Here is a 71,884-nt window from a genome sequence, read left to right as displayed (position 1 = left end):
TGTTTGTAATAATATACATCATTAACTTTTTTTCTGAAACATTTTTGCCTATGTTTTCGTCTTCTGACTGTACTGTGAAACAATGTATGGAAATAAATTGTACCAGAGCTGTCAACAATTTTACAATTTGTTTGATTGATAAATATAATAATAATAATACATAATAATTCTTATTTATTTCGTTGCATAAAACTAAATATTTCTGTATAATCAATCATATATTTCCAATAGGCTAATTCTAAAGCTGCTTTTGCCAAAATAGAAAAATGAGTTAACTAGTTAATTAGCTATTTAAAATTACGATGCACATAGTAAATTAAATTGTACAAATCAAATCCACCTTCAAAGATCTCCATTTAATTGGAGAATATTTATTCAAGGTGACATATTTGACATTTGTTCAATTAAAGTTCGATATGATCCCCAATTAGAAGGTTGATTGGACTTCGAATGATGATCGGGGAAAAAAAGTCAGAAGTCATGCGAGGACATGGGTACACACCTATCTGCAAATAATACAGGACATTCCTGCTTATCATATGTAATGTCTTGAAATTAATCACTTAAAATGGGCGGATCGGTCTGAATCCCTCGATAAAAAAGGAAGGCATAATATTGTCCTAGATAAGAAACTGCCAAATTGAATTAGCTTGAATTATCAAATTATCAAAACTCATTAAAACATTTAATTAAAGTGATTGCATCCCTTTAGAAACGTTTATTTGAATTGCCTTACACACTGCAATGAAGATATTTAGAATAGTTTTGCCATAATCTTGCGTCAGTTGGATCAACAAAACGGTTTAGCTGGGGATCATACGAATTTTGAAACGTTGGTAATCTAGATAAAACTGTATAGGCCTAATTACATATGATTTCAGATTTTAGGATCTAACCTACATAATTGATTCTGCAACAGCTAATAAATTAGCATTTACTGTTGTTTTTAACAGATAAATTATTGGATTTTGAAACTGAATTCTCAATAACATCAAATTCGAGAGCTGAAGCGCTCACTTGGCCAATACTGATCTTTGCCAGAGCCAATCATATGCGCCGTCTCCAGTGGGCGGAGAGCACTCATAAATATAAGTTGCAGGCAAAGTGTCTCCCTACACAAGACATTAATTGTTCAATCTTGTTGCAAACCCGAAGATCAAACACTGACAACATGGTTGACTGGACAGACGCCGAGAAGAGCACCATCAGTGCTGTCTGGGGCAAAGTAGATATCAATGAGGTCGGACCACTGGCTCTGGCAAGGTAGGTCATGGCTTCAGCCTCATTCAAATATATCATTTAATATAGCTTATAGTGGAGATGATCATGAGTAATTATAACACTATTATACTTGTCCTGTTATCTATCGTTACTATTAATATTGAATTGATATTGTTAAGTTTGAATGGAGCATGTTACAGTATTAATTAGGCATATAATTTAAATACATTTGAAAATAATTCACATATTTCGTTTTTTCTTGCAATGACAGAGTCCTGATCGTCTATCCCTGGACTCAGCGTTATTTCGGCTCTTTCGGAGATGTGTCCACTCCCGCAGCAATCATGGGCAACCCCAAAGTTGCTGCTCACGGCAAGGTCGTGTGTGGAGCTCTGGATAAAGCTGTGAAGAACATGGGCAACATCTTGGCTACATACAAGTCACTTAGCGAGACCCACGCCAACAAACTCTTCGTCGACCCTGAAAATTTCAGGGTAGGCCTTTTGTCTTGCTCAATATGTTTTAGGCTACACGTATAACATTCAGAATAATACGTCTAATTCCAAAGGTAAAACAAAATCGACGGTCTAATGCAACATCTTTCTTCTTTGTTTTTTTTCTGTCTACAGGTGTTGGCTGACGTCCTCACAATTGTCGTTGCCGCCAAGTTCGGAGCCTCTTTCACTCCTGAAATCCAGGCAACCTGGCAGAAGTTCATGAAAGTGGTTGTAGCCGCAATGGGCAGTCGGTACTTCTAAATGCACCCCAGACAAGTGATTGTGTTCTGACATCCCTGCCTGAGTGAAAATAAAGACATCGAAACATGCTGCTGTATTCGTATTTGTACAAACAACATTAGGGTTAGGATTGGGGGGGGTAGCAATTTCTGGGGAAAGTTCCACCACAAAATCCATAACATCAATATTTAGGCAATATAGAGATGGGCATTGACCGATGGGGAACGGATGGTTTAGGGTCATGGACTATTGTCTGAATGAAGGGCGGCTTCACTGTAAACCCTTATTAGTTATCATTAATCAAACGTTTTGTGGAAACCCGCTGCACTAGTATTCTAGAGTACAGTTACTTACGTTAGAGCTGGCTCTACTCAAACTTAAAGTGTCACATGACCCCAAATGGGCAACAATTTAAAGTTTATTCAATACAAAACGTTTTAGTAAGTAGCAAGAAAGCTGAAAAGCTAGTTGCTAGGTGGTATAGGATCGACAGTTTACATTATGCTCTTTTTCAGGTGATGTCATACGAGACATTGTCAATTCCTGTTTAAAAAGACAGCTTTGTTTTAAAACTTACTCCATATGCACTAGTGAATTTCTGAGATTATTTGTAGTCAGGTGCAAGCTATCTGGATGTAACTTCACCTAAGGAGGCAAGGTGGAGTTATACCCAGAATGCTTATAGCTGTCAAAATAATATGTCCATATGTGTGTATTTTCAAACGAATTGAACCACACAAAAATGCACAAAAACGCACGAAATCTGCTGAAATACATTTGGTACATATATGCGCGAATTGAATGTGAGGCTGGGCTGCCATATGGGCTTCACTAGTGCTTATGGAGTCAGGTTTAAGGGACATTTTGGCATATATTTTGTAACAATATGTGCAATGTAGGTTTTGATTAATATAAAACAGTTTGAATGAGGTTGTATTTGAGCTAAAGTTCATATTGTGCTTTGTGTAAAGACTAAGATATATAATTAATTTACGTTTCTGTTAAAATATCGCTTTGTTGTTAAGGGGCACACAGACCACCAGAGAATTCTTTCCAAACTGTACAAGATGTGAGGTCAAAGTGCTAATCCCAAACTATCACCTAAACTTAATGCAATTGTGAAGATCTGAAATGATTTGTAGGCAGGTGCAAGCTATCTGGATGTAACTTTACCTAAGGAGGCAAGGTGTCATTATACCCAGAATTCTTACAGATTACTAAATAATGAGCTCTACAAAAATGCTAAAGGAGTAGGGTTTAAGGGGCAATTTGAGATTGAAGTTTGAAGAAAACCATTCAAAATAAAGCTGAAGTTTGAAGTTGAACACTGTTTTTTCTTTTTGCATATTCCCTTGTATAGAAATAATACTTTTTAGTAAATTATTCCAAGTATATTGAGGTAACTATTTGCATCAGCTTTTTAAGTATAGTTGTATAGAGTATATTTGTATAGAGTATATTAAGTATAGAGTATATTTGAGTAGTAGGAACCCAATTTAAATACATTTTACTAACCTGAGTGTAACGGCAGTCTAAGTCGTCCTCCTCAGACGAGGAGAGGCGAGAAGGATCTGAGGACCAATGTGCAGCGTGGTAATTTTCCATTATTTAATTAACACAAAACAAGACACTATACAAAATGACAAAACAAACTAACCGTCACAGTCCTAGCTGGTGCAGACAAAACACAAAGACAGGAAACAACCACCCACAATCCCCAACACAAAACAAGCCACCTATATATGATTCTCAATCAGGGACAACGATTGACAGCTGTCTCTGATTGAGAACCATATTAGGCTGGACACAGAAACAGACTAACTAGACACACAACATAGAATTCCCACCCAGCTCACGTCCTGACCAACACTAAACAAGCAAAACACATAAGAACTCTGGTCAGGACGTTACAGTACCCCCCTCCTGAGGTGCGGACTCCGAACGCACCCCTAAAACTCAAGAGGAGGTTCTGGGTGGGCATCTGTCCGCGGTGGCGGCTCCGGCGCAGGACACCACTCCACCACTGTCTTTGCCCCCCTCCTTAGCGTCCTTTGAGTGGCGACCCTCGCCCACGACCTTGGCCTAAGAATCCTCCCCAAGGCCCCCACATGATTTAGGAGGTAGCTCAGGACAGAGAGGTAGCTCAGGACATAGAGGTAGCTCAGGACAGAGAGGTAGCTCAGGACAGAGAGGTAGCTCAGGACAGAGGGGCAACTCCGGACAGAGAGGCAGCTCCGGACTGGGTGGCAGCTCCGGACTGGGTGGCAGCTCCGGACTGGGTGGCAGCTCCGGACTGGGTGGCAGCTCCGGACTGGGTGGCAGCTCCGGACTGGGTGGCAGCTCATGACTGGGTGGCAGCTCATGACTGAGTGGCAGCTCATGACTGAGTGGCAGCTCATGACTGTAGGGCAGCTCATGACTGTAGGGCAGCTCATGACTGTAGGGCAGCTCATGACTGTAGGGCAGCTCATGACTGGAAGGCAGCTCATGACTGGAAGGCGGCTCATGACTGGAAGGCGGCTCATGACTGGAAGGCGGCTCATGACTGGAAGGCGGCTCATGACTGGAGGGCGGCTCATGACTGGAGGGCGGCTCATGACTGGCGGGCGGCTCATGACTGGCGGGCGGCTCATGACTGGCGGGCGGCTCTTGACTGGCTGGCGGCTCTTGACTGGCGGGCGGCTCTGGCGGCTCCTGACTGGCTGGCGGCTCTGGCGGCTCCTGACTGGCTGGCGGCTCTGGCGGCTCCTGACTGGTTGGCGGCTCTGGCGGCTCCTGACTGGCTGGCGGCTCTGGCGGCTCCTGACTGGCTGGCGGCTCTGGCGGCTCCTGACTGGCTGGCGGCTCTGGCGGCTCCTGACTGGCTGGCGGCTCTGGCGGCTCCTGACTGGCTGGCGGCTCTGGCGGCTCCTGACTCGCTGGCGGCTCTGGCGGCTCCTGACTGGCTGGCGGCTCTGGCGGCTCCTGACTGACTGGCTGGCGGCTCTGGCGGCTCCTGACTGACTGGCTGGCGGCTCTGGCGGCTCCTGACTGGCTGGCGGCTCTGGCGGCTCCTGACTGGCTGGCGGCTCTGGCGGCTCCTGACTGGCGGACGGCTCTAGCGGCTCCTGACTAGCGGCTCTGAAGGCTCGTGGCAGACGGATGGCTCAGATGGCGCTGGGCAGACGGATGGCTCAGATGGCGCTGGGCAGACGGATGGCTCAGATGGCGCTGGGCAGACGGATGGCTCAGATGGCGCTGGGCAGACGGATGGCTCAGATGGCGCTGGGCAGACGGATGGCTCAGACGGCGCTGGGCAGACGGATGGCTCAGACGGCGCTGGGCAGACGGATGGCTCAGACGGCGCTGGGCAGACGGATGGCTCAGACGGCGCTGGGCAGACGGATGGCTCAGACGGCGCTGGGCAGACGGATGGCTCAGACGGCGCTGGGCAGACGGATGGCTCAGATGGTGCTGGGCAGGCAGGCAGCTCAGACGGCGCTGGGCAGACGAGCAGTGCAGGCAGCTCAGACGGCGCTGGGCAGACGGACAGTGCAGGCGGCGTTGGGCAGACGTCCGACTCTGACCTGCTGAGGCGCACAGTAGGCCTGGTGCCGGAACTGGTGGTACCAGACTGGAGACACGCACCTTAAGGCTAGTGCGGGGAGCAGGAACAGGGCACACTGAATTCTCAAAGCGCACTATAGGCCTGGTGCGTGGTACCGGCACTGGTGGTACCGGGCTGAGGGCACGCACCTCAGGGCGAGTGCGGGGAGAAGGAACAGTGCGTACAGGGCTCTGGAGACGCACAGGAGGCTTGGTGCGTGGTGCCGGAACTGGAGGCACTGGGCTGGAGACATGCACCACAGGGAGAGTGCGTGGAGGAGGAACAGGGCTCTGGAGACGCACTGGAAGCCTGGTGCGTGGTGTAGGCACTGGTGGTACTGGGCTGGGGCGGGAAGGTGGCGCCGGATATACCGGACCGTGCAGGCGTACTGGCTCCCTTGAACACCGAGCCTGCCCAACCTTACCTGGTTGAATGCTCCCCGTAGCCCGTCCAGTGCGGGGAGGTGGAATAACCCGCACTGGGCTGTGTTGGCGAACCGGGGACACCATGCGTAAGGTTGGTGCCATGTACACCGGCCCGAGGAGACGTACTGGAGGCCAGATATGTAGAGCCGGCTTCATGGCACTTGGCTCAATGCTCAATCTAGCCCGGCCAGTGCGGGGAGGTGGAATAACCCGCACCGGGCTATGCACACGTACAGGAGACACCGTGCGCTCTTCCGCATAACACGGTGTCTGCCCGTACTCCCGCTCTCCACGGTAAGCATGGGAAGTGGGCGCAGGTCTCCTACCTGCCTTTGCCACACTTTACCCATATTAGGCTGGACACAGAAACAGACTAACTAGACACACAACATAGAATTCCCACCCAGCTCACGTCCTGACCAACACTAAACAAGCAAAACACATAAGAACTCTGGTCAGGACGTTACACTGAGTACCATAAGTAACTGAGCAAAAAACATTTGTAGATTAAACATAGAATATCAATTATGATACTGAGTAAATTCAGCAAATTAAACTTACAATATTAGTTCTGTAACTGATTACATTAAGTATATCAAACTTAACATTAGTTCTGGGACTTGAATCACTTGAGCAGGTCAAACAAACAAAAAACATTCTGAACCTGATGAAATTAAGTTGAATGAAAGGAATTTTTGAGATCCTGTTAGTTGTTTGCACTTAATATATTTGAATTTGTAATGCACTAAAAGTGAAGTGTATATTATACTTAAAAGGCTGATGCAAATAGTTACCTACATTTTTTTTAAGTAAACAGGGCACAATATTTGTTACTGTGTGTAACTTGATATTTTTTGTTAAGTAACTCAAAGAATTTGTGGAAACCAGCTGCACTTCAACATTTTAAGTCAAAGACTACTCTTAAAATCCAAGTTATTTCTTTCAGTCAACTTGTCTAAAGCAAGTTAGCTTTATAACAGTTTATTTTTTATAAAATGACATTTTCTTTAAAACACTGCGTCTTCAGAAACACATCTCTAATTACATGAATGCACCAAACATGATTCATCTATTTTAGCATCCATCAATAGATGAATGCCATTTCTGTACAGCATGGCTCATTTGAACAGAACTTTTAAAAGACTCCGATAACAAATCTCCAATTTTCAATCAATTCAATACTGTGTAACACTGCAACATTCCCCATCAACAACTTAACTATTAAAACATAAGCACAGTATAATGACCCTTCTCCAATTAACACTTTCAACTGATGTGGTAGCTTCCATTCAATTTAAAATGTTAAATAAAAATGAGGTAGTGATGTGCGACATCCATTTCACAGTCTAACAACTTCACTGCATTCAACTGTTTAAAATGAAGATTAATCTTGACAATTTACATTTCTTCCTCCACGACAATTTTAACTCCATTATGTTTACAAAACAAAGTAATACTTGCAGATTATAAAATGTACTTATGCACGCAATGTTTCGGTCCTAAACCTTCATTCCTGACTAAGGTGTCACGCCAAATCATTAAACTGACATATAAACGTTCTAAATGCAAGTAGACAGTGTGTGCGAACGTTGTTTCCCAACATTCTAATATATACCGGTCCACAACACTACACAGGTATGCAAACGACCTCTCCTTACAACTCCATGAAGATTCCCTATCCATTTTCATCCTCTGGGACCTCCGCCATTTTTCATACGATGACGTCAGCAATGTGAGATTTGTGGCCAATGCCTCTAAAGCTTCCTATATACAAGGATTTGTAAGGTAACTTCACAATGCCCATGTTCAGTTTTCCCAAACAGAAACACTTTCAATTAAACTCTACACCAACTGAAGTCAAGTTACTCTTGTATCTCTGTACATGTTAAGACTAAAGGCCAATAGTATTGCATGACTTTCTTATTTCTGTGACCGGTTTGACTAAAGGCACAGATCAAATCAAATGCAGGTAGACGTTTTTGTTGGCATTTGCCTACAAAACATTTAGTCGTCTTCAGTTGTTTACATTTTTTTTTATCCCTAAATCTCTTTTCCTTATAGGATAACGTAACTATTTACAATTGTTTAGCGCCATAAATGTTTTTGGTATTGGTATTTTACAGTTGATTTTTCAAAGCAAGGACCTTTGGCTTCATTCTGTCTCCATCCAAGTTTAACAACACTTTTTGTATAAACCCAAACGTGTTCTTCGTGCAATTCGGGTATCCATGTTGGAGTGAGTACATTAGCCCGTACAAACATACAAGTGCATTAGGCCAGCACCGGAAATCCTTCATAACCACGTTCTCCTCAAGGACCACGTAGACTCTTCCTGGATGGAATGGCACAGCAGCTACATCTGCATCGTCGTCAATGACAGATAATGGCTGCTGGTCTCGATGGCTGCAGGGTCTTGGGATGTTCCCTCCTGAGAAAGAACATGCAAATGTGATTATCATGTCACAATAAACTCTTATGAAGACACACAAGTAGTTTCTCCCCTCCTTTATTTTGGGTCAAAGAATATTTGAACCTCACACACAAACACAACCCACCGTGCAAGTTCTGAACACTCCAGAGTCATCCTCTTGGAGTATTGCTGGAAGACATCTGAGGACAACAGTTCGATCTGTGTTCACATCGTGTGGTTGCTCCAGAGAAACATTACAAACAAACTATATATCTGTGTAAGGGCATCACTGATCTTAAAATGTAACATTTCAATCCAATCATTTGCTTTACATTTTGCTTACTGATTTAACTTCTTATGGCTGCAAGGGGCAGTATTGAGTAGCCAGTTAAATCGTGCCCATTTCAAACGGCCTCGTACTCAATTCTTGCTCGTACAATATGCATATTATTATTACTATTGGATAGAAAACACTCTCTAGTTTCTAAAACCGTTTGAATTATTTCTCTGAGTGAAACAGAACTCATTCTGCAGCACATTTCCTGACCAGGAAGTGGAATGTCAGAAATCGATGCTCTGTTCAACTTCCTGCCTATACATGGGCATGGTACGTAAGAGTCTACGTACACTTCATACACCTTCCCCTGGTTGTCAAGAGGCGGTGAGAGAAGAAATTTCGTGATTATCTTGGTCTGAGGTGGAATTAAAGCTCTTTGTATGACGTGACCGTCCATTTCCTGTTTCTGGAGTGCGCAAAAGGGGACATGGATTTGCCTTCTGTTTAGCTGTCGTTATGGACGACTAACATCTCCGGTTTAGATTTGATTTGATACATGTGACCATATCATCGTAAAGTATGTTTTTTCAATATAGTTTAATCAGATTATTGAAATTTTTTCGGGAGTTTTGCCGTGTTCCGTTCTCTGACTTTGTTGACGTTGGAGAGATCCGTGCCACTTGGCAAGTGCCCATGCTAAATCAAGAGGGAAATTTGCCGTTCCAGATCCAAACAACGACTGTTCTGGACAAAGGACACCTTGTCCAACATTCTGACGGAAGATCACCAAAAGTAAGAAACATTTTATGATGCTATTTCTAATATCTGTCGTGCATGTGAACTGGTCGTCGGCGCCCAAGTGTTTCTGGCTATTGTGGCTACGCTAATATAACGCTATATTGTGTTTTCGCTGTAAAACACTTGATAAATCTGAAATATTGTCTGGAATCACAAGATGCCTGTCTTTCAATTGCTGTACACTATGTATTTTTCAGAAATGTTTTATGATGAGTATTTAGTTATTTGGCGTTGGTGTCTGTTATTTTTCTGTCTGCTTTCGGTGCAATTTCTGACTGTAGCTGCAATGTAAACAATGATTTATACCTGAAATATGCACATTTTTCTAACAAAACATATGCTATACAATAAATATGTTATCAGACTGTCATCTGATTAAGTTGTTTCTTGGTTAGTGGCTATTTATATCTTTATTTGGTCGAATTTGTGATAGCTAGTGATGGAGTAAAAAACTGATGGAGTAAGAAAAGTGGTGTCTTTTGCTAACGTGGTTAGCTAATAGATTTACATATTCGAGAGTCCAGTGTGCCCTGTTCCTGCTCCCCGCACTAGCCTTGAGGTGCGTGTCTCCAGTCCGGTACCACCAGTTCCGGCACCATGCACCAGGCCTACTGTGCGCCTCAGCGGTTCAGAACTGCCTGCACTAATCGTCTGCTCAACGCCGCCTGCACTGCTCGTCTGTCCAGCGCCGTCTGAGCTGCCTGCCTGCCCAGCGCCGTCTGAACTGCCTGCGCTGCTCGTCTGCTCAACGCCGCCTGCACTGCTCGTCTTCCCAGCGCCGTCTGTGCCATCCGTCTGCCCAGCTCCGTCTGAGCCATCCGTCTGCCCAGCGCCGTCTGAGCCATCCGTCTGCCCAGCGCCATCTGAGCCATCCGTCTGCCCAGCGCCATCTGAGCCATCCGTCTGCCCAGCGCCATCTGAGCCATCTGTCTGCCCAGCGCAGTCTGAGCCATCTGTCTGCCTAGCGCCATCTGAGTCATCCGTCTGCCACGAGCCATTAGAGCCGCCCGTCTGTCCCGAGCCATTAGAGCCGTCCGTCAGTCAGGAGCCGCTAGAGCCGTCCGTCAGTCAGGAGCCGCTAGAGCCGTCCGTCAGTCAGGAGCTGCCAGAGCCGCCAGCCAGTCAGGAGCTGCCAGAGCCACCAGCCAGTCAGGAGCTGCCAGAGACGCCAGCCAGTCAGGAGCTGCCAGAGACGCCAGCCAGTCAGGGGCTGCCAGAGACGCCAGCCAGTCAGGAGCTGCCAGAGACGCCAGCCAGTCAGGAGCTGCCAGAGCCGCCAGCCAGTCAGGAGCTGCCAGAGCCGCCAGCCAGTCAGGAGCTGCCAGAGCCGCCAGCCAGTCAGGAGCTGCCAGAGCCGCCAGCCAGTCAGGAGCTGCCAGAGCCGCCAGCCAGTCAGGAGCTGCCAGAGCCGCCAGCCAGTCAGGAGCTGCCAGAGCCGCCAGCCAGTCAGGAGCTGCCAGAGCCGCCAGCCAGTCAGGAGCTGCCAGAGCAGTCAGGAGCTGCCACAAGCAGCCATAATATTTACAGACACCAACGTCAAATACCTAATTACTCATCATAAAACATTTCTGAAAAATACATAGTGTACAGTAAATGAAAGACAGGCATCTTGTGATGCCAGACAATATTTCCGATTTATTAAGTGTTTTACGGCGAAAACAAAATGTAGCGTTATATTAGCTTAGCTTAGCACAATAGAAACACTTGGGCGCCGGCGACTACGACAGATATATTAAATAACATCATAAATTGGGTCTTACTTTTGCTGATCTTTCATCAGAATGTTGAACAAGGTGTCCTTTGTCCAGATGAGTCGTTGTTTGGATTCAGAATGGCAACTTTCTCTCTCCATTTAGCAAGCGCGCTAGCCGGGTTGCACGGATCTCTCCATGTAAACAAACGGAAGAGAACGGAACACGGCAAAACTCCCGAAAAAATTTCAATAATCTGATGAAACTATATTGAAAAAACATACGTTACGATGATATGGTGACATGTATCAAATAAAATCAAAGCCGGAAATAATATTTGCCTATAACGTCAGCAAAACAAAAGGCAACCCCACTGTCCAAATTGCGTTCTTCAGAGTACCGGAAATTGGGTACACGTCATTCCAAGAGGATATATTCCATCCCAGATCGAGATAATCACCTCCTTTCTTCTCTCACAGCCTTCTTGACACCCAGAGGAAGGTGTATGAAGTGTACGTAGACTCTTACGTTCATTGCCCATGTATAGGCATGAAGTTGAACAGAGCATCGATTTCAGACTTTGAACTTCCGGGTCAGGAAAAGTGCTGCAGAATGAGTTCTGTTTCACTCAGAGAAATAATTCAAATGGTTTTAGAAACTAGAGAGTGTTTTCTATCCAATAGTAATAATAATATGCATATTGTACGAGCAAGAATTGAGTACGACGCCGTTTGAAATGGACACATTTTATCAGGCTACTCAATACTGCCCCTTGCAGCCATAACAGGTTAACTTCTTCTGGCTGCAAGCCCGAGGTCGGTACACTTATGACAACAGCCAGCTCAAGTGCAGGGCGCGAAATTCAAAATATATTTTTTTGAAATATTTAACTTTCACACATTAACAAGTCCAATACAGCATTTGAAAGATAAACATCTTGTGAATCCAGCCAACATGTCCGATTTTTTAAATGTTTTACAGCGAAAACACCACGTATATTTATGTTAGCTCACCACCAAATACAAAAAAGGACAGACATTTTTCACAGCACAGGTAGCATGCACAAAACCAACCTAACTAACCAAGAACCAACCAAACTAACCAAGAAACAACTTCATCAGATGACAGTCTTATAACATGTTATTCAATAAATCTATGTTTTGTTCGAAAAATGTGCATATTTGAGCTATAAATCAGTTTTACATTGCAGCTACCATCACAGCTACCGTCAGAAATGGCACCGAAGCAGCCAGAGTAATTACAGACACCAACGTCAAATACCTAAATACTCATCATAAAACATTTCTGAAAAATACATGGTGTACAGCAAATGAAAGACAGGCATCTTGTGATTCCAGCCAATATTTCCGATTTCTTAAGTGTTTTACAGCGAAAACACAATATAGCATTATATTAGCTTACCACAATAGCCAGAAACACAAGCCATTCCCCAGCAGCAAAAGTTAGCGATCGTAACAAACCAGCAAAAGATATATAATTTTTGACTAACCTTGATAAGCTTCATCAGATGACAGTCCTATAACATCAGGTTATTTTGTATACCTGGCTGTACATATTCCGAATGGCAGCTATCTTCTGTCCATTTCTTCCAGTCTTTCCCTGCTTCTCTGGATAGGGCGAGCAAGTGTTCTGTGTGTTGATCAACATGGAATAAAACGAATCCCGGAGTTGCTAGTTTGTGATGCGATGGTACTCTGCACATACCTAAAACAAAGTACAAAGGCAATTGAAAACTGCTTTACTCCCCCTTACGTTAGCTAGGCTACCTAATTGTTGAGGCGTGCTGCCAACCAGTTAAAACATCAAATAAATACGCAGATGCATTTCAACATGAAATTATCGATGTTAACGTAACACATGCATTGATCCGTCAGAGTTGGCTACCCGTTAGTCATGCTTGCTAAAGCTAGCCACAGAGTTTTCACAATATTCCGTAATTAACATTATAACAATCATGTAATATATTACGCATAGTTTTCTTTAAAAAAAAATAAAGATTTAACATTTGGATAATTTTGTATTTAGCTAGGCTAGGTCATGAAAACCAGCAGCACTTCTCCTTAAATTAATTGGCTAACATGAACTGCTGAAAAGTTAACCAACTTTATCTAATGTTAACTGTCACGAATCCCGCTTCCTGAGTCTGGGTTTGCCGGTGTGTCTGTCCTGGAGTGTGTTTCAGGTGTCCTGGAACGCACCCTGTCTGGTTGCCGGGCGAATTAGCTTGTTGGGAGATTGATGTTCACCCGCACCTGTGTCCCATCAGTATTCTGCACACCTGTCCTGATCATCATCTCTCCTCTTCAAAAGCTCTGACCTGACTTCCATTCCCTGCCGGATCGTTAGCCATGAACAGTATGTTGTGCCATAGTACCAGACTCAAGTTGGATAGTATTTGTTTTGTTGTTTTTGTTTACGTATTGCTTGCCTTGAACTTACCTCCGTTTGTTTTGCCTTCAGTTACTCACCCGGATCATTCACCCCATTCCCGCCTGGTTGACGGAGGATTCCGCTACTCCATTGGATTCACCTATTTCCTCTCATCAATTCACCACCGCTGCCCGCTACGCCATCTGGATATATCTACCCTTTCACATTTAATTGTAAATAAATGCTCACCTTCTTCCTACGCTCCTTGTCCTGGTCTGCTTCTGGGTTCGATCTTGAAAGAACGTGACAGAACGATCCGGCCAGTGATGAACCCAGCGGACCTGGACTCCGTTTGCCATGCAATCACCCAGCAGGAGAAGATGTTGGGACAACACAAGACGGCGCTACACGAGATAGCGGGTTCGATCCGAAACTTATCGGATAGATTAACGAGTATCCAGGATCAGCTCAGGTTGCCGGTGGATCATCTACCACCTGTTTCACCCATATCACCTGCCGATTCGGGAGCGGGTTCCTTCCGTGAGCCCAAGGTTCCGACACCGGATAAGTACGAGGGAGATCTGGGAGGATGCCGTTCATTTCTTTTGCAATGTGGGTTAGTTTTTGATCTGCAGCCCTACTCTTACGCCACAGATAAGGCTAGGATAGCTTTTGTTATTGAGCTGCTGCGTGGTAGAGCTCTTGAATGGGCTTCAGCTGTTTGGGAACGACGGGACACCTGCATGACGTCATACCAGGGGTTCACGGCAGAGATGAGAAAGCTTTTTGACCATCCAGTCCGAGGTAAGGACGCAGCTAAACGTTTGTTCTCTCTTCGCCAAGGAACTCTCAGTGTGGCAGACTTTGTGATAGAATTCAGGACATTGGCTGTGGAGAGTGGTTGGAATGAGGAATCACTACAAGCGTTTTTTTACCAGGGGTTGTCGGAGCAACTCAAGGACGAGCTGATCTCCTATCCAGAGCCTAGTGACCTAGATAGTTTGGTCACCTTAGCTATCCGGGTAGATAATAGAGTCCGAGAGAGAAGGAGGGAGAAGAAGTGTGGTAGTTCGGGACATTACATCTCCGTTTTTCCTCAGCGCCCGTTAAACTGCTCGGCTCGTTAAGTTTGGGAGGTTTGTTAGCGAGCCAGTTTCAACCTCTTAAGAGTCCTGTCAGACCTCGTTTCCCTGCTACCCTCATAAATAAGGATCAGAGTTTAGCGATTAACGCTTTCATCGATTCAGGTGCCGATGACAGCTTCATTGATGCCGACTTAGTGGAACAGCTGGGGCTTTCCAAGGAGCAATTACCGGAAGCCATTGAAGCAACCACTCTGAACGGCAGTGTTCTGGCACGGATCACTATGAGGACTGAACCGGTTAAGATGTTGTTGTCGGGGAATCATTCAGAGGTTATTTCTTTTTTCATTTTGCCTTCCCCCCATGTACCTCTGGTTCTTGGATACCCCTGGCTAAAGGAACACAATCCCTCGTTCGATTGGGTGACTGGAAAGGTAACTAGTTGGAGCATTGAGTGCCATGCTAACTGCCTCAGGACTGCCTGTTCTCATGCTGTCCCCAGTCGGGTCTTTGAGTCTGCTTCTCCTGATTTGTCCCTGGTTCCTGAAACATATCACGAGTTGGGTGAGGTGTTCAGTAAGCAGAAAGCTCAGTCACTTCCTCCCCACCGACCTTATGATTGTACAATTAAGCTGTTCCCTGGAGCTGCCTTTCCCAAGGGGCGGTTATACAGTATTTCTCGACCTGAGCGGGAAGCCCTGGAAACCTACATAAAGGAGTCTCTTGCTGCAGGTCTCATTCGTCCCTCGTCATCACCCCTGGGAGCTGGATTTTTTTTTTGTGAGTAAGAAGGATGGCTCTCTTCGACCGTGTATTGATTATCGGGGGTTGAATGATATTACGGTCAAGAACAAGTACCCCTTGCCCTTGATGAGCTCCGCTTTCGATTCTTTACAGGGTGCTACTGTGTTTACGAAGCTTGATCTACGCAATGCGTATCATCTGGTTCGGATCAAGGAGGGGGACGAGTGGTTGACTGGATTCAATACACCTATGGGACATTTCGAGTACCTGGTGATGCCGTTTGGACTTTCCAACGCTCCAGCAGTGTTCCAATGTTTGGTGAATGACGTGCTGAGGGATATGATCGGTCTGTTTGTGTTCGTTTACCTGGATGACATCCTGATTTTCTCCAAGGAGCTTTCCAGCCACATCCAGCATGTTAAGCAGGTCCTGCAGCGGTTATTGGAGAACCGTCTGTTTGTGAAGGCAGAGAAGTGTGATTTTCACGCCCACACTACATCCTTTCTCGGGTACATCATCTCCAGGGGAGAGATCAAGATGGACCAAGAGAAGGTTCGGGCGGTTCGGGATTGGGTCCAGCCCGGTACGAGATTGCAGCTCCAGAGATTCCTGGGGTTTGCGAACTTCTATCGGAGGTTTATCCGTGATTACAGCCGGGTGGCCGCCCCATTAACTGCTCTGACGTCTTGCACCAGAAGGTTCTGTTGGACTCCTGAGGCAGACCGAGCATTTCTGGATTTGAAGAGTCGATTCACCAACGCCCCGATTCTCTCTCAACCTGACACTTCCCGTCAGTTTGTTGTTGAAGTGGACGCGTCTGATGTGGGGGTGGGCGCCATCCTGTCCCAGCGTAGCTCCACTGACGGTAAACTCCATCCCTGCGCTTTCTACTCTTGTCGTCTTTCTCCAGCTGAAAGAAACTACGATGTGGGTAACCGGGAGCTTCTCGCTGTGAAGCTTGCCTTGGATGAGTGGCGTCACTGGTTGGAGGGAGCGGAGCAACCGTTTGTGGTCTGGACTGACCACAAGAATCTGGCTTACATGCAATCGGCTAAACGTCTCAACTCCCGTCAGGCCAGGTGGGCTTTGTTTTTTGGACGCTTCAATTTTTCCCTGACGTTCCGACCTGGGTCGAAGAACGGCAAGGCGGACGCCTTGTCCCGGATGTTCTCCAAGACGGAGGAGAGTGGGGCCAAGACTGAGACGATTCTTCCCCAGAATCTTGTCGTGGGAGCCGTTACATGGAGGATTGAGGAGGATGTGATGGCGGCCCTTCGGACGCAGCCCGGCCCTGGTAACGGTCCACCCGGTCGGTTGTTCGTGCCTGAGTCGGTCCGTTCTGCTGTTCTTCAGTGGTCCCACGCCAGCAAGATAGCTTGTCACCCTGGCGTTGCTCGGACTATGGCGCTACTGCGCAGACGATTTTGGTGGCCTGCCATGGGAGAAGATACCCGGAGGTTTGTTGCCGCATGTCCTGTTTGTGCTCAGAACAAAAGTACCAATCGGCCCAGCTCTGGGCTTCTTCACCCTCTACCTATTCCTCGGCGACCTTGGTCGCATCTGGCCCTGGATTTTGTCACGGGATTGCCCCCTTCTGTTGGGAACACGGTCATTCTGACCATTGTGGACAGATTCAGCAAGTTTGCTCATTTTGTTCCTCTCTCCAAGCTTCCATCGGCTACGGAGACGTCTGAGATCCTGGTTAGGGAGGTTTTCAGGGTCCACGGATTGCCCAGTGACATTGTTTCTGACCGTGGTCCTCAGTTTACCTCTGCTGTTTGGAGATCTTTCTGTTTGGCCATTGGAGCTACAGTCAGTCTCACTTCTGGATTTCATCCTCAATCTAATGGTCAGGCGGAGAGAGCCAACCAGAAGATGGAGTCCACGCTGCGTTGTCTTGTCTCTTCTGATCCTACCTCTTGGTCATCTCAATTACCCTGGGTCGAGTATGCCCATAATACCCTTCCGTCATCTGCCACTGGGATGTCCCCCTTCCAATGCCTGTACGGTTACCAACCTCCTTTGTTTCCTTCTCAGGAAAGGGATCTCTCGGTTCCCTCTGTCCAGACCCACATTCGTCGTTGCCACCGGACCTGGCATCGGGCCAGGAAGGCTCTCCTTAGAGTGTCTGACCGGTATCAGATCCAGGCGAATCGTCGCCGTATTCCTGCCCCAGCTTATACGGTCGGAGATAAGGTTTGGTTGGCTACACGGGATCTTCCTTTACGGACTGAGTCGAGAAAGTTGTCACCGAAGTTCATTGGTCCGTTTGTAGTGGAGAGAATCATTAATCCTGTTGTGGTTCGACTCAAGTTGCCTGCAACTCTTAGAGTACATCCCACCTTTCATGTCTCCTGCCTCAAGCCGGTTCACCTCAGTCCTCTGTTGCCCCCTCCTCCTCGTCCTCCTCCTCCTCGGATGATCGGAGGTGGTCCTGTCTACACGGTGCGCCGCATCATGGACTCCAGACGGCGGGGTCGAGGGTACCAGTATTTAGTGGATTGGGAAGGATATGGTCCAGAGGAGAGGAGTTGGATTCCTCGGCGTCAGATCCTGGATGACGACCTGCTTCGTGACTTCTACCGCCTCCACCCTGGCGCTCCAGGTAGTCCGCCCGGTGGCGTTCGTCGGAGGGGGGGTACTGTCACGAATCCCGCTTCCTGAGTCTGGGTTTGCCTGTGTGTCTGTCCTGGAGTGTGTTTCAGGTGTCCTGGAACGCACCCTGTCTGGTTGCCGGGCGAATTAGCTTGTTGGGAGATTGATGTTCACCCGCACCTGTGTCCCATCAGTATTCTGCACACCTGTCCTGATCATCATCTCTCCTCTTCAAAAGCTCTGACCTGACTTCCATTCCCTGCCGGATCGTTAGCCATGAACAGTATGTTGTGCCATAGTACCAGACTCAAGTTGGATAGTATTTGTTTTGTTGTTTTTGTTTACGTATTGCTTGCCTTGAACTTACCTCCGTTTGTTTTGCCTTCAGTTACTCACCCGGATCATTCACCCCATTCCCGCCTGGTTGACGGAGGATTCCGCTACTCCATTGGATTCACCTATTTCCTCTCATCAATTCACCACCGCTGCCCGCTACGCCATCTGGATATATCTACCCTTTCACATTTAATTGTAAATAAATACCCACCTTCTTCCTACGCTCCTTGTCCTGGTCTGCTTCTGGGTTCGATCTTGAAAGAACGTGACATTAACGTTACTTACGCTACGTAGTCAGGCTCCGGAAATCTTCTCCCTAACTTAAATAATGAGACTACATTAGATTTCAGTGCTCACAATTGGCTCCCTAATTCATAAAAAAAAAAAACTTTTTTATTAACAAATATCAACAAACAAAAGAGGAATAGTCACGTGTCGTGTCTTTGGCTATGCCGGATTAAGTGATATGACATGCTATTCTATAAAATCCTTTCTCTGTAATTAATATTACATGATTGAGCTAATCATGTAAATGTAATTAACTAGAAAGTTGGGGCACCACGAAATAATATTTATAGAGCAGTTATCTTCCGAATAAACTCTTAAAGACCTAGTAATATTTTACATCAATAGCAGTCAATATTAATCGTCACCTTACTTCAGTCTCATCTGAAAGTTGTAAATTCTTGGTTATCTTCACGAACCCTGGCTAACAAGTTGAATCAGCAATACAAAATTGGGTTTAATTATTTATTTACTAAATACCTAACTAATCATATACACGGAATGAATCACACCTTGTTAACAAATTATGTCAAAGAAAAACGTCGCTAGCGGACTGAACAGATATGACAGCTGGTTACACAAAGAAAAGTGGGTTGGGTTTGAGTGAAAGAGTGGGAAGACTGAAGAACAAAGGGAGAAGCGATGTCTCTATCGGGCCGTAGGCAGCTACTCTATCGTAAATACAGAATCTTATGCATTCTAAATTACCGCCCATTTGGAAAAGGAAAATGCAATAAATATTTACTCTGAGCTGCGCTTCGGTAGGTTGGTCGTAGATGCTGGTCGTGTTGGCCAACAGAGATCTTCCTGTCCTCGGAAGAATGTCTCTGATGGTAAATTGGATACGTTGTAGTAACGTCGTTGTGTGGTAGACGGGATACTCTGTCTTTTCTTTCCTAGCCCACGTTTGCAGCTGCTGTTGCTAACTCAACGGCTAGGAGGTATCACTTCTGCAGTGAATAAGAGTTCAAAGTTTATACCATTCGCAACCAAAGCTCACGTGAGGTTGGCTTCGTTCTGTAGTTATTATCTGAACCCTTCTGACATCGGATCGTCATCCTAATGTACCCGGAACAGAAAGTTATATTGCCATCAAGGCTTTATATAGGAAGGGAGAGGAGGGCGTATTTCATAGTTTATCCTTTTCTCAATAGGGGGGCGCTGTTTTCACTTTGTAAAAAATCGTTCCCAAATTAAACTGCCTCGTACTCAATTCTTGCTCGTACAATATGCATATTATTATTACTATTGGATAGAAAACACTCTCTAGTTTCTAAAACCGTTTGAATTATATCTGTGAGTAAAACAGAACTCATTTTGCAGCAAACTTCCTGTCAGGAACTGAAAAATCTGAAATCGGGGGCTCTGTTCCAGGGCCATCCTATTAATTTGCATGAAATCTATGGGTCTACATGCACTGCATACGCCTTCCACTAGATGTCAATAGACAGCGAGAGGTGGAATGGGGTGTATAGCTTTATCTGAGGCCGAATAAGACCTCTTGGAATGACGAGACCAGTCTTGTCACCGTTCAGCTTGGCGCGAGAAGGACCTCTGGATTGCGTTCTGAAAAGCTTTCGTTATAGACGTTAGATATCTCCGGCTCTGATTTTATTTGATATATGTGTTAAAAACATCATAAACTAGTTATTTTAAACCGACTTATATCAGTTTATATCAGTTTATTGCGATTTTCGGTATTTTCTTTGTCTTGCGTTATGGTGCGTTGGACACTCCTGCGCCACATGGCTAGCTTTTGTTGCTAATTCGAGAGATGAAGAGGACATTCTACAACCGAACAATGATTATTCTGGACAAAGGACACCTTGTACAAGATTCTGATGGAAGCTCATCAAATAGTAGGAACCATTTATGATGTTATTTCGTATTTCTGTCGAAAATGTTTAGATGTATTTTCCGCCCTTATTTTGGGCGCTGTCTCGCTATAACGTAAGCTGTATGTCGTACTAAAGTTATTTAAAAAAATCTAACACAGCGGTTGCATTAAGAACTAGTGTATCTTTCATTTGCTGTCCAACCTGTATTTTTTAGTAAAGTTTATGATTAGTTATTTGATTAGATTGTGTGCCTCTCCAAGATTTCTCCGGACAATATTTCTGCATTTTGACAACGTATTCACATTGTAAAACCACGATTTGTGCCGCTAAATATGCACATTTTCGAACAAACCATATATGTATTGTGTAATATGATGTTATAGGACTGTCATCTGATGAAGAATGTGAAGGTTAGTGAAAAAATTTGGTTTATTTGCTATCGCTAACGTTGCGTTGAATGAATGCAGTTGTGTGGTAGGCTATTGTAGTAAGCTAATATAATGCTATATTGTGTTTTCGCTGTAAAACACTTAAAAAATCTGAAATATTGGCTGGATTCACAAGATGTTTGTCTTTCATTTGCTGTACACCATGTATTTTTCATAAATGTTTTATGATGAGTATTTAGGTATTTCACATTGGTCTCTGTAGTTATTCTAGCTGCTTTGGTGAGATTTGTGATGGTGGCTGCAATGTAAAACTATGATTTATACCTGAAATATGCACATTTTTCGAACAAAACATATGCTATACAATAAATATGTTATAAGACTGTCATCTGATGAAGTTGTTTCTTGGTTAGTGACTATTTATATCTTTATTTGGTCGAATTTGTGATAGCTACCTATGCGGTAAAAAAATGGTGAAAATATGCGGTTGAGTCTTTTGCTATCGTGGTAAGCTAATAGAAATACATATTGTGTTTTCGCTGTAAAACATTTAAAAAATCGGAAATGATGGCTGGATTCACAAGATGTGTATCTTTCATCTGGTGTTTTGGACTTGTGATTTCATGATATTTAGATGCTAGTATTTACTTGTGGCGCTATGCTAGGCTATGCTAGTCAGCTTTTTTACTGATGAGGGTGCTCCCGGATCCGGGATTGTGACCAAGTAGAAGTTAAAACCAATGTCTCTTCACGTGGGCGGGCCACTGAGTCGGGCCTAATTCACTCATGAAAACCCAATTCTCACATTTTAGAAGCTAAAATTACATTTCATCCCCTCACAATTAATTTCATATTCAAACATTTAAATTGCACAACAATTCCATGTGAATCTGATAACTATAATGTGTAGACTTTCCACTGTACCGTTTATGTCATCCTATCATTGATGAGAATGTGTCACGCCCTGACCTTAGTTATCTTTGTTTTCTTTATTATTTTGGTTAGGTCAGGGTGTGACATGGGGGATGTATGTGTTTTGTCTTGTCTAGGGTTTTTTGTATGTTTATGGGGTGTTTACTAGTCTAGGTGTTTGTATGTCTATGGTTGCCTAGATTGGTTCTCAATTAGAGGCAGCTGTTTATCGTTGTCTCTGATTGGGAACCATATTTAGGCAGCCATATTCCGTTGGGTATTTCGTGGGTTATTGTCTATATGTAAGTTGCCTGTGTCTGCACTTGTTTAATATATAGCTTCACGTTCGTTTGTTGTTTTGCATAGTTTGTTTAAGTGTTCTTCATTTCGTTAAATAAATAGAAGAATGTATTCTTATCACGCTGCGCCTTGGTCCTCCTCTCTTCATGTTGTTCCCAAAATCTCTGTTAACCAAGGGATTTTCAATAGTCACATCAGTAGGGTAAAGAGAGGAAAAAAGGGGGGAGAGGTATTTATGACTGTCAAAAACCTACCCCCAGGCCAGCGCATGACACATGCAAACAAGCTGTCACGGCTTGTCAGGGCGTGACTGGGGTGTTCTAGTCTATGATTTCTATGTGGCGTTCTAGTTTTCATATTTCTATGTTGGTGTGCTTGATATGGTTCCCAATTAGAGGCAGCTGGTAATCGTTGTCTCTAATTGGGGATCATATTTAGGTAGCCTTTTTTACACCTGTTTTTTTGGGGGGGATATTGAATTTTGTATTTTGAGTTAGTGTATGTAGCACCTCTGTAGTTACGGTTCGTTGTTTGTTTCTTGTTTTGTTTCAGTTTCACTTTAATAAATTATGTGGAACTGTAATCACGCTGCGCCTTGGTCCTTCTCTACAAACGAATGTGACACAAGCATACATACAAACTATTTACATTGCCAGGAATCCTAAACAAACACATAATATTCATTAATAATACAACAAGCTTAATGGTCTTTTTGTTTTCATTTTAGTTAAAGTAGTGCCATATTGTTTCAATCCATTTATAAAGTCAAAAAGTTAGGTTTTGAATTAGCCATTTGCATTTGTGAATATGAAATGTACCTAGTATTATTAGCAGTTGAATTAAATATACTACATATTTTGGTCAAATATCTATGGTGATATACAATGGGGGAAAGCATGTAAAATTACTAACACATATTGTATCAGTAACACGGTAAAGGAAGTTTAATTTAAAACGTTACATAGAATTTATCCTGTGAAACATGTTTTGGAAAGATTCAAGCTGAATATTGACTATAAATGTGATTTCTGTGGAATGGAGACCAATATCGCATTTGTCTTTTGCCTGTATTCATAGTAGATATTTTTTTTGACATACAGAATTTTGTTACAAAAAAAAATAGGACCGGTTGTACTATTTAATGGCTTTGATATAATGATTTCAGAAATTGGCTCCCTAATGCAATGTAGCTTTAAATTATATAAACGTAATCGTACAAACCTTGGCGGGAAGTCAGCCGCCTGTGTGTGAGGTTTACTACTGCACATGCACTTGGAGAAAGTCACCCCTATGATCACAGAGAAGATGTTGCCTTTGGCCGATGAGAAGGCTTCAGTATAAAATAATACATCCTTCCAGATGCCTGTCCCAAATTTCAAGTTAACCAGCTTTTATATGACATGCAGTTAACTCTTTAGAGGTTATATCACTTGAACATAAACATTACTCTTAATTCAGGGCTTCATACACCACATTTTCTTGGAGACAGACAGACATCCACAGTGACACTTTACACACGACTAATCTAATAATTACCAATGACCAATAAACACCATGTTTATCATTTTTAGGCCCAGGTGCAAGCTACATTTAATCAACACTAGACCACTTCCTCGATCAGATGCAAAACAGTTTTAAATCTAAATTGGACACCATCTCAGGACACCTTTCTCTGCCTAGTTTCGTTCTGTATTTGCCTACTTTAAACTTAAGGCCATTCTTCCATCCCTCCCACCCTTTTGGTGACCCATTGTCAGCAAGGAATTTATGTCAGTGGACTAAGGCTTTTGCAGCATCTTCAAAGTCCCACTCACTTGGATACTCATTCCTCTCATACATAGCTCTTGCCACACCATCCAAAATCTGTTGTCTTTGGTTTCTGGTTAACACCAGTTGTCTTCCAAATTGGTCATACCCTTGATTTCCCTCTCTAAGTAACAATTCAAGATCATGTGAAAAGGTTGGCATCTCAAAGTTGTCACTCGGTTGTCCTGGACGCTGTGAAGTTAAGTGTGGATTACTCAATGACACCCCAGAGCTAGTCATGTCATTCTCCAATATCAAAAGCTTAATTGTGCCCATGTTTGGCAGATCATCAATGCAGGTCAGCTTGAAAAACTGTGAATCAGACTGTGAGTTTTGAAATTGAATGTCAATGGTGTAAGGAATGTCAAATTGCTGCCTCAGTAAAATGATAAATTGGTCAATAGTGGCTGGACATTCTGGTAGTTGTAATATTCATATGTGTAACATACTGAATTATAATTGGGTGCATTTTACCGCAGTATCTGTAACGATTGTCATCTGGAGAAGGAGAGGAGGACCAAGGTGCAGCGTGGTAAGTGTCCATAATAGATTTTTAATAAATCAAAATGAACACAGAACAAAAAGAACAAAACACGAACAAACAACCGAAACAGTCCCATATGGTGCAAACACTGAAACAGGAAACAACCACCCACAAACAAAAGTGGGAAAACTGGCTACCTAAATATGGCTCCCAATCAGAGACAACGATAGACAGCTGCCTCTGATTGGGAACCACACCAGGCCAAACACACAGAAACAGAAAACCTAGACCTACAACATAGAATACCCAGACATAGAATACCCACCCACATCACACCCTGACCAAACTAAAAATAGAAACATACAAAGCAATCTACGGTCAGGGTGTGACAATATCATACTGTGCTATGATTGGTAAAGACCACCCAGATGGTTAGGTCATGAGCAGTTGATCATGGTTGGAGATACGTGAACATGCTATAGCTAGCTAATAAAGAGCTACGTTAAGAAATATCCTGTAGTACTGCATTATATTATTTTGTACAAAGCGTGCAAACAAGACAGTAGTATCATCCTTTCAATTCCACCAAGATCACTCTAAGTTTGAAGGGAGATAATGCCATATCCATTTCTGCAAAACCAGAGAGAACATAATAACAATAACGTTAAGATGACTGATGTCAAGCCTGTAATTTAATAAGTAGTAATGGAATTAATATGCATATGCTCGAATTAACCATATCCATAATATGGGAATGTGAAGATGTTTTGAGTGATGTCGGTGGCCACATGCAACAAAAAGTATGGTTCCAACACATTGGAGGTGAGCACAAACTTAACCTTCAATCCCATCCAACAGAACGGCATACATAAAGTATAGGTCACACAAAACACTTTTCTTTAACTAGCTAGCTGCCTTCACTGTGGGACAGCAGGTTAGCTGTATCTAGCTAGCCTGAACCTCGCATATCACATTTGCGTATGCAAACATGCAGTACAGCAAGTTAGCTTTCTACGTATCATTAGAACAAAAACGTCTCCGGTCCCGTAAATTGTCGTTTGCTAGCAGTGGCAACGTAATCGTAACTGAGCAAGTACAATGGAAGTAATCGCGACGCTGCAGGCGAACCCTGAAAATTCTTAGCAGGAAGCAAGTAACGTAGCTAATGATCCTCTTTGCCGCTGCATGGCATGACATATCTAGGCTGGGAATTTCACCATGAAATTATATGTAAACAAAATTCGGTGAATATCGAAGTAAAAAAATATTACACTAAATTAGGCTATTTTTTACTGCAAAGTCAGCTGGACGAAAACCTGTGGGTCATATTAGATAAATAGGTTGTAAATTGAAGACACACAATATTTAAAATTGAAGTCAACAAAAAAAGTTGCTCTAATTTCCACATCATACTTTTTTTTATTGAAAGTAATGTAATACTAGAAATGTTTTTGTACACACCCATTGCAATTTTTATGTTCACCTGACATGGACTTATAAATCAACAAAGTAGCTTGTAGTATTTGAGTGCTACATAAGTACTTATATTTAGCAAGGTGATAATACTTTTATTGCGAAGTCAGCTAAACAGATGCATATAATTCAAGGTTGACAATTAAAAGGTAAGTTGTAAACACTATGTTTACCTGATTTAAACACAAAATTATAATGTTACAAATGCCAACTAAATATCACAAAATAAAAGTATATTTTTTATGTAAATTGCACTAAATACGTTTGTGTGAAAAATGACTTAAATAACTGTTGTTTGAAAGATAATTGCTTTATGTGTGAGAAAGTGGAATCATTTGAGTTCAAGGTACTTAAAGTAAAACAAATGTTATGCTAACTTATAAAAATCAGGTTTTGTTATGTTACAACTGCGTTTAAGTTGCATCTACAAGCAAATAAATGTTCAATGTGCAAGCTGTGTTTTGTTATATGCACTTATACAACTAAGCTACTGTCACTTAAAAATAATATGTTATAAATACTTAAGTGTGTACTTGTTTAGGTCAACTTAAAAATGTAAAGTTCACATGACTTCTCATCAAATTTTGGTTCAGTACCACTTAAAGTGTTTGAGTGTGTGAAACATTTGGAAATATTTAAGTTCAATCTACTCAATATATTTGTGCTAGTAAAGCATAAGGATTTACAGTGTGGGTGGCGGGCAGGTTTAATGAGAAAACAATACTTTAAAAAACAAATGAATGTATAATTATTGAGCAATTTATAACTATAGGCTACATTAAGGGTTTTCTTTCATTATTTAGCCTATCTGGCATTAGTGCGTAAAAGGCTCTGCATGGTCAATCTGTACATCTGTACATTTACTGCCATGCAGCCTCCGCAGTCGTCATGGCTTGCATACTTCTTGGTTTAGCAAAGCAGAGCTGTTGTGAAGGAAGTTGCCAAGGAAGTGCGTTTGTGCTTTATACTGGACCTCCCGCCCCTACCTACAGTAAACCAATCATGTCAATGAGGAGCTATACGGAGTCCTCTGCATTGTGAGTTGAGAGAGAAGAAGAAAATAGTTGAGCGGAGGAGCGGTTCCGCGAGTGCACAGGCCAGTCAAGAGCGCAAATTAAACTTGAGAGCTTGCAAGTGTGACTTTGAGCGAGCAGAACCTCATCGTAGATCAAAAATAAAAATGTCTTAAACAGTACATATAGAACTGTAAGCAAACATGATTCAAACGTGTAAAAAAAAGTATTTGAGCGCATTAAATCGTCCACCAGCAATAGTCACTCACTTTCAATTTCTCAAATTGCTCTCTTAATCTTGCCGCACAGATCCCGATTACGGGATCATTTTCGTAAACAACCGCTGAATTGCAGAGCGCCAAATTCAAAAATAATACTACAAATATTTATAATCATGGAATCACAAGTGAAATACACCAAAACACAGCTTAGCTTGTTGTTAATCCACGTATCGTGTCAGATTTTGAAAATATGCTTTACAGCGAAAGCAATCCAAGCGTTTGTGAGTGTATCAATCAATGCTAGAACAGCTAGCCTTAAATTAGCTTGGTCATGAAAGTCAGAAAAGCAATAAAATTAATCGCTTACCTTAGATAATCTTCAGATGTTTGTACTCACGAGACTCCCAGTTACACTATAAATGTTATTTTTGTTCGATAAAGATTAGTTTTATAACAAAAAAACGCCATTTGGGTTGAGCGTTATGTTCAGAAAACCACAGGCTCGTTCCGGTTCTGAAAGGCAGAAGAAAATTCCAAAAAGTATCATATTCAAAAATAATACTAAAAATATTTATAATCATGCAATCACAAGTGAAATATACCAAAACACAGCTTAGCTTGTTGTTAATCCACCTATCGTGTCAGATTTTGAAAATATGCTTTACAGCGAAAGCAATCCAAGCGTTTGTGAGTTGATCAATCACTAACCAAAAAACGCCATTTGGTTTGCGCGTTATGTTCAGAAAACCACAGCCTCGTTCCGTTCCTGAAAGGCAGACGAAAATTCCAAATTCCAAACATTCCAGTATCCGTAATGTTCGTAGAAACATGTCAAACGTTTTTTATAATCAATCCTCAGGTTGTTTTTAACATACATAATCGATAATATTTCAACCGGACGGTAACCTATTCAATAAAAGAGAGAAAGAAAATGTTGAGCTACCCCTCTCGCGCGCAGGAACTAATCAAAGGACACCTGACTCGTTTTGAAAAATCTTGCTCATTTTTCAAAATAAAAGCCTGAAACTATGTCTAAAGCCTGGTCACAGCCTGAGGAAGCCATTTGAAAAGGAATCTGGTTGATACCCCTTTAAATGGAAGAGGGGTAGGCAATGAAACAGGGATTAAAAAAAGAAAAATGCACTTCCGGGTTGGATTTCCTCAGGTTTTTGCCTGCAAAATCAGTTCTGTTATACTCACAGACAATATTTTGACAGTTTTGGAAACTTTGGAGTGTTTTCTATCCTAATCTGTAAATTATATGCATATTCTACGATCTGGGCCTGAGAAATAGTCCGTTTACTTTGGGAACGTTATTTAAAAATAATAATAATAGTCTGCCCCCTAGCTGAAAGAAGTTTTTAAGTTTTGGCACCTTTGGGTTTGGATTCTAGGCTGATGGGGGTGTGGGTTTACAGGCGGGTGCATGTCTATAAACTTTAAATTGGTCACTTTTACTGGAGTGATGGACGAACAAATTCCTGCCATTGGCCAGTCCAGTCCAGTGTTGTGATTGGCAATTATGAACCGTATGTTTGTGATGCACTGTGGACGTGTTTTCAGTTTTCCTGATAATTGGGCTACTTTGAAAACGATGTCGCAGGTGAAAATTTATTGGTTGTGGGTGGCAGGTTTTTGGGCTACTTCTAAATTGCATCGCAGCTGCCATGGCATTTCATTAAAAATATATATACTGTATATATATTTCACTGTGGCCTGCTGCTGACTATCAGGCAGTGAGCAGGCTGTTACTGAGTGTGTGAGTGAGTGAGTGAGTGAATGAATTAATGGTGGAGACGGGGAGGGCCAGAGAGGTGTGCGTGCGTTGTGAGCACTGTTTGGGAGAGTGCTGCACAGAGACAGAGCAGCAACTTTTTACCAGTTGTAGGTAGGCTATTTATACTGAACGCAACATGCAATAATTTCAAAGATTTTACTGAGTTACAGTTCATATAAGGAAATCAGTCAATTGAAATAAATTCATTAGACCGTAATCTATGGATTTCACATGACTTGGCACAGGTGCACCAATGAAAGGGCATAGGCCCACCCACTTGGCAGCAAGGCACACAGACTGGGAGCCAGGCCTAGCCAATCAGAATGCGTTTTTCCCCACAAAAGGGCTTTATTTCAGACAGAAATACTCCTCAGCACCCCCCCACCCCCTCTCAGACAAAAGGTGAAGAAGACAGATCTGGAGGTCCTGGGATGGCGTGGTTACACATGGTCTGCTGTTGTGAGGCAGATTGGACATACTGCCAAATTCTCTAAAACGACGTTGGAGGCAGCTTATGGTAGAGAAATGAACATTCAGTTCTCTGGCAACAGCTCTGGTGGACATTCCTGTAGTCATCGTGCAAATTGCATGCTCCCTCAAAACATGAGACATCTGTGGCATTGTGTTGTGTGACAAAACTGCACATTTTAAAGTGGCCTTTTATTGTCCCCCAGCACAAGTGCAACAGCAATGATTATGCTGTTTAATTAGCTCCTTGATATGCCACACCTGCCAGGTGGATGGATTATCTTGGCAAAGGAGAAATGCTCACTAACAGGGAAATAAACAAATTTGTGCACAACATTTGAGAGAAATTCAATTTTTGTGCGAATGGAACATTTCTGAGATTTTATATTTCAGCTCATGAAACATTCAGCTCATGACCAACACTTTACATGTTGCATTTATATTTTTGTTCAGTGTAGATTGGTCATTATTGAGACATGCTAGAACTGATATAACGGCAACAAAGCAATGGAAAACGACTTTAGGCGCATTAGAGCTTTTTAGATAAATCCGCTCAGAGGTGGTTAAAAGTAAACTGGATTCTAATGTCGACTTTTATTATGAATAACAGTATCAAGCAAAGGGTTTTACTCATGCTGGGCGGCAGGTAGCCTAGTGGTTAGAGCGTAGTGACAGTAACTGAAAGGTTGCTAGATTGAATCCCCGAGCTGACAAAGTAAAAATCTGTAATTCTGCCCCTGAACAAAGCACTGTTCTTAGGCCATCATTGTAAATAAGAATTTGTTCTTAACTGACTTGAATAGTTAAATAAAGGTCAAATAAAAAATGAACAAAACAATGCTCAGTTCTAGGGTCTGGAGTGCTGCGTGAGTGGAAATTTGAAATGGAATAAATATCTCTCTGGGAAGAAGGGCGGGGGTGTATGTTTCATGATTAACTACTCATGGCATGATTGTGATAACATACAGGAACTCAAGTCCTTTAGTTCACCCGACCTAGAATAACTCACAATCAAATGCCGACCGTATTACCTCCCAAGAGAATTCTCTTCGGTTATAGTCACAGCCATGTATATTCCCCCTCAAGCCAATACCACGATGGCCCTCAAAGAACTTCACTGGACTTTATGCAAACTGGAAACCACATATCCTGAGGCCGCCTTTATTGTAGCTGGGGATTTTAACAAAGCAAATTTGGGGAAAACGTTACCGAAGTTCTATCAACACATTGACTGTAGTACTCGCGCTGCTAAAACACTCGACCACTGCTACTCCAACGTTCGGGATGCAAGGCCCTCCCCCGCCCTCGCTTTGGCAAATCTGATCACGACTCCATTTTGCGCCAACCTTTTAATAGGCAGAAACTCAATCAGGAAGTACCCGTGCTCAGGACTATTCAACGCTGGTCTGACAAATCGGAATCCACGCTTCAAGATTGTTTTGATCACACGGACTGGGATATGTTCCGATTAGCCTCCAAGAACAACATAGACGAATACGCTGATACGGTGACTGAGTTTATCAGGAAGTGTATAGGAGATGTTGTACCCACTGTGACTATTAAAACCTGCCCGAACCAGAAACAATGGATTCATGGCAGCATTCGTGCTAAACTGAAAGCGCGAACCATCCCATTTAACCATGGCAAGGTGGCTGGGAATATGGCCGAATACAAAAAGTGTAGTTATTCCCTCCATAGGGCAATTAAACAGTCAAAACATCAGTATAGAGACAAAGTGGAGTCGTAATTCAACGGCTCAGACACGAGACATACTGTATATGGCAGGGTCTACAGACAATCATGGACTACAAAGGGAAAACCAGCCATGCCGCGGACACCGACGTCCTGCTTCTGGACAAGCTAAACACTTTCTTTGTCCGCTTTGAGGATAACACAGTGCCACCGACGCAGCCCGCTACCAAGGACTGTGGGCTCTCCTTCTCCGTGGCCGACGTGAGTAAGACATTTAAGCATGTTAACCCTCGCAAGGCTGCCGGCCCAGACGGCATCCCTAGACACGTCCTCAGAGCATGCGCAGACCAGCTGGATTGAATGTTTACGGACATATTCAATCTCTCCCTATCCCAGTCTGCTGTCCCCAATTGCTTCAAGATGTCCACCATTGTTTCTGTACCCAAGAAAGCAAAGGTAACTGAACTAAATGACTATCGCCTCTTAGCACTCACATGAAGTGCTTTGAAAGATTAGATAAGGATCATATGACCTCTACCTTACCTGACACCCTAGACCCACTTCAATTTGCTTACCGGCCCAATAGATCCACAGACGATGAAATAGCCATCACACTGCACACTGCCACTGCCCTATCCCATCTGGACAAGAGGATTGCCTATGTCAGAATGATGTTCATTGACAATAGCTCAACACCATAGTACCCTCCAAGCTCATCATTAAGCTCAGGGCCCTGGGTCTGAACTCCGCCCTGTGCAACTCGGTGCTGGACTTCCTGACGGGCCGCCTCCAGGGGGTGAAGGTAGGAAACAACACCTCCACTTTGCTGATCCTCAACACAGGGGCACCACAAGGGTGCGTGCTCAGACCCCTCCTGTACTCCCTGTTCACTCATGACTGCGTGGCCACGCATGCCTCCAACTCAATCATCAAGTTTGCAGACGACAACAGATTACCAACAATAATTAAGGGAGGAGGTGAGGGCCCTGGCAGCGTGGTGCCAGGAAAATAACCTCAACGAAACGAAGGAGCTGACTGTGGACTTCAGGAAACAGCTGAGGAAGCACGCCCCGATCCACATTGATGGGACCACAGTGGAGAAGGTGGAAAGCTTCAAGTTCCTCGGCGTACACATCACTGACAATCTGAAATGGTCCTCCCACACAGACAGTTTGGTGAAGAAGGCGCAACAGCACCTCTTCAACCTCAACAGGCTGAAGAAATGTGGCTTGGCTCCTAATACCCTCAGAAAATTTTGCAGATGCACAATTGAGAGCAAACTGTCGAGCTGTATCACCGCCTGGTATGGCAACTGCACCGCCCGCAACCGCAGGGCTCTCCAGAGGGTGATGCGGTCTGCCCAACGCATCACTGGAGGCACACTGTCCTCCAGGACACCTACTGCACCCGATGTCATAGGAAGGCCAAAAAGATCATCAAGGACATCAACCACCTGAGCCACGGCCTGTTCACCCCGCTATCACCCAGAAGGCGAGGTCAGTACAGGTGCATCAAAGCTGGGACCGAGAGACTGAAAAACAGCTCCTATCTCAAGACTATCAGACTGTTAAATAGCCATCACTAGCTGGCTACCACCCGGTTACTGAACCCTGCACCTTAGAGGCTTCTACCCTATATACATAGACATGGAATCACTGGCCACTTTAATATTGGGACACTAGTCACTTTAATAATGTTTACATATTGCTTTACTCATCTCATATGTATATACTGTATTTTATTCTACTGTATTTTAGTCAATTGATCAACATTGCTCATCCTAATATTTATATATTTCTTAATTCCATTCCATTATATTTTAGATTTGTGTATTGTCGTGAATTGTTAGATACCAATGGACTGTTGGAGCTAGGAAAACAAGCATTTCGCTGCACCCGCAATTACATCTGCTAAATATGTGTATGTGACCAATGAAATTTGATTTGATTTGATGTTTTATTTGGTTCTCGAGGAGATAACGTACACCTGCTCTATGCTTTCCAGTTGTATTAGCCTCACGTGATCATGCTGGCTCGCGAGGCTACAGTACAGTCGCATTGCTATTGATTATGAAAAATAACAGTGATGCTGTTAACTGGTAAAATGCGAGTTTTACAACAGGGTATTTGTTTTAGAATCGACCGCTAATCAGACATAGTCACTATAATCTCCCACCCCACTAGCGGAACTATTTGTACGGTCTACATCACATATCAGTGTAACACAAAACATTGGCAGGCAGCGTTGAGCTGGAGTAGAGAAACAACAACACATCTAGCAGATAACGGAATTATATAAGTATTCAAATATATTGTCACCAGTATATTACCTAGTGTTGTTAAGTAGTTAATTAGTGTAACTAATGGTGCTGCGATAGCTAACATTAACCCTCAACATTTCTTAGCTAGCATAAGCTAGTTAGCTCGGAGCTAGCTATATTTGATAATTGTTGGAAAGTCTGGCAACTGGTAGCTAGGTTTCTTATAACCATGTGACTAGCTACAGTAATGTTAAATATTAATTGACAAACAATTTGTTAACTCGACGTTGAAAAATGTACATTCATTCATCTTCATTTGATTTACAAGGCGAGCGAAAATCTATGTATAAACAGTCTGAAAATAGGTTCTTCAAATGTGGTGAAAAGACAAGCCCTATCAGTGTAATTTTGGTTACTTCGGGTAGCCGAGGGAACAAATTGCTCTTTAGGTACCCATTTCAACGGGTTGCAGATTGCACATCATCATTCACGAGTAAGTAGTCCTTACTGTGTGTGTGACGTTAGCTTGCTATGTGATGTGATATGTAAGATTGGGTAAACAATCTTCTAATCTGATGTCTTTGCCCAATAGCAAAACAGCGAAGTCCATATGCATTAAACACTACTGGAGATGTTCTTGAAGACCCAGATGGAGATTCAAGGTATTGGTCATCATATTATGTCACCTACATATTGTTTCCATGTTTAGGCCTATATCACGACGGGGAAATAAACAACATCCCTTTGAGTGGGGACTGTTAGCTTTCGAAAACCCTTCTCATTATGTAGGATTTTCAGCCATTACATCCGCCCGCATTTGGCTCGGTGTAAACTACAATTCCGATGCTGTGTTTTAAGGTTTAAAAATGTCAATAATCATCGCTTTCGAAGCGGTTTTCGAAACGTATGCCGATATGCCCCCTATCTTTCATGTCAGCGAGAAATAATCGTTCAATTCAAAAAGATACTGTAATGAAACAGCAGGGAGCAGGTCTCGAACCCTCGACCTTCTAGCCCGAGGTCCGGCGCGCTATCGACTGTGCCGAAAAATCATGCTTGTTAATGTTTAGAGCAAGTGTTGGGGCTCTCAACAAAACTGCCCTAGTCAGAAGATACTATCATCAATATGTGCTAAAGTAGTTAGCATTTATGAATGGGGTAGGGGACTGTGTGACACTGCACCAGTGTGACAGGCTTCAGCATATTCATCATACGTTTTGTTAACCAGTCAAGTTTAGGATATGTTCATATCAGAACAAAATTTGTCAACATTTGATTAAAACAATTGCGGCATGTGTGTTGGCTAGGGTCCTATTGGCTCGCGCTCACCCAAGACGGCTAGAGTTGTATTTGTGCCCTCTTGCAAATTTGTCTGTGATATTACAGCATGGGTTCATGGCAATACACCCCTTATCTGTTATTTGGAATATGCGATTATGAAAGTCACTCTATATGTATGTCAAATGAATTGATAATTACATGAGCTTTTTAACCTTGTTACATAAGTGCCTTTTGTTTAACATGTGGGCTTTTAAAATGTTTGCATTTATATTTTCAAGTGACATTCAGATAATAAGAAATGGCTGGCATGCAAAATAGTGGCCACAAGATACAGTATTTTTTTAAATGAATATTTCAGTGACTAATTTAATTTAAAAGCAAAAATTTAACAAAAATACACATGCCTACAATTGATAGTTACTCAATAAAAGCTACAGGCCTATTTACATCAAGTTAGGCTTACTCTTTACCTATTTCAACTCATCTATGATATTAACATGGCAATTACTCTAGTAACTTGTTATTACTTAGTTATTGCTTTGTTGTTGCATTTTAATGGAGTTGAGTCCACTAACAAAAAAAACTATGCAATTACAAAGCAAATGCTAAATTACTTTGTAATAACATGTTCATAACATTGTTACTGGGTTAATTACAGCATTTGTACTCCAGGACAAGAGCAATGCATCGTGAAGCGTCACAACATTTTCTGTAATCAAGTCTTTGGTACAAAAATGAGATCAATTTTCTTTTAAATATTTATTAAAGTCACTCTCAAGTGGTAACCTTGTTTAGCTTTGTTTGTGATGTCCTTCTGTTATGCATTCTGTCCAATTGTCTGCTGCATTTTTTTCTTTTGTTTGCGTTTTCTTCTTTTTTTATGGCCCTATTCCCATTTCAGAGAACAAACTCCACTAACTGATGAACAGTTGGTAGCAGGGTAAGACCAAATCATTCTAAAACCACCTTTCCTTTGTTTAGAACACCCTTGTCTTTATCCACTCCTTCCTTCCTGTTTTGTCTTGCATATATATATATAAATATATATCCTGTGTGTGTACATATATATACCTACGCCAACCTTAATCTCTGAAATTCCTGTTGAATTATTACAGATGAAATGATTCACTGGTCTATCTTGGTAAATCCTGCATTTCAATTAAGCCTTGTTAAATGATTGCTCCAAAACCAGCAACGTAGATTCTTCAGTTCATTTAGCATCGGAATCCACTTCATCTGATGATATTTGATTGTTGGGAAATCAATTCTGGATACATAGACTTCTTCTACATGGCTAAACCAAGCAGAGCCATAATAATATCCTCACTTATTTCTCAGAACATAAACATAGCCATGATTAAGATTGGATTAATCGGGTTTTCTGGTGGAATAATACCACCTAATAATGATTATATAATTTGTATTTGATGATGGGGCCGGCCTGCAGCATGAGCTATGTAAACCAGCATGAGTCTGTCACCTCCCTTTTACAAAGCCCTCACATTCTCTGCCAGAGGGGGCTTATTCACTGTCGTCTCTCCTCTCCAAGTACTATTTACACCAGCTCCTTTCAAACTGTGATCCATCAATCAGGTTGTAGGCTGATCCATGTGATTAACCTAACCCTCCTATCCATAGAAACACTATGGCTACCATTATAGGTTGATGGACTAAATAATAAAACAAAGACAATGAAACCGAATTAGATATAATTGGCACTTTCTCAGATATCTTGTTGCTCTCCTCCCTTCCTGCTCTACTCTCAGCTGGTTTACTTAGGTCTTTTTCTCCTCTCTTTCTCCAATAAGGTTCTCTGACATCATCCTCGCCACTATCTTGGCCACCAAGTCTGATATGTGTGGGAAGAAGTTTGAGCTGAAGATAGACAATGTGCGTTTCGTTGGGCACCCCACCCTCCTCCAGCATCCTCACACCATTCAGGTAAGATACTTTTTTGTGAATTTGTGATGGCCTGAGCATAAATACACATTCACCAAGGGAGAATCTCTGTCAGTCAGTCCAGCAGTACCGTGAGATCTGAACAATGACTGTATATGAATGGATGGACAAAGCCATCAGTCACGTGACACAATTCATCCCTTTGTGAAGACTCAATAGCACATTTGAAGCCAAGGAAGTCGGTTAATATGGCGTCTCATGGATACATAACATGCGCAGTTTGAGCTACTCCAGAAAGTGACGTTGCAGGCTAGCTCAGTGCTGCCCCCTCTCAATGATTATATCAAGTTGACGGCCTACCGGGGTACTGCAGGCTTTCATTAGTCTTTCAGTAGATGCTCTTCTGCAGAGCGATTTACAGGAGCAGCTAGGGTTAAGTGCCTTGCTCAAAGGCACATTGACAGATTTTTTTACCTAGTTCGGGGATTGGAACCAGCAACCTTTCGGTTTTAAAATAATCAGTTCAAGGACATACATCTGGTGTAATAGAAGCAATTATTGGTACCATGCTTGTCTTAGTCTTTTCATTTATTTACACGAAGATTGACCACGAAGATTGACATTTTCCCAATCACTACATTTTCCCAATCACTATTTTCTGCAAACAATTCGTGCAGTACTGCGGTCGGCTTTGAACTTCGTGGCTTCAATGAGAGGGGGCAGTTCTTCTCCCCTCGATCTGAAACAGCAATTCTCCTTCTAATTCCACTCTGAGACTGTGAATTCAGGTCCCTCGCTCCATCTAGTGGAAGAAGTGCCTTACATCTCAGTGTTTCACAATAATTATTTGACAATTCACTGAAGTAAGATAGAATGGTTGAATATAAGGGGTGAGGAGTGGAGAAATAATTTGGAGTGAAATTCTAAACAAATATTGAAATGTTTGTAACGTAACTTAAACGTATCTAACCTAAGTAGGTTGATGATAGGTACTATTCCATTCGCTGGACTACATGTAGCCTATTGGAGGGTTGAAATTAGTGTCCTGATGAACCTGATAACAAATTACTCAACTGATGCAGTGAATCATTTGCTTTCCATAAAGACATGTATTTAAGCCATGTGAATTGTATGCTGTTGATTGTATCCAAATGGCAATTTCTCATCAGTGTGATCCCCTAAAAACCGAGCCTGAGCTGTGTTAGAATCCTTACAAAATGGCCCTTTTCAAAAATTATACCAACAATTCATGAGCTATGGCTCTCATAGAATGTTATTTCAAAGCTTAATTGAATACCTACTGTAATAAACCAAGCTTTAAAAAGTGCAATTATATATTTATGTATTTTTGTAAATAAGATGTTGAAAATACCAGTATAAAAGGCATGAATAAAAGGAGACATTTATAGCTGTTTATTCTTGTCTAGAGAGCTTTGTCACAGGACTAACATGAATGTTTTCACTGTGTTGTTTTATACATTTCAATACATACAATAGCAAGTATTATGATTTAAACAGTGATGTGCAAAGCCATTGATCATAGTCAGAGTGATTTAGAACATCTATTATATTTATTATCTTTTTTCTTTCTGTCCAGGTGTCCAAGATAGACCCCTCACCTAAGAGGGAGATGCCCACCATGATCCTGTTCAGTGTTGTGTTTGCTCTGAGGGTAAGAAAGTCATTTTTATTTTATTTTCCATAAATAGCTTTCTATTTCCTCTTAAATATAATTATTGTCATGTTAATAATATTCCTCTTAATTTGATGAATGTGCTAATACTCAGGTTTGGATTAGCTAAATGTTTTCCACATTGTGTGCTTATTTTACACCACATTCATTGGTGATAAATACATTTTCTCTAAATAAATCAGCTGGTAATTTGGGTGGGTGAGGCCAGGTCAGGGAGAGTGCTTTCTCAGAAAGGGATGGGTCTCTTGGGGTGATAACATTCCAGCATGGGGTCTATCTGTGGTGGAAAGAAGGGTGAGAGCTGGGCGGGGGCATTGGGCTCTGTTTAATCACTCTACCCGGCATGGCACTACCCTCCCCTGGGCATGACTCAGCCTGGCAGACTGCTGATTCACTGGAGGCTGCCTAGCCCTGCACAGCTGAGACTGGGCGGAATGTGCACAGTCATGTTCTAACCTCATATCTGCCCAGCAACCCACCCAGCCTGTCACTCACTGGCATTTTCTACGGCTCTGCACCTAACATGACAATGCAGAAAATTATGTCCTGCCCTTTTGACTTGTTTGGTTTTTATTTTGAAATATGAGTAATTTGTTTAAATACACTATTGATTCATATTTTTTTGTAATTGAGTGCCAGTAATGTCACTCAATGTCGGTTCACCCAAAATTATTTAACTGCAAAAATACAATTTGACATGCATGTATTGATAAAATATCTGATATTATTTTTGTATAGTATGCAAATGTTTTAAATTAGCAGTTTGGAACTAGGGCCATTTTACCAGTCAATAATTTAAAAAATATATATATATTATTGAACCTCTAAATGGATTATGTTGCTAATATTGCTGTTTTGAAGTTACTTAGAGATTACAATATTTTAAAGTCAACATGTTTTGCAGTCAGCAATGCTGCTAACACTCAGATCTAGTGATGTAAACAAACCGATATCTTGGGTTACTGACTTGCCGGACCATAGATTTCCTATTTGTTACAATTACAATGTAATAATTTAGTAGATGCTCACAATTTCAACCAATGTGTTATAACTATTACAGATTTATAATCATCTACAAACTAATAATAAAGTAAATTTTTAGGTGTAAAAAATTAAAGGGATATTTGTCAATTAAGGCCCGTTATCTACCTCACCAGAGTCTGATGAACTCGTGGATACCATTTTTATGTCTCTGCGTGCAGTTTGAAGGAAGTTGCTAACTAGTGTTAGCGCAATGACTGGAAGTCTATAAACTTCTAGTCCTAATGCTAGTAAGCATTGGCTCACGAAACGACCTTTTCCTTCCTTCATACTGGACGCAGAGACATAAAAATGGTATTGATAATGTCTCATAATGCCATCGGGAAATAGATAAAGGGCCTTAATTGCCACAATCTCGAAGTATCCCTTTAACCAAGTGTTGAATTGTGATCAGTGTTCCAGTTGCTTTGCACCAGTGTCTCATAATGCCGTCTCTCTGTCCCTGCGCCCCTTACAGGCCAACGCCGACCCGTCAGTCATCAGCTGCATGCACAACCTGTCCCGGCGCATCGCCATCGCCCTGCAGCACGAGGAGCGCCGCTGCCAGTACCTCACCAGAGAGGCCAAGCTGATGCTGGCCATGCAGGACGAGGTCACCAACATGACCGAGAGTGAGTCACATACTACATACCCAAAACACACCACTCAGTGCTTGAGTCTAGTACCAAAAATCACCCACCATTAAGTACCATATACCATGAAGTACCCACTTTACTCTGATAGCATTTTACAGAACAATGCAGATATTTTCCTCTCCATATTGTTCCAAAGAAGATGGGGATGAGAGGTGTCTTTGTCAAAGTCTTCACGCGACATGGATTTACAATGTCATGTAGAGGTCAATGTATGTGACTTGATTTTCGGTGTTTTCGTTCTTAGCTGATGGCAGCCCTCAGTCACCGTTCAGACAAATCCTTCCTAAATGCAAGCTTGCCAGGGACTTGAAGGAGGCATATGACAGGTTTGTAAAAACACCCTACAAAATCATGTATTTGTGGATAGTTTCTTTGTTCTTACAGTGTAGGTGTAATAATAGAGTCTGTGTTGTGTTTCTAGCCTGTGTACAACAGGGGTGGTGAGGCTCCATATCAACAACTGGCTGGAGGTGAGCTTCTGTTTACCTCACAAGATCCACCGGGTAGGGGGCAACCACGTACCCCCAGAGGCTCTGGAGCGTAGCCTCAAGGCCATAAGGTGTGTATGTGTGTGAGTTTGTCCTTTTGTGAGCTACTGAACACTGTTTGTGACGTGTGGGTTACAAGGTGTAACTGACGGCAGAACTTTGTAGCCTTTCATTGTATGTGGACATTTGGTTGATCAGATCTGTATTATGGAAAGTTTTACAGTAATAATATACAAAGGCTGTGAGAGAGAACTCTTTGTGGTAACAGTTAGCTCTTGTGGCCTGCTTCTTTATGTGGAACTATTAACTGCATCTGGTGAGCAGCTTTACCAATAATTTCCTGTAGGCCACAGTGCCACCTAATGGCATTCTTTATTTACTTCTTCTGCCTTTCACATGCTTATGTTTAGTCAGACCAATGTTACAGCGTCTTCATCTCAAAATACTAATACAACTCCAATTTTTCCCTTAGTAAAACATGCATTGAAACTTAAATATAAGCCATAATGATAGCTATATATATATTATTTAGTATTTTCCAAGAGAGAAAATGAGTACATTTCTAGCAATAAAGGGGCACTAAGTGTATTTCCATACACTTCATGGACTATATAGAATGTAACTAGTGATAATTAGTCATTAACATGGGCTCTGTGTTAAATGTATGTGTTGTTGTCTCCCAGGCCGTATCATGCTCTGCTGTTGCTGGACAGTGAGAAGGCTCTGCTGGCCCAGCTGCCTTTGGATTGCTCTCCTGCTCTGGTGCGCCTCATTAAGACCTGCTCTGCAGTCAAGAACTTGCAACAGCTGGCACAGGATGCAGACCTGAACCTGCTACAGGTTGGTAGGAGCACCTTGTATCAGTGACACCAGCCTCGGGTTCAAATACATGGGTATTTGATTTTATTATTTGAATACTTATTTTCTGTGTATTTGAGTATTTTCAAATATTGTGGCTGAATAAAATACTTATTGGAAGTATGTAAATGTATTTTAAATAATTTCATATAAATAGCCTACTATTTGAAAGCATTTTCAAATACTCATTTCAAATACTATTTTCAAATGCCTGGGTTAAATGCATAGGAGTGTATTTGAGTCAGTGTATTTTAGTATTTTTTAAATACTTTCCAAAGTGTATTTCCAAATACGTTCCAATATTCAACTACTTGTCTTTAAAAATTAAATATAAATACTTCCAAATGTATTTGAAAGCAATTGAAATACCCTAAATAGTATTTGAAGCCAGGTTTAGTTGACATCGGCCCACTTTTCAACAGGGGACTATATTTAATTGTAAGTTGCTGAACACTAACATGCTGTAATATAAAGAATTGTCAATATAAAGAATAGCAAGTCGTTACAAACTGTCCTCAATGTCACACCATAGCGTTGGTGTCATGTTGCTGTTCTCATACTGCCATCTAGTGGAGTAAATTAGGAATCTTCTTTGTCTTCAGTAATGTTTCATTTCAATACAAAGGTTCTGTCCATGCCCAATAATGCATTTTTACAGTTACATTTTTGTTTCTGTTCGTTGTGTGTGCAGATCTTCCAGATTGCTGCTCACCTGGTGTACTGGGGAAAAGCCATCATAGTATACCCTCTGTGTGAGAACAATGTCTACATGCTGTCCCCACATGCCAACATCAGCCTGTAGGTATCTGTGTGTGTTTGAGTGTTTGAACAGCCTCGTGCTCCCTTTCTCTCCTTCTCTCATTCCTGCCATGCCTCATTAACAGGGTGTGTACTGAGAGGTGGCTAAACTAATGAACCAGACACTGTAATCTGTACATCCATTTTATACCAACATAATAAGCTGTCATCATGAGCAGCAGGGTGCTAATGTTGAATTATGACCTAATGATTGGATGGTGAATCTATAACAAAATGTGATGTCATATTATTTTGTTGACTGAATTAGATTTTCTTTGGGCCACTGTGTCCGTCTGTGTTTTGTACTGTAGACTGAAAGGATTCTCTCCTGCTTGAACATTTGTACCGGGTACAATATGAATATGAAGAAGTAAGAAATCACCATCTCCTTCTTCTTGCATAGGTACTCTCCATTGGCTGAGGCGTTTCGCCAGCAGTTCCCAGGTTATGACCTGCCTTCCATGCTGGCCAAGTTCTCCCTTCCCCTCTCACTGTCTGAGTTTAGGAACCCACTGGATGCTTCTGTGCAGGAGGTAGGTCTATTAGGAAATACACACGCTCGTTTTGACTAAAAGATAGCTTCCAGAAAGCTACTCAGCATATAATCAGAAATGCTGATGTCTGAAGCAGAAAGAACATCTGGGCTCTCTCCCAGACCCATCCTGGTTTGGCCGAGCTCTCTAAGCGAAGATGATAAATTATAAAAGACATCACATCAACTCCATCCTTCTCAACATCTATTTTTCATGAGAACAAGACCAGAACACGCAGCTATTTCTTGGCTCTATTTTAGGCCAGGTTGAAACCTGTCTGAAACGGATGCGCCCAGTTACAGGGTGACACTTCTTCCAGTTCCACTTGTTCAGTTTCTTTCTTTGAGTGGTGTCTCTGACCCAGTTTGTCCCTTCTCCTTTCCTCTCCCCTCCACCCCCTTCCCTCTCCACCTCCCTCCTCCTCTGGCCAGGCCCAGCTGATCCAGATGGTGGTGTGGATGCTCCAGCGGCGCCTGCTGATCCAGCTCCATACCTACGTGTGTCTGCTGGTGCCCCCCAGTGAGGAGGAGCCAGGTCTGCTGCGGGACGAGGAGCTCCCCCTGGTGACCCGGGTGGGGGGCCGCAGCCTCAGTACGCCCAGCGCACTCAGCTTCGGATCCCCAAGTATGTGAACTTGCCCTTCAACCAGCTGTCTTGCACTCTGGGGGTGAAGTGTTGATGAAGTACGCTCTATCTTTATGATAGAGGATGTTTTTATGTACTACCGTACCTGGTTAACCTGTTCAATTGGTTACCTGCTACAATTGTGCCTCTAGTCAGCTAATCATCAACCCCTGTCTGTCATTCCTCCTCCTCAATCAATGTCTGTCTCTCTCATTCTCTCCACCCCTCACTCTCTCTGTAGCCAGCAGTGATGACATGACCCTGACCAGTCCCAGTATGGATAACTCCAGTGCAGAACTGCTTCCTGGTGGAGACTCTCCACTAAACAGGAGGATGACCGAGACGTTATTGGCCAGCCTGACAGAGCACGAGCGCCAGGTCATCCTCAACATCCCGGCTGCACAGAGCCCTGAAGACCTGCGCATGTTTGCCAGGTACAGTATGTCCCCTGCCCTTTACTAGTTGGCACCAAGGTGGGCTACTGTATTTCAGTGGCTGTGGACAGTGGCGTAATGGTGCCCTCTATTGTGTAACAGCCAGTATGACAGGTGGGCTGGGTTGTTTTGAAGGACCTGGGCTGGAGGCTCTTGTGACTCGTATATCTTCAGAACAAACATACATCTGTCAGCTTGGTCTTGTGGAGAATTAAAGGATTTTTGAAAAAATATTTCTCATCCTGTCTTCATGTAAGAATATATTGGAAAGAGAATGTTATTTTTCAGTTGTGTAACAATTGTTGAGTTGCAGAAGTGAGAAAAAGCTTGAAGGAAAATGCCAAATCCCTAAGCAGTGAATCAATAGTGTGACAGCATAGTGTGCAGGATGCACTAATGTGATTACTGGCTCTAACAAGTGCTGCTTGATGCTAGATTTACTCAGCTAATGATTTGGTGGAGAATTTGCTTTAGTCTCATTTCTCTGCCTGTTGTGTGATGTTCCTTCCAGGCTGCTACACTATTTCCGAGGGCACCATCACCTGGAGGAGATCATGTATAATGAAAACATGAGGCGCTCTCAGCTGAAGACCCTCTTTGACAAATTCAGAAGTGTTCTGGTGGTCACCAACCATGAGGACCCTGTCATCTCCCTCTTCCAGTCTCCTCTGGAATAGAGAGAGTAGAGAGGTCTGTCATCTCCCTCTTCCAGTCTCCTCTGGAATAGAGAGAGTAGAGAGGTCTGTCATCTCCCTCTTCCAGTCTCCTCTGGAATAGAGAGAGTAGAGAGGTCTGTCATCTCCCTCTTCCAGTCTCCTCTGGATTAGAGAGGTCTGTCATGAGATGAAGGACCCTTTCTGAAATACCAGACGGACAGAATGATACAGACTGCTGCTGTACAAAGGTCTTATTATGGTGCTTGCTGCTTTCAGCCAACTGGATAATATTGCAATTTGAGGTAACTAATATACTGTACTCATCTATCAATGCACCGAAAAAAAAAATACTGATTTAAAAAAGCATAACTGTCTGCTCTGCTTGGGGGAATGTGAGTAAATGTATATAGCTTTTAGATGATTTAATTTGTCCCTTTGTCTCTTAGATGTTTTACGTTCAATGCCTTGTTTTCAATACTACATGATTGAATAACAGTGTGTGAAGAGCTTTACTAATACCTATAAATTGGGCAGTTTAAACACTGTACTCCACTTGAGCCTTTCCAGTTGGGGGATTCCCAAAAGTGCTAAATCATCTCCAACAAACACAATGTAGGAAAACAACCCCAATGCTCATTCCAGGCTACAGGCAAGGCTGCCTCCCCCAGGAGTCTCAGTGGGAGGGAAAGAATGAAAAGATGCCAAACATCAGACATGCTGTTTCTGCTTTGAGAGGAGGAGCACGACGTTCCAAACATCAGGCATGCTGTTTCTGCTTTGAGAGGAGGAGCACGACGTTCCAAACATCAGGCATGCTGTTTCTGCTTTGAGAGGAGGAGCACGACGTTCCAAACATCAGACATGCTGTTTCTGCTTTGAGAGGAGGAGCACGACGTTCCAAACATCAGACATGCTGTTTCTGCTTTGAGAGGAGGAGCACGACGTTCCAAACATCAGACGTGCTGTTTCTGCTTTGAGAGGAGGAGCACGACGTTCCAAACATCAGACGTGCTGTTTCTGCTTTGAGAGGAGGAGCACGACGTTCCAAACATCAGACTTGCTGTTTCTGCTTTGAGAGGAGGAGCACGACGTTCCAAACATCAGACATGCTGTTTCTGCTTTGAGAGGAGGAGCACGACGTTCCAAACATCAGACATGCTGTTTCTGCTTTGAGAGGAGGAGCACGACGTTCCAAACATCAGACATGCTGTTTCTGCTTTGAGAGGAGGAGCACGACGTTCCAAACATCAGACATGCTGTTTCTGCTTTGAGAGGAGGAGCACGACGTTCCAAACATCAGACATGCTGTTTCTGCTTTGAGAGGAGGAGCACGACGTTCCAAACATCAGACATGCTGTTTCTGCTTTGAGAGGAGGAGCACGACGTTCCAAACATCAGGCATGCTGTTTCTGCTTTGAGAGGAGGAGCACGACGTTTCAGACATGCTGTTTCTGCTTTGAGAGGAGGAGCACGACGTTCCAAACATCAGACATGCTGTTTCTGCTTTGAGAGGAGGAGCACAACGTTCCAAACATCAGACATGCTGTTTCTGCTTTGAGAGGAGGAGCACGACGTTCCAAACATCAGACATGCTGTTTCTGCTTTGAGAGGAGGAGCACGACGTTCCAAACATCAGACATGCTGTTTCTGCTTTGAGAGGAGCATGACGTTCCAAACATCAGACATGCTGTTTCTGCTTTGAGAGGAGGAGCACGACGTTCCAAACATCAGACATGCTGTTTCTGCTTTGAGAGGAGGAGCACGACGTTCCAAACATCAGACATGCTGTTTCTGCTTTGAGAGGAGGAGCACGACGTTCCAAACATCAGACATGCTGTTTCTGCTTTGAGAGGAGGAGCATGACGTTCCAAACATCAGACATACTGTTTCTGCTTTGAGAGGAGGAGCACGACGTTCCAAACATCAGACATGCTGTTTCTGCTTTGAGAGGAGGAGCACGACGTTCCAAACATCAGACATGCTGTTTCTGCTTTGAGAGGAGGAGCATGACGTTCCAAACATCAGACATGCTGTTTCTGCTTTGAGAGGAGGAGCACGACGTTCCAAACATCTGTGACATCAATGATTCCAAAATAACTTTTCAAGCAAGGACTTTTATTAAAAAACAGGTGGAAGATTGAGAATGACTGGAATGGAAATTCTAGTTGCTTTGATAGCAGGGAGGGGAGGCTAGATCAAATATTTTACAGATGTTTGGAATGTAGTTTAATCATTTGTAGCATACAAATATGGCATATTCCATATCTGTGGGATTTGTGTTTGTGCAACAATGTGTGTATCTATTGAGTCTGGATTCCCCTCGGAGCAAACATTTTGGCTTGGGGTCTTATGCAATGATTTCCCCATAGCTAGACCAAATTACTGAAATAGCTCATAGCTGACATGTTTTCACTTGCTCTAGCATTATGTCTGTAAAAACCTGGTTATAGTTAAGAAAAAAACGTTAAGTATGTACTCATCATGGTTTGATACAATTCCAAAAATATTCCCAGTTTCAACTCTCTGTCTCTGCCTGTTTGTCCACTACACTCACACAGTGGTGACCACGCAGATAGAAGCGCAGGGGTTTGGTGGCCCATTCCCCATGAGAGTCAATGCCGATCCGGCTTGCTGAGACCACCTCCTTGAGGTCTGGCTCCTGCGGTCCTATCTGGGGGTCCCTCTCCAGCCACACCTCTGGCTCTGAGGCTAGGTCTCTCCGGTCGAAGCAGCGTGGTATGTCCAGGGCCTGGCACAGCTTTGAGGGACCATTGCATAGCTCCTTGTCCTTCAGGGGCCGGGCCCCGTCCCTCCGCCTGGCTGTCCGCAGCTGCCTCATTAGAGGCAGGCCATGTAGAGGCTCCAGAGCGCGCAGAAGCACGGCAGCACCCTCCCCTAGAGAGAACAAACACAGGGCATGATAGAGCGGAGCCATACTGTCTCCTTCCTTTGCCCTTTCTCTAGTGTGAATGGATAATAACGTGGTGCAACATATAATATAACGTCTTCAATAATGAGAAACAGTTGAAAAAAAGAGAACTATGGCCTAATGAAAGTAACATGGGAGATACAAGCCTGGGAGATACAACACTACTTAGTCTCTAATGAGGTGATTTTCCTACAGATAAGGCCAACACACTGAACTTTACTGCATGTGGTTTTAATGGCAGTTTGGTTTATTAATGGTGGTTTGTTCCACTGCCTTCAGGGTAAGCCTGGCTGTTGTACTGTTTTGTTGTATGGTCTTACCTTGACTGGAAACATTCATACAGAGGTAGATGCCGTAGATGGGGTATACATAGATGGTGCCAGGTTTCATAAACATTGCTGTGTTCCTCTCAGTGCATTTTCCCCCAGCAGAGTGAGAGGCCTTGTCCTCTCCTCCCAGGTAGGCCTCAGTCTCCACCACCCTCCCTCTCAGCTCAGTGCCATCCGCACTCCGACGCACCAATACCTTGCAGCACAAACAAGGGATGGCCTAAATAAAGACTTTCTTTCATGTGTGTCCTCAGTGGGTAAGTCTTCAGTAGGAACTTGATCTATTGTTGTCTCTGAAGAGAACTAGACTACATGTGTGGGGTCACAATAAGCCCTGCTGATGGTGTGTGTGCCAATGGCTGTGCAACCGCTGGCTGGACTCCAATGTTGATACAGGAATACAGAAACAACACACATTTTTCCCACCATGTTTATCTAGATCATTCAACTCATCAACTCGAGAAGTGAAAAAATGATTGTCTATCAACAATGACAAGCCACCAGGGTCTGACAATCTAGATGGAAAATTACTGAGGATAATAGCAGATGATATTGCCACATCTTCAATTTAAACCTACTAGAGAGCGTGTGCCCTCAGGCCTGGAGGGAAGCTAAAGTCATTCCGCTACCCAAGAATAGTAAAGCCCCCTTTATAGCCGATCAATCAGCCTGTTACCAACCCTTAGTAAACTTCTGGAATAAAATTGTATTTGACCAGATACAATGCTATTTTACAGTAAACAAATTGACAACAGAATTTCAGCATGCTTATAGGGAAGGAAACTCAACAAGCACAGCACTTACACAAATGACTGATGATTGTCTGAGAGAAATTGATGATAAAATGATTGTGGGGGCTGTCTTGTTAGACTTTAGTGCAGCTTTTGACATTATCGATCATAGTCTGCTGCTGGAAAAACATATGTGTTATGGCTTTACACCCCCTGCTATAATGTGGATAAAGAGTTACTTGTCTTAATGGAAACCTATCAAATATAATCCAGTTAGAATCAGGAATTTTTAATAACAACATGCCACTGACTGAATAAAGCCAGAGTGTCTATGTATGCGGATGACTCAACACTATACACGTCAGCTACTACAGCGACTGAAATGACTGCAACACTCAACAAAGAGCTGCAGTTAGTTTCAGAGTGGGTGGCAAGGAATAAGTTAGCCCTAAATATTTCTAAAACTAAAAGCATTGTATTTGGAACAAAACACTCACTAAACCCTAAACCTCAACTAAATATTGTAATAAATAATGTAGAAATGGAGCAAGTTGAGATGACTAAACTGCTTGGAGTAAAACTAGATTGTAAAATGTCATGGTGAAAACATATTGATGCAGTAGTAGCTAAGATGGGGAGAAGTCTGTCTATAATAAAGCGATGCTCTGCCCTCTTAACACTCAATAAGGCAGGTCCTACAGGCCCTAGTTTTGTCGCACCTTGACTACTGTTCAGTCGAGTCGTCAGGTGCCACAAAAAATTGCAATTGGCTCAGAGCAGGACAGCACGGCTGGCCCTTGGATGTACACAGAGAGCTAATATTAATAATATGCACGTCAATCTCTCCTGGATGAAAGTGGAGGAGAGATTGACTTCATCACTACTTTCATTTATGAGAGGTATTGACATGCTGAATGCACCGAACTGTCTGTCTAAACTACTGGCACACAGCTCGGACATGTGTGCTCGGACACCCATGTATACCCCACAAGACATGCCACAAGAGGTCTCTTCACAGTCCCCAAGTCCAGAACAGACTATGGGAGGCACACAGTACTACATAGAGCCATGACTACATGGACCTCTATTCCACATCAAGTAACTGACGCAAGCAGTAAAATTTGATTTTAAAAACAGATTAAAAAAAACCTTATGGAACAGCGGGGACTGTGAAGCAACACAAACATTGGCACAGACACATGCATACACACACAATAACATACACACTATACATACACAAGGATTTAGTACTGTAGATTAGAGGTCGACCGATTAATCGGAATGGCCGATTTCAAGTTTTCATAACAATCGGAAATCGGTATTTTTGGGGGCCGGTTATTATTATTATTATTTATTTTTTTACACCTTTATTTAATCTTTATTTAACTAGGCAAGTCAGTTAAGAACACACTCTTAGAAGCAGAACGACAGATTTTTAACCTTGTCAGCTCGGGGGATCCAATCTTGCAACCTTACAGTTAACTAGTCCAATGCTCTAACACCTGATTACATTGCACTCCACGAGGAGCCTGCCTGTTAGCAAATGCAATGTAGCTAAGGTAAGTTGCTAGCTAGCATTAAACTTATCTTATAAAAAACAATCAATCAATGACTGTCATTGCTCCAATGTGTACTTAACCATAAACATCAATGCCTTTCTTAAAATCAATACACAAGTATATATTTTTAAACCTGCATATTTAGCTAAAAGAAATCCAGGTTAGCAGGCAATATTAACCAGGTGAAATTGTGTCATTTCTCTTGTGTTCATTGCACGCAGAGTCAGGGTATATGCAACAGTTTGGGCCGCCTGGCTCTTTGCGAACTAATTTGCCAGAATTTTACGTAATTATGACAACATTGAAGGTTGTGCAATGTAACAGGAATATTTAGACTTATGGATGCCACCCATTAGATAAAATACGGAACGGAATAAATGTTTTGTTTTCGAGGTGATAGTTTTCGGATTAGTCAAAGGTATATGGTTTAGAGAGAAATAGTCGACGCGTTATAATTCCTGTAATAACTTGCGGCTGAATTTGAAAGGGGTTCCTTCGTTATTTTACCGTTCATGTCTTCTATAGAGAATGTCTTGATCTACTTCAAATAAGGTCTGTGTTTCGTGCAGGCTTAAACCGCCTCGACGTTTTGATACCCGTGTAAATCTCACTAGGATAAGGTAACGTTTGTCAACATATTTTCATAAATCCACTCTACAATTTTTTTTATCTTCGCTTATATTTAGCCAATATTGATCAGAGTTACCTTGTCCTATGGATATCTACAAAGTTATAAAATTGGCATGGTGATGTAAGCCTACACGAAACACAGACCTTATTTTAAGTGAATCTAAAAAATATCCTATGGAATAAATGAAGGAACCGCTTTTCAGATTTTGCTAGAAGGTGTCATGGGAATTATGACTCGCACTTTGGTTGTCAATTCTTACCATGCCTATTATTAAAATAGGATTTCCTGCATATAGAAATTAAAGTTTTTGTTTTCAACATTCATCACAGGTAACTTAAACTCTATTTTTATTCAAACAGTTGAGAGTATTTGTCTCCTAAGCAGACTCTTCAGTATCATTGTCACTTCAGAGCTGTGTGCGTATTTATGTATTATATTAAGTTAAAATAAAAGTGTTCATTGTTCATTCAGTATTGTTGCAATTGTCATTATTACAAAAATGTGTGTGTGTATGATATATATATATTAATGTTTTTTTTTTTTTTTATAAATCGGCCGATTAATCGGTATCGGCTTTTTTGTCCTCCAATAATCGGTATCGGTATTGAAAAATCATAATCGGTCGACCTCTACTGTAGATATGTGGTAGTGGTGGAGTAGGGGCCTGAGTACGCACAGCGTGTTGTAAAATCTGTGAATGTATTGCAATGTTTTAAAATTGTATAAACTGCCTTAATTTTGCTGGACCCCAGGAAGAGTGGGGATCCATAATAAATACAAATCCAAAATCAACAGAGGCTATGAGACTCCATTGAGAAGGCATTTAGTATAGATGGAGCTGGGGGGGGGACAAAGTAGTATGAAATTAGGTTAATGTGAGAAGGAAAAAAATATTTCTCTACAAGATAAGTCCTCTCCCATCAGTTGTTTGGATCTCAGTCAGCACCAACTACTCAGAGTCAGAGGGTTTCTTTCAGTGCCGTTGAAAGAAGTCACCATTGAGGAGAGCAATTATTTCAGCATTGAGCAAAGGACTGTTCACAAACCACACAGTGTTCTGAGGCAGTGTGAGCTGGAAGGCTGGTGGAATGCATGATCACACCGGGGGGAACCAAGCTTCTCTGACAATTAACAACCAGCCCGGAAGCCTTGCCACATGATAATGGCTTTCATACTTTTTATTACAGCCTTCCTGTAAACTGGTCCATACATAGCTTAATTAAACACAAACATGCACAGGATTCAGCCACTGGAGGGCTTAAAAAGAAGCAAAGTGCAAAGGAGTCATGGCTATGATTATTAATAGTAACTCTGCATACCAAGCACTTCCTGGCTTTGAAATTTGCTGGTCGTTTGAATGCAAGCACAGTGTTTCTGTTGAGGATTAAAATAGATGACCTTTCCAACTCTTAGTTGCAACAATAATCCTTTGAGGTGACTACAGATTGTTACACCAGATAATCATTTTTGTTTTTCATTTTTGTTCCATGAAGTAATCCAACAATATGTACGCTACCATCTTGTCTATTTCAAGTCTTCTCTCATTGATCGAGACAGGTGTCTGTACTTCATGACATGAGCACCTTGGGGGGGACACCCACCAGTCCCGATCAATGAGAAAAGACTTGAAATAGACAAGATGGCGGCGTACACATTGTTGGATTACTTCAGGGAGCAAAAAAAGTTAAATCACATTATCTGGTGTAACAATCTGTAGCTATATCAGAGGTAGACATTAGTCTACAAAGAGCCCCCTTCCCATCACGAGGGCTGCCCTAGTCCTAGGCCTATCTACTGTGTTATAATCTATATCTGATCAAGGGTTATTCAACAGCGGTTTGGGTTACAATGATGTTTGATTCTAGGAAACGTACCTTTCCCAGGAATGCTTTAGCCAAACTTATACAGGGCTGGTTGAAGAACTCTTCTCCAAGCCTTTGAGGGTCCCCCTCCTTGGAGAAGTACTGACTCTTCACTGTCCCTGGTTTAACATCATCGCTCTCATGGTCATGGACGGTAGACCTCACCTGTCTCAGTGACACCTTTTTTACTTGGTCCTCGGACTCAGGTACGGATATTTGCGTCCTCTTTCGTTCTGACATGCTACATTGTTTGATGTACCCGAGCTTGTAATCGAGTAAAAATAGCTACCTAGCCAGAGATACTTATAACTAACGCTTTCATCTGTGACCTAGCTTGTTAACTATACATGTTTTTTTTGTTGTTGCCTATACTAAGGCTAAAAGCATTAGCTAGCTAAGTTAGTATTTTTGTTTTGTTGCAACGATGTAGGGTTGTTGAGGCACATTTATGTTAGCCAGAACATACAGACCTATTCAGTATGCAACATCAATAATGTCCGTTTCCTATGTATTAATCTGAAATTGGTTTTGCACCCACAAATTATTTGTTATAGGAAATATTTGTCAAAAGCCGGTTTGGCTTGCTAGTTAGCTAGCTGTATCGCTTGGGATGCTGGGACTTCTGCTGCGTTGATAACTAAGTGGGAAGATGGTAATTACCAGTTGTGAAGTCGTAAATACGAGTTGGGTGCATTCACGTGCTTTGAACTTGTTGAGAAACGCCGATTGGCTCATGTCAACCATCGACAAAAAGTACAGCTATCATGCTCGCAAACAAATTATAGTGTTAAAAAAACACATTAATAGATTGCTTTCTATAAATACTGTTTTGTTGTTGCATTTTACTGACGAAAATGCTGTTATTGAGACAATTTCCTTAATATGTGACGTCAGAGTTCAGCATGTGTGAGAAATCGGAGCTCAGAGATGGTGCACGAGTTTACCACTAGTAATTACCAGTTGGAGGTTCGTAAAACTGGATTTTTTACCAGTGTGGTAAATACCAGCTGCCCACTTGGTTATAAATGCAGCATTTTCTTTTGACTCCTCTTAAAGGGACCACACACATCTGATGAACAAATTCAATCCAAAAATGTACTTATAAAATGTGCTCTCTTATATAGAGAATTTAATTTATGTGAAGTAAATTATATGATTGAAAATATATTATAATTTCCAATTTTTCTCATTCTACTTCTTTATTATTATTGTTTTTTCTTACAGCAACTCACAAAAGAAAATAACTATTTAGGCTAAACTAGCTACATTAACAAGTGTTTGTGCAATTATACATTGTAAATCTATGCTTCCAGGCACAGCAGATCATAGTCACTTACAGGGGACCTATAGGGGATGTTTCAAATGAGTGACTTGACCTTTGTGTAAACCTAGGATGATTGTTGAGTTTCCCTTCACAATTTCTCTTTGTTCACAGTGAATACTTTCCAGCTGTATTGCTTGTACTGCCAGCGAGACTCAAAGAAGGTGACTGGGGTGATGGATTCACAGTGACATCAGGTTGTGTCAGCTTCCTGTTATTTTATGAATATTTTGTGTTGGCCATGGCTGAATGAGAATATGTCTGTTAGCTGATCCTGATAAGGTAATGGCCTTTGTCTGGTTACGTTCATAACATTCATAGATATTGACCCATGCCAAAGTTATTTAAACATTTTTTGTGGTTTGTTAAACAAATTCCATGGACATCACCTCACATTGCACAGGTTTAGAGCATCTGGATGGTTCACTGGAGATGGCATTTCACTTTGCTACTCTCAATTTGATTTTTTTGTATTATCTCAGTCTAAACATTACAAAACATTAAGAAAACCTTCCTAATATTGAGTTATACCCCCCCCCCCCCCCCCCATCCACACAGCTGTTGGCCCATGTTCAGTTCTTGACACAAACCAGTGGCACCTACTACCATATCCGTTCAAAAGCACTTCAATATTTTGTCTTGCCCATTCACCCTCTGAATGGCACACATACACAATCCATGTCTCAATTGTCTCAAGGCTTAAACATCATTCTTTAACCTCTCCTCCCCTTCATCTACACTGATTTGAATTGGATTTAACAAGTGACATCAATAAGGGATAATAGCTTTCATCTCGATTCACCTGGTCAGTTTATCTCATGGAAAGAGCAGGTGTCCTTAATGTTTTATACAGTCAGTGTATACTCTAAATCAGATATATTTATACAATTACATGCTTTGCTGCAAAGAATGGCATAATTCACTCAACTGGGTCATCTCAATAGTTATTTCTTTAAAAAAAAAAAAAAAAACATTCTACGAAGTAGATTGAATAATCACTTTGCTCCTCTGGCATTCATCCATCAATATCAAGGGCTAGAGTGGTTCCCTAAAGGTTGGAATATATGTACAATCTACAAGGGGCATTTCGTACTGCATAAAGTAGATCTGGGTCCACTCTTTCCTCTTTCTGCCTTATCATTTGACACAGCTTCATTAGGAAAACAGTGCTTGTCAAATAAGTGGAGATAAATGGATATAAATAGTTCTGATGTCCTCGTGCCTGCCCGCCCGTGCCCAGGAAGAGGGCTGTCTGCACCAGGCAGCTTGGCCCCAGGCTGTGTTGACCCATGTGCCAGTCTGGCCGTCTATAAAAGAATGTGACACGAGTGTGAATACAGCATGGCACACTGGGAATAAAGTACAGTACAGCAGTCTGTCCATTATCCTTGTGTTTAAAATGTTTTTGTGACACAATAGTTTAGGAGGCCTTTCAGAGGTAGTGATATGAAATGAGCTATTATTTTTGATTGTGCCATGGTGTTTCATAGTTAGGCGGTACGGTCCGGTACAGTGTCCCAGCAAGATAAATAGTGGGGGTACACCATACTGCTAAAACATGAGCCTATCACATAAGTAAAACAAAATGTCAACAAAACTGTATGCTATTACACCCCTTTTTTTATCACGGAAGTCAGAGGCATGAAAAATGAGGGAATGGGCTTGAAAACGTGAGGTAGCTTATGGCCTACGCTCCAAAATGCGATGTGGTTCGACGAGAACACTGACATTTTGGCAAGGCAGAGATGAGTGGCCGACACCGAGACACGCACGGACAGCAGTGGATGCATAAACTCTGGCCTAATGACAATCACCAAATGTCATTACACTTTTTGGTGTTTTATGTAACAGATATCTCTTTCCATTCACCACTGTTTGGAGGCTGGAAATATGTTGCAAGTGAATGAACGTACGCTGGTAGTCTAGTAAAGGAGCCCTTTGAAGTGATTATTTGACAATCAGACTGGTCGTGTTTATGCCACAATAAAAGGTAATACATTTTAAATGATTCATCTTTATGAATAGGCCCACAGAGATCCTATTGAATTAATAGGGATTCTATATGTAATTCTATGATTAGCCCCATAAAATGTTTGGTGCAGGCCCATGAGTTCCAGTACAGGGAAGAAATTAATTATTCTTTCACCCTACATCCCACTTTCAGTATTACTCACTGAAACTGCCTGCAAGAACAACAATTCTAGAAAATAGAAACAGCAGATGATTTGAGAAAGATGTTGTGCTTCAGTATTATGATGCAGGGTCACTTTCCACTCCCGTTTTGGCTTTCACATTCTTCTAGGACTGAGAGTGGGCCCCATGTTGGCCAGGTTTGCCTAGCATTGTGTGATGGTTAGTAACTCTGATGGGATTGACAGACTTTGGGGTTTCTAGCTTGGTCCCCCTTGCCTCTCCCCGCTGTACGGTTCTGTCATCAGCACCAGCCAGACGTGCTCCCAGCCGCCTGGTCTACCGCCTTCTCCTCCTGCTCCCCAAAGACAGCCTGCTCAGCTGCTCTGAACCAGCACAGGAACACAGGAGTAGAGGGGAACATGTTGGAGCCTGTATCCCATGGTTCAATGACAGGCCCCTCTGAAGCCTTTCCAAGGCAGGCCTCTTGCACTTAAGGGAGAAGGAAGTGGTCGCAGTCTGTTACCAAGCATCAGGCTGCTAGGATAAAGCTGGAGAAGAGGGAGAGAAGACCCAGAGCTGAAGGTGGTTACTGCACCTCCTAGTAAACAAGTCCAATTTTAAACCAGTTGTCAGTCAACTGTCAGGCCTATCATCTGTTGTGAGGCTGATAGACTGGGAGATGTGGAGATGTGTGGCCTTAAGGACTAGGTTTATTTATGCTAGCCCATATCGCAGCTGATCAAATTATGGGAGATAAGTGATCTTGGACTAGCAGTGTATGTTCTTTATTATATCTTTCCTCATATTAAGGCTGGCCTTTCTCTCTAGTTTTGGTCTGTTGCCACTCCTGAGAAAAGATGATACTGTATATTTCAATCGGAGAAATGCAATGCATTGTTGGGTGGTGATGTACTAACTGCTGATCTCTGCACCCCAGCAGTGCCCCACTGTGTGGATTAGTCAGTCAGTCAAACGTTTTGGAGGCCTGCCAGAGACAGCAGTGTGCTTGTGGAGTGGTGGTCTTATATGTAAGCATGGCAGAAATAGGTGAAGGGCACGCAGGAAGTTGCCAGTGGGGGTAAGTTGATATCAGTAACTTAAGAATGGCATAAACATTCCCAGATCTAATATTTGCATGGCTCGTTTTTATGATGTCATGGCAGCTGTCCTGTAGTACTTTTATCACTTGCTCTTGTGTGACCAAGTGATCTAATGGTCCAGAGTTAGAAGATATGTGGAGATCTGATTGGTTTTATTGAAGATATCATCGTTATCAAGAACTTTGATTTTATTATCTCTCAATAATTTGGGAATGTATACTGGGCTATTCCACGATAATGGAATAACAGAATGAGACTTTGATTATTCACTTTAATAGTATGCCAAACAAAAAACATTGATTGCAAAGTTAAACAAACCATACAACTCCATGCACAAGGACTAGTTTTAACAATTTCTACTGAAAACTGTACAAAAACAGACTTACTCAAACAGTTCAGATGTAAAGTTTAGTGACAGAATGACGGTAAAATTTCCCTCAGTTTATGTGACGTTTTCCAAACTCCCTGTTAAATGTCTACCCTGAATTAAGATTCAAAGATGTCTACAGAAAGAATAGGGTGTCAGCTATGATAAAACACCTTTTTGTTACTGAACTACAGTAAATTAAGTTGATTAACATCTGGTTAGAGAATGATGGTAACAGAATGACATCATGGGTCCCTGATCTATACTATACAGAAAGGCTTAATTATGAATGTCATTCTCAATATGGTGATGTATCCTGATTAAGTAGAAAAATGGAAGAACCTCCTTTGTATGTTTGGGTATTTTTCTACACACTGGCTATTATTCGAATGAGCTCCGCCCCAAACAAGACCAAATTTGGTTTGACCGGACCAAATCTGTACCAATCATAGATGTCTATGTTTCACAAGTTTGGACGTCAAAGTACAGCACAGTAGAGAACATTATAGTACAGTAGACTAGAGTAAAGTTCAGTACAGATCACTAGAGTAGATTAGAGTTCATTACAGTACAGTGTAGTTCAGTAAAGTACAGTGCAATACAGTAAATCATACTGTACTCTACTCTAGGGTGTTATACTGCACTGTGCTGTTCAAACTTGTGAAACAGAAACCTATGATTGGTTCAGATTTGGACTGACCAAATTTCAACTACTTTTCAACGTCCATGGATGTTCAGTGTCGGTTGATGGTCAGTGGGTGAGAGGGCTGGTTACAGTAAATGAAAATAGACAGGGCTCATGGATAGGTGTCAGTAAGAGCTCGGAGAGCTGCTATTAACTGGAGAGAGAGAGAAGAGCGAGAGAGGCAGGAGTTGTCCAGAATGGTTTCACACTCTTGCTTTAATCACCACGAGGCAGAAAAAATAAAACAGTTATGAGCTGAACATAACAGTAGCCAGTGGAAGGGAGGACAGTAGTAGGTGGCCCAATTGTGGTTTGTGACCACTATGAATAACCATTGTAGCCAACTCAGTTGCATTCATTCTGGTAAAAATGTTTGGGTCATTCTGTTACTGATTTGGAAACAGAATGATGCATTTTAATCACTTAATACATTAGGTAGACCTACCAATTGTATTGGTAGGTCTACCTTTACTTGTTACTTCTGTAAACTGTCATTATTCTCCCTCCTCATGAGGGAGAGAAATAAACAAATAGCTTATATATGTGGGTTTTTGGTAACGAAATTTCAAGGCACAAGGCAATGTTTCTTAAACTTACAGAAGGCAGAAAAAAATATCCTAAACTAAATATAAGTGTTTATTAGTTGGCAGGGGTCTTTATTTCAACATTGTTGTGTTTTAATGTACTTCTGATACCTTTTAAGACTTGTTCTGCCAGATGTTTCTGGCATTGTTTCATGCATTCAAAAAGTATTCAGACCCCTTGACTTTTTTACATTTTTGTTACATTACAGCCTTATTCTAAAATTGATTAAATAGTTTTTTCCCCTCATCAATCTACACACAATACCTCGTAATGACAAAGCAAAAACAGGTTGTTAGACATTTCTGCAAATATATTAAAAATAAAAACTGAAATATGACATTTACATAAGTATTCAGACCCTTTACTCAGTACTTTGTTGAAGCACCTTTGGCAGCGATTACAGCCTCGGGTCTTCTTGGGTATGACGCTACAAGCTTGGCACACCCATTCTTCTCTGCAGATCCTATCAAGCTCTGTCAGGTTGGATGGGGGGCGTTGCTGTATAGCTATTTTCAGGTCTCTCCAGAGATGTTCGATCGGGTTCAAGTCCGGGCTCTCGCTGGGCCACTCAAGGACATTCAGAGACTTGTCCCGAAGCCACTACTGCGTTGTCTTGGCTGTGTGCTTAGGGTCGTTGTCCTGTTGGAAGGTGAACCTTCTCCCCAGTCTGAGGTCCTGAGCACTCTGGAGCAGGTTTTCATCAAGGATCTCTCTGTACTTTGCTCTGTTCATCTTTCCCTCGATCCCAACTAGTCTCCCAGTCCCTGCCACTGAAAAACAGCCCCACAGCATGACGCTCCACCACCATGCTTCACCGTAGGGATGGTGCCAGGTTTCCTCCAGATGTGACGTTTGGCATTCAGGTCAAAGAGTTCAATCTTGGTTTCATCAGACCTGAGAGTCTTGTTTCTCATGGTTTGAGAGTCCTTTAGGTGCCCTTTGGCAAACTACAAGCATGCTGTCATGTACCTTTTACCGAGGAGTGGCTTCTGTCTGGCCACTCAACCATAAAGGCCTGGTTGGTGGAATGCAGCAGATATGGTTGTCCTTCTGGAAGGTTCTCCCATCTCCACATAGGAACTCTGGAGCTCTGTCAGAGTGACCATCGGGTTGTTTCATCACCTCCCTGACCAAGGCCCTTCTCCCCCGATCGCTCAGTTTGGCTGGGCGGTCAGCTCTAGGAAGAGTCCTGGTGGTTCTAAACTTCTCCCATTTAAGAATGATGGAGGCCACTGTGTTCTTGGGGATCTTCAATGCTGCAGACATTTTTTGGTACCCTACCCCAGATCTGTGCCTCGACACAATCCTGTCTCGGAGTTCTACAGACAATTCCTTCAACCTTATGACTTGGTTTTTGCTCTGACATGCACTGTCAACTGTGGGACCTTATATAGACAGGTGTGTGCAAACCATGTCCAATCAATTGATTTTATCACAGGTGGACTCCAATCAAGGTCTTGAAACATCTCAAGGATGATCAATGGAAACAGGATGCAACTGAGCTCAATTTTGAGTCTCAGCAAAGGATCTGAATATGTATGTAAATAAGGTATTTCTGTTTTTCATTTTTAATACATTTGCAAAAAATTCTAAAAACCTGTTTCGCTTTGTCATTATGGGGTGTTGTGTGTATATTGATGAGGATTTTTATTTATTTAATCCATTTTAGAATAAGGTTGTAACGTAACAAAATGTGGAAATAGGGAAGGGGTCTGAATACTTTCCGAATGCACTGTATGCCTTCATTTCTAAAACACAGACTCTTAGCTTTCATTTGACACCAAATTTGATATGCTCATATGAACTTCACATGTTAGTAATCATACTTTTTTTTTTTTTTTACATGGAAATGCCCTACTTTTTTATGCGGCGATAGAGAAAAGGGTAGCTGGTCATTATCCCAAAATATCAGATAGCTCAACCATTTTTGAGTACGTCAATTCCTTGCCTTACTTTAGTACTTTGAGTACATCAACATTGCAAATCAAACACTTCTATGCCTTGAGGGCAGCATGTTGAAGTTATTGGAAGATCATGTGTGGCCAATGTGGAAACCAGGTGTCCTTTAATTTCTATTGGCGACAAGTCTGTGACTGACTGATGGTGAGCCGAGGTGGACGCCAGACACAAACCCCCATGGCAGCTCTGGTAGTAGAGGCCAGGGATGGTTGGATGACTCTGTCATATATCTGATTTGATGGTCTGGCTGAGGCAAACGTTGCCATGCTCTGGCTCTATCTGTTGGCTCAGTTATCTGTGTTTCCTGTGACTGTCAGCAGTGTGGATGGGCTCTGGGCTGGGCTTGGCAGTGCCACTGATGAGTTAAATGGGCTGGGTGGGTAGTGGTGGGTAGAGCTTGGCTGTCCTTTTGAATTCTGGCCTTCTTTCATCTCTGAGGTGAACACAGCTATGACGATGCTTCTTTGCAGGGACGCCAATGACCTGTCTGTGGTGCACAGATGGTTGGTCTCCGTACAACAACCAGAATGCATCAGCCAGCGCAAGGCAGCACAGGCTGTCTAAATATCTTATAGCACTGTGACTCACAGCCCCCTAATTGCACTGAACAAAAATATAAATGCAACATGTAAAGTGTTGGTCCCATGTTCATGAGCTGAAATAAAAGATCCCAGAAATGTTCCATACTGTATGCACAAAAATTGTCCCCAGCACAAGGTACACCTGTGTAATGATCATAATGTTTAATCAGCTTCTATATGCCACACCTGTCAGGTGCCACACCTGTCAGGCGGATGGATTATCTTGGCAAAGGAGAAATGCTCACTGCCAGGGATGTAAACACATTTGTGCACAACATTTGAGAGAAATAAGCTTTTTGTGCGTATGGAACATTTCTGGGATCTTTTATTTCAGCTCAGGAAACATGAGACCAACACTTTACATGTTGCGTTTATAGTTTTGTTCAGTATACTTTGAATTTACTCAAGCATATTTTAAGCCACTAACCAATCATAAAGCCGTACCATGAGGGTTGTATTCTAGTCCATTAAGAATACAGAATACAAATACATTTTTGTTTTCCACTGAAAAAGGTTTCGCTACGGTGTGCCCTACTGAACATGACCCAGGAGGAATTCACTCTGACCCACCAGTGACTTCTGACACAGCATTTAGGAAATAATTTGCTTGTTGTTTGTAAGAGGTGTTTGGAAGATGTATTGCTCTCATAGAAATCCCCTGAAGCTGTCAATGCAGGCATCTCTGTAAGACAACATATTAACTGTGCTTTCACATGGTGCGATATGTAATGATTTACCTATTAAATGTTTTAAACAGACAGATGGCAACACTCATGTTTCAGTGGAGCACCTGCTTGGCTTAGTGTGCTCAGTGTACCACACCAAGGAGAGGGAGCAAAGTCATACTGTTTGGGAGTATTAAATCCTGCATGCTTTTCATTATGCTTCCCCTCATGCCAAATGTATACTATCTTCATACTACACGGAACAAAAATATAAATACAACATGTAAAGTGTTGTTTCATGAGGTCAGACATTTTCCATACACACAAAAAGCTTATTAGTGAGCATTGTTAGTGAGCATTTCTCCTTTGCTAAGATAATATATTCACCTGACAGGTGTGGCATATCAAGAAGCTGATTAAACAGCATGATCATTACACAGGTGCAACTTGTGCTGGGGACAATGAAAGGCCACTAAAATATGCAGTTTTGTCACACAACACAATGCCACAGATGTCTCAAGATTTGAGGTAGCATGCAATTGGCATGCTGACTGCAGGAATGTCCACCAGAGCTGTTTCCAGAAAATGTCATGTCAATTTCTCTACCATAAGCCACCTCCAATGTCCATTTTAGAGATTTTAGCAGTACGTCCAACCGGCCTCACAACTGCAGACCACATGTAACCACACCAGCCCAGGACCTCCACATCCAGTTTTTTCACCTGCGGGATCATCTGAGTCCAGCCACCCAGACAGCTGATAAAACTGTGGGTTTGTACAACTGAAGAATTTCTGCACAAACTGTCAGAAGCCGTCTCAGGGAAGCTCATCTGCATGCTCGTTGTCCTCACCAGGGTCTTGACCTGACTGTAACCGACTTCAGTGGGCAAATGCTCACCTTCGATGTCCACTGACACGCTGGAGAAGTGTGCTCTTCACAGAGATACCATGACGAGATCCTGAGGCCCAGTGTTGTGCCATTCACCCGCCGCCATCACCTTATGTTTCAACATGATAATGCATGGCCCCATGTCGCAAGGATCTGTGCACAATTCCCCGATTCTGAAAATCTCCCAGTTCTTCCATGGCCTGCATACTCACACATTAAGCATGTTTGGGATGCTCTGGATCGATGTGTACGACAGTGTGTTCCAGTTTCCGCCAATATCCAGCAACTTCGCACAGCCATTGAAGAGGACTGTTACAACACAGGCCACAATCAATAGCCTGATCAACTCTATGCGAAGGAGATGAACTCTTTCGTTTTGTTTTTACGCAGAGGCTAGTGGCTACACGAGGCTAGTGGCTACATGGTGGTTTTCTGATGCACTCCCCTATCTTTTTCTAAATGGTATCTGTGACCAACAGATGCATATCTCTATTCCCATTCATGTGAAATCCAAAGATTAGGGCCTAATTCATTTATTTAATTGATTGGTTTCCTTATATGAAATATTTTAAATTGTTGCATTTATATTTTTGTTCAGTGTATTAACTCTCTCCACAGCAGCTCATCATCCCTCACGTTACTCTTTAAGGACAAACACCATGAATTAAGCACTGTCATAATCCATTTAAAAGAGTAGAGAACTAACAGTACACAGACCTGAAGCCAACGTTAGACTCAAAGGAACTATGATGAAAATAGCTGCTGCAGTACCACACAATGTAAATAAATCATAACTAAACCCCAACATGAAGTTTTAAGGCAAGTAGCCACAACTTTAGAACACAGTGTTTTCTGACACTGACTCTTCTGTTCGCCTCACTGAACTTTTGCTAAATTTAACCTGATATCTCTGTCAGCTGACAAGCAGATCCAAGCGTTACTAATCAGAGGCTCCATAGTCCTGTACTCTAGTTTTCCCTCCTCTCTCTCTCGCGCGCGCACTGTCTCGCTCTCTTTGAATATTGTAAATCACAGAGTATTGGTGGTTTCATTCAGTTAGTAGTGGCTTAAAATCTTTATTTTTCTACAGTGGCAGGTCAATGGCATGCTTGCTGCTTCTTCTTGGTTGGATAGACTTGCATTTTTCAGAGGACAAAAGGGACTGCAGCTGAGTGAATCAGTGCTTCACAGAGAGAAATGCTAGAAACATTTAATTTCATTCTTTAATATTCTCTTCCCTCTGCTCAAGCACTTGAGCAGTAATGTATTTAGGTTTCTCTCCATTAAATTGGTATATTGATTCTACATTGAAAGGATGGTGTCATGTTTTACTGAATTAAACTATAGTTGACAAACTACCTAAAATCTTTGGATGTCTTTCACAAAGGCTGTTTGTTTAGGATCATAGTCTGTTTTCTGTGTTTGAAGTGGTTTTCCATACTGTTATTCATCAGCTACAGAAGCAGTTGTGACTACCCAAGTGATTTTGGCACATAATCTTATCTACAGCTACCTGTTTGTTTCAGTTGGCATCAGACTTCTTCTTCAGAACATTCCATGGATTCTAGCCCAGGTGTTCTCTACAGCTCTCAATCACCTTTATCAGCAATCCAGTCTTGAGTTGATCTTTCACCTGTTAATGAAAAACAGTCACTGAGGTCTCTTGTTACTAATTGATGAGAAAAAGCCATATGCGAGGCCTTTGGATGACGACAGAGCCTAATCTTCATCTGCCTCCTTTCTGTTTGATGGGATTAATATTTAATAGATTATCATGAATGTTCCTTTCTTGTATAGCGCAACAGAGGTGTCAGGTGGGCGCAGATACTCGGTGGGAGGGAGAGGCAGGATTACTGCTCAACATCCGCTGGAATTGGGCTCCAAGAGTCTCCGAGAGGCCCCTAGCTGGCTCCGCCTAACTGTCAGAGATACGCTTGATCAGAAACATCTGTCCAACCTGTTCACATTTAGTCACTCAACTTTGTGTGGTTCTCAAGAAAGCAACCTAATCTGATCAAACGAGAGATACAGAAACTGGGACGTGGGAGGTATTTTCAGTCGGTCAAGAGGCTGAGTGGGAATCAAGAGGTTGAAAGAGAATTCTGAATAGAGTTGAAAGAGCTGTAATGAAAGAGGAGAAAAAAACAAATGAAATGACTAAAGACCCTATGCTGTAACTGTAGCTGCATAATACTGTTCCTTAGTCACTGTTTAACATGTGGTTGTGATTTTACAACTTACAGTGGGTCAAAAAAGTATTTAGTCAGCCACCAATTGTGCAAGTTCTCCCACTTAAAAAGATGAGAGAGGCCTGTAATTTTCATCATAGGTACACTTCAACTATGACAGACAAAATTAGAAAAAAAAATCCAGAAAATCACATTGTAGGATTTTTAATGAATTTATTTGCAAATTATGGTGAAAAATAAGTATTTGGTCAATAACAAAATTTTATCTCAATACTTTGTTATATACCCTTTGTTGGCAATGACAGAGGTCAAACGTTTTCTGTAAGTCTTCACAAGGTTTTCACACACTGCTGCTGGTATTTTGGCCCATTCCTCCATGCAGATCTCCTCTAGAGCAGTGATGTTTTGGGGCTGTTGCTGGGCAACATGGACTTTCAACTCCCTCCAAAGATTTTCTATGGGGTTGAGATCTGGAGACTGGCTAGGCCACTCCAGGACCTTGAAATGCTTCTTACGAAGCCACTCCTTCGTTGCCCGGGCGGTGTGTTTGGGATCATTGTCATGCTGAAAGACCCAGCCACGTTTCATCTTCAATGCCCTTGTTGATGGAAGGAGGTTTTCACTCAAAATCTTACGATACATGGCCCCATTCATTCTTTCCTTTACACGGATCAGTCGTCCTGGTCCCTTTGCAGAAAAACAGCCCCAAAGCATGATGTTTCCACCCCCATGCTTCACAGTAGGTATGGTGTTCTTTGGATGCAACTCAGCAATCTTTGTCCTCCAAACACGACGAGTTGAGTTTTTACCAAAAAGTTCTCTTTTGGTTTCATCTGACCATATGACATTCTCCCAATCTTCTTCTGGATCATCCAAATGCTCTCTAGCAAACTTCAGACGGGCCTGGACATGTAGTGGCTTAAGCAGGGGGACACGTCTGGCACTGCAGGATTTGAGTCCCTGGCGCCGTAGTGTGTTACTGATGGTAGGCTTTCTTACTTTGGTCCCAGCTCTCTGCAGGTCATTCACTAGGTCCCCCCGTGTGGTTCTGGGATTTTTGCTCACCGTTCTTGTGATCATTTTGACCCCACGGGGTGAGATCTTGCGTGAAGCCCCAGATCGAGGGAGATTATCAGTGGTCTTGTATGTCTTCCATTTCCTAATAATTGCTCCCACAGTTGATTTCTTCAAACCAAGCTGCTTACCTATTGCAGATTCAGTCTTCCCAGCCTGGTGCAGGTCTACAATTTTGTTTCTGGTGTCCTTTGACAGCTCTTTGGTCTTGGCCATAGTGGAGTTTGGAGTGTGACTGTTTGAGGTTGTGGACAGGTGTCTTTTATACTGATAACAAGTTCAAACAGGTGCCATTAATACAGGTAACGAGTGGAGGACAGAGGAGCCTCTTAAAGAAGAAGTTACAGGTCTGTGAGAGCCAGAAATCTTGCTTGTTTGTAGGTGACCAAATACTTATTTTCCACCATAATTTGCAAATAAATTCATTAAAAATCCTACAATGTGATTTTCTGGATTTTTTTTTCTCATTTTGTCTGTCATAGTTGAAGTGTACCTATGATGAAAATTACAGGCCTCTCTCATCTTTTTAAGTGGGAGAACTTGCACAATTGGTGGCTGACTAAATACTTTTTTGCCCCACTGTAACTGTATGTGGAGATATGGCTTAAATCAGGTTTATTGGCCTACCGTGCTCAATAACGACAAAATATTAACATCACCTCGCAAGCTTCTCAAACAATATTATAAGCAAAACACACAAGCATCTGTTGCTCACAGATAATAGCAATTGTATGCTTCATTTATTGAGCAAGCGAGACCATAGTTTTAGAAGGAGGATGTTTTCACACAAAGGGGCCTCTCCCCTTGACCGCTGATAACAGCGTCCTTGACTCCAGTCACACCTGCAGCCCTCCTGTTAAACAGTAGCCATTAGGCCAGGCAGGCAGGTGGGGGAAACAAGGCTGTCTACAGCCCACAGTCGACTACTAATGCTCTGATCATGGCTAGGGAATCACATTCTGTGTGCCTGCAGCCAAAACTGTTTTTTGTTTATTCTTTATTTTACCCCTATGACTCTTTTAGAGGCCTCACTCTGCTCTACTTATCCAGCTGCTCAATGTGAGAATGGGATGGATGGTTTTCTCCTTGTTTGGATGTTTGATCTGAATGCAACCTGCGGCTGCTTCGTTTGTATTCTTCATGTCTATTATTAATGTATTATAAACTATGAAAGTGTGATTTCATTGGGTTGGAATTCAATATACAGTATAAAGTACCAGTCAAAAGTTTGGACACACCTACTCATTCAAGGGTTCTTTATTTTTACTATTTTCTACATTGTAGAATAATAGCGAAGACATCAAATCTATGAAATAACACATATGGAATCATGTAGTAAACAAAAAAGTGTTAAACAAATCAAAATATATTTTTGATTAACCACCCTTTGCCTTGATGACAGCTTTGCGCACTCTTGGCATTCTCTCAACTAGCTTCATGAGGAATGCTTTTCCAACAGTCTTGAAGGAGTTCCCACATATGCTGAGCACTTGTTGGCTGGTTTTCCTTCACTCTGCAGTCCAACTCATCCCAAACCATCTCAATTGGGTTGAGGTCGGGTGATTGTGGAGGCTAGGTCATCTGATGCAGAACTCCATCACTCTCCTTGGTCAAATAGCCCTTACATAGCCTGGAGGTGTGTTTTGGGTCATTGTCCTGTTGAAAAACAAATGATAGTCCCATTAAGCACAAACCAGATGGACTGGCGTATCGCTGCAGAATTCTGTGGTAGCCATGCTGGTTAAGTGTGCCTTGAATTCTAAATAAATCGCTGACAGTGTCACCAGAAAAGCACCATCACGCCTCCTCCATGCTTCAAGGTGGGAACCACACATGCAGAGATCCTCCGTTCACCTATTCTGGGTCTCACAAAGACAAGGCGGTTGGAACCAAAAATCTCAAATTTGGACTCATGAGACCGAAGGACAGATTTGTCCATTGCTCATGTTTCTTGGCCCAAGCAAGTCTCTTCTTATTATTGGTGTCCTTTAGTGGTGATTGACGCAGTCTCCTCTGAACAGTTGATGTTAAGATGTGTCTGTTATTTGAACTCTGTGAAGCATTTATTTGGGCTGCAATCTGAGGTGCAGTAAACTCTAATGATCTTATACTCTGCAGCAGAGGTAACTCTGGGTCTTCCTTTCCTGTGGCGGTCCTCATGAGAGACAGTTTCATCGTAATGCTTGATGGTTTTTGCGACTGCACTTGAAGAAACTTTCAAAGTTGTTGAAATTTTCCGTATTGACTGACCTTCATGTCTTAAAGTAATGATGGACTGTCATTTCTCTTTGCTTATTTGAGCTGTTCTTGCCATAATATGGACTTGGTCTTTTACCAAATAGGGCTAACTTCTAAATGCCACCCCTACCTTGTCACAACACATCTGATTGGCTCAAACGCATTAAGAAGGAAATAAATTCCACAAATTAACTTTTAACAAGGAACACCTGTTAATTGAAATGCATTCTAGGTGACAACCTCATGAAGCTGGTTGAGAGAATACCAAGAGTGTGCAAAGCTGTCATCAAGGCAAACAGTGGCTATTTTGAAGAATCTCAAATATAAAATATATTTTGATTTGTTTAACACTTTTTTGGTTACTACATGATTCCATATGTGTTATTTCATAGTTTTGATGTCTTCGCTATTATTCTACAATGTAGAAAATAGTAAAATAAAGAAAAACCCTGGAATGAGTAGGCGTGTCCAAGCGTTTGACCGGTACTGTATATACAAAAGTCAACTTTGCAGAGTATCACTCTATAGCGTAGTTGTTGAGATGTCTCAGTGGCAGCTGGTGTATTGGTTACAGGGTGTATGGAGGGTGAAACATTTGACAAGTGAGCTGACTTTGAATCTTGATGGAGCAGAGGCTGTGGCTTTACATTGAACATCACAGCCACTGAGAGTAGGCTACTCAAGGATTGTCAATAAGTCATTCTGACAGGCTCTACCCTGAGTCTCTTTTCATGCTAGCTGCTTTTATATGTCAGTTTACATTATACCCTTTCCAGATCCATTCACTCTTATGGGATAAACTATGTGAACCTTACAATGAAGTTATTCTAAAATAGAGTATAAAATGCACTGCAGTGAGTCACCCAAAACCCTAAAGAAATGTAGAAAAAAAGCCTCATTATCTCAAAGCTGTAAACTATAAGATTATGCAGTCAGTCTGCTGATGTTAATGCATTGAAGCATTACATGGTCTCACTCGCTGTTGTTTTCCCCCAGTCTATTTGTTAAGCTTCAGATCCCTGATGGAACTATCAGTCTGCTGTCTGGATGATATCTCAATGCCGCTTTGAAGACTGCCAGCCTGCCTGTCTCTCCGATGCCTCCACTCCCCCAGCCTGCTGTATGTATGTGTTTTCCCCACCTGAAAGAGAATGGCTTTAACCCATGCATGACCAATATTCTCACTGTACTGCTTGCGTAGCCCAGGAATTATTGTCTCTCTCACTGCTTTAGCTTAGCCTCAGAAATGATGGTCCTTCCCCCACATCTGTGGTTGGCTGACACAGGAGGAAATAGTTGTGTTATCCGTCTGACAGTGTTCCTCTGCTTAAACATGGCCTTTGCAGCTCAACCCTTTTATCTGTGTGTGATTGATGGAGCTTCAGGGGAGCTGGAGTGCTCTTAGAGGTCTGGCGTCAGCTGTCTAATCGCTAGTTGCCTATGCCCTGGCCTGGCCTCACCTCTTTCGCACTTCCCCCTCTCCTCGACCCCGGTGAGAGTTCACCGTTAATCACACCTACTTCATAGTATATCAATCAGAGACTCCCTACGCTCTGAATCAGAGAGGTGAGGTGGGCTGTCTTAATCGACGTCCACGTCATCCGCGCCCAGGGAGTAGTTGTTGTTGTGTTGTTGGGGGTTAACTTCCTTGCTCAAGGTCAGAACGGCAGATTTTACCAGGGATTCGAACCAGCGACCTTTCGGTGTCTGGCCCAATGCTCTTAACCGCTAGGCTACCTGCCGCCCCAATGCTAATAGAGGCTCAGAAGCATACAGTATGTTTGCAAATGTTTCTGACATTTTCTTCAGAACTTAACAATTTTACTTTATAGGCGGAAAATGGCAGTACTTTTCAGTAGTCGTGCCACTTTCGAGGTGTTGCAAGGTTTCATTGCCACTCTCCTGACATGACGCCAGCCATGTGTGTCTTGTGGTCAGTTCTGGGAGCAGTGAGTCAGTGTTTTACAGGGGAGGAAAAACACTGCTAGGCAACCTGTTGCTTTTCATGAATAAGTGTCGACTTCAGCCAGGGACAGCCTCAGGGCTTCCAGACTCTCTGGTCAAGAGGAAGTGTTTGGATGGAGAAGTGGAGCCAGAAAGCCATGAGGGAGGGGATCCCAGGCTGAGGTAACCTCTGCAAGGAGAGGAACCTGGGGCTACTGTACCCAGCAGTCTCAATCTAGAGAAACCCACTAGGGCTGTCATTATCTCTGAAACCTCCTGCCCCCGTATCAGACTCCCCACTCTAAAGGCCCAGAGTGGATATGAGCTTTCACTGAAAACATGGAATTGAATGGTCTTTACATTAGAACCAACAGACTTTGTTCTCTGAGGAGCACTTAGAAGCTCCAAACAACTATTCCTGGACAAAAACCTCCCTTGGATTGAATTAAAGAACAGAGTACTTTGAATATCAAATTGTTAATTTGAGCCGCACTGTATTTGTGGTGGATCGTCTGCTACAGATTGTTAATAGCTGACATGAAAAACAAATCCGACCTGGAAACAGGGAAAACACATGGCGGCTTAAAAGACTTTGGGTCTACATAAGAGTTTCAGCCACTCTTGGAGGAAAATGGAAGTATCTCTATAAACAAATGCATTCATGAGACAGCCTATAGGGAGGAGGTCAAAGACATGGCAGTGTGGTGCCAGCGCAACAACCTCTCCCTCAACGTGATCAAGACAAAGAAGATGATCATGGACTATAGGAAAAGGAGGACCGAGCACGCCCCCATTCTCATCGACGGGGCTGTAGTGGAGCAGGTTGAGAGCTTCAAGTTCCCTGGTGTCCACATCACCAACAAACTATCCTGGTCCAAACACACCAAGACATTCGTGAAGAGGGTATGACAAAACCTATTCCCCCTCAGGAGACTGAAATATTTGGCATGGGTCAGCAGATCTTCAAAAGGTTATACAGCTGCACCATCGAGAGCACCCTGACTGGTTGCATCACTGCCTGGTATGGCAACTGCTCAGCCTTTGACCTCAAGGCGCTACAAAGGGTAGTGCGTACGGCCCAGTACATCACTGGGGCCAAGCCTCCTGCCATCCAGGACCTCTATACCAGGCGGTATTGGAGGAAGGTCCTAAAAATCGCCAAAGACTCCAGCCGCCCTAGTCATAGACTGTTCTCTCTACTACCGTGTGGCAAGCGGTTCCAAAGCGCCAAGTCTAGGTCCAAAAGGCTTCGTAACAGATTCTACCACCAAGCCATAAGACTGCTGAACAGTTAATCAAATGGCTACCCGGATTATTTGCATTGACCCCCCCCATCCTTTTTTACACTGCTTCTACTCGCTGTTTATTATCTATGCATAGTCACTTTAACCTACCTACATGTAGATATTACTCCAATTACCTCGACTAACCTGTACCCCTGCACATTGACTTGGTACCCCCTGTATATAGCCTCGTTATTGTTATTTTATTGTTGCTCTTTTATTTTTTTACTTTAGTTTATTTAGGAAATATTTTCTTAACTCTTATTTTTCTTAAAACTACTTTGTTGGTTAAGGGCTTGTAAGTAAGCATTTCACTGTAAGGTCTTTAGCCTAATTTAGCCTAATTAGCTACATAGGTCATCTGCCTTTTTTTGCAATTATTTTCCATTGGACAAAAGATGTAACCCACAAATATGTTGGCTTAGGTTTTTTTGCCATACTAACAATGTCTTACTGTATTTAAATTATTTGATTTGATTTCAACTAACTTATGTTTGTTGTGTTCTGAGCATCTGACAAATACCATTTGAATCAGGGCTGTAAAAATATGAAAGAACAAGACCAATTTAGTCTAACAAACTTGTGTGTTTTTCTGCTTTTCATGTGTCTCTCTCAGGAGGAAATGGCTGGCGTATGGGAACAGGGTCCGTGGGTTGGGAAAGGAAGGCACATGAGGCTT

At 42.4% G+C, this 71,884-nt stretch overlaps 3 protein-coding genes across 4 annotated transcripts; 2 read left to right on the top strand and 1 right to left on the bottom strand.

Moving 5' to 3' along the window:
- Positions 1-1,107: 1,107 nt before the first annotated feature.
- Positions 1,108-2,047, top strand: LOC120036826 (hemoglobin subunit beta-1-like). Its single transcript, XM_038983149.1, has 3 exons — positions 1,108-1,263; positions 1,493-1,715; positions 1,851-2,047. The coding sequence occupies exons 1-3, from the start codon at positions 1,172-1,174 to the stop codon at positions 1,977-1,979; spliced, it is 444 nt and encodes a 147-aa protein (XP_038839077.1). The 5' UTR covers positions 1,108-1,171; the 3' UTR covers positions 1,980-2,047.
- A 31,135-nt stretch (positions 2,048-33,182) lies between these two features.
- On the top strand, positions 33,183-47,650 carry LOC120036784 (GATOR complex protein NPRL3-like). 2 transcript variants are annotated; one of them, XM_038983146.1, is made up of 14 exons: positions 33,183-33,704; positions 33,804-33,873; positions 35,394-35,432; positions 36,301-36,433; positions 37,989-38,063; positions 39,583-39,736; positions 40,005-40,086; positions 40,182-40,319; positions 40,932-41,088; positions 41,798-41,904; positions 42,308-42,437; positions 42,869-43,061; positions 43,303-43,495; positions 44,007-47,650. In XM_038983146.1, exons 1-14 carry the CDS (start codon positions 33,506-33,508, stop codon positions 44,170-44,172), a joined length of 1,836 nt encoding a protein of 611 aa, XP_038839074.1. In that variant the 5' UTR covers positions 33,183-33,505; the 3' UTR covers positions 44,173-47,650. The 2 variants fall into 2 exon arrangements, with proteins under 2 accessions (XP_038839074.1, XP_038839075.1); XM_038983147.1 differs by lacking the exon at positions 35,394-35,432.
- Positions 46,174-52,802, bottom strand: LOC120036810 (DNA-3-methyladenine glycosylase-like). The gene is made up of 3 exons (XM_038983148.1): positions 52,205-52,802; positions 47,401-47,605; positions 46,174-47,046 (listed from the first exon to the last, which is right to left on the bottom strand). The coding sequence occupies exons 1-3, from the start codon at positions 52,430-52,432 to the stop codon at positions 46,667-46,669; spliced, it is 813 nt and encodes a 270-aa protein (XP_038839076.1). The 5' UTR covers positions 52,433-52,802; the 3' UTR covers positions 46,174-46,666.
- Positions 52,803-71,884: the final 19,082 nt, after the last annotated feature.

This window comes from Salvelinus namaycush, chromosome 3 (assembly GCF_016432855.1).
Source record: "Salvelinus namaycush isolate Seneca chromosome 3, SaNama_1.0, whole genome shotgun sequence".
NCBI lineage: Eukaryota > Metazoa > Chordata > Actinopteri > Salmoniformes > Salmonidae > Salvelinus > Salvelinus namaycush.
The sequence above is the reverse complement of the archived record's forward strand: the minus strand, read 5'-3'. Positions and strand labels throughout refer to the sequence as shown.

What these genes read in the sequence shown, in the direction of transcription:
- LOC120036784 (XM_038983146.1), top strand. Translation starts at nt 33,506, where the DNA reads ATGTACATTCATTCATCTTCATTTGATTTACAAGGCGAGCGAAAATCT. An exon ending in TTGCACATCATCATTCACGA is followed by an intron (nt 33,705 to 33,803) that starts GTAAGTAGTCCT and finishes TTTGCCCAATAG; the next exon opens with CAAAACAGCGAAGTCCATAT. An exon ending in GGTCACCAACATGACCGAGA is followed by an intron (nt 39,737 to 40,004) that starts GTGAGTCACATA and finishes TTTCGTTCTTAG; the next exon opens with CTGATGGCAGCCCTCAGTCA.
- LOC120036810 (XM_038983148.1), bottom strand. Translation starts at nt 52,432, where the DNA reads ATGTCAGAACGAAAGAGGACGCAAATATCCGTACCTGAGTCCGAGGAC. An exon ending in CTAAAGCATTCCTGGGAAAG is followed by an intron (nt 47,606 to 52,204) that starts GTACGTTTCCTA and finishes TTGTGCTGCAAG; the next exon opens with GTATTGGTGCGTCGGAGTGC. An exon ending in TATGAATGTTTCCAGTCAAG is followed by an intron (nt 47,047 to 47,400) that starts GTAAGACCATAC and finishes TGTTCTCTCTAG; the next exon opens with GGGAGGGTGCTGCCGTGCTT.
- LOC120036826 (XM_038983149.1), top strand. Translation starts at nt 1,172, where the DNA reads ATGGTTGACTGGACAGACGCCGAGAAGAGCACCATCAGTGCTGTCTGG. An exon ending in GGACCACTGGCTCTGGCAAG is followed by an intron (nt 1,264 to 1,492) that starts GTAGGTCATGGC and finishes TTGCAATGACAG; the next exon opens with AGTCCTGATCGTCTATCCCT. An exon ending in TCGACCCTGAAAATTTCAGG is followed by an intron (nt 1,716 to 1,850) that starts GTAGGCCTTTTG and finishes TTCTGTCTACAG; the next exon opens with GTGTTGGCTGACGTCCTCAC.